This window comes from Mytilus trossulus, chromosome 12 (assembly GCF_036588685.1).
Source record: "Mytilus trossulus isolate FHL-02 chromosome 12, PNRI_Mtr1.1.1.hap1, whole genome shotgun sequence".
In the NCBI taxonomy this organism is placed as follows: Eukaryota; Metazoa; Mollusca; class Bivalvia; order Mytilida; family Mytilidae; genus Mytilus; species Mytilus trossulus.
This window is the reverse complement of record NC_086384.1, coordinates 40,619,267-40,691,355: the sequence shown is the minus strand read 5'-3', so window position 1 is coordinate 40,691,355 and position 72,089 is coordinate 40,619,267. Positions and strand designations below refer to the sequence as shown.

The following is a 72,089-nucleotide window of genomic DNA, read 5'->3' as shown; positions in this document are numbered from 1 at the left end:
TTTCCCCTATTTCTTGTGAAAGACTTGAGCCTGATCACCCTAGAACCAATAGTATGCTGTCCGCTGTCCTTCCCTTTATCTCAGATATGCAGATCTGTTGCGTTCTACTCAAGGAAGGGGTACCTCCTACCACCCCCCAGAAGAAAGAAACCATGTTTTGACCTCAACCACTATTCTATAAACCCTAAACTCAATCAATAATCTACTTCCTCTCCCCTAGGTATTCTGTCAGTTTAAGACAGCGTTTTCAGGAAGGATAAACTGTCTTTTTATGATATAAATTAACTGTTCGATTATGGCGTACTCTGTGTCATTATATGTGAGGACATTGCCTTAAAACCCACAATAGATTTCGTCTTTGAATAGCTTAACGTGCCTGATATATCATATTGGTTACTGCTAATTAGCTTTTAGGGAACATGATATTTTAAATAGCATAGACACACTTTCTTTGGGTTAATAGCCTTCTAAATCTTCAACCAAGCTTGTTAAATCACATAACATAATGGATTTGCTTTATAATAAAAGGATTAATCGGTTCACTATTGTGTGTTTTTTTGCTCATTTATTTCATGATCTCAATAAAGATTCATAAAAAATATTTCGTTGGTTACAACTTAACCTCATGTTTAAACATAATAATAAAACAAGAGGTTGGCATGTGACATTAAACCAGATTTTCCTGCAGGTCGAACCCAGAACAGTTGAGCAGGTATGGACACAACATTTTAAAAACTTAAATCACCTCTGAATTTGGATTGTTATTTAATGCTTAAAATAGATTTTTATCTAATCAGTGATGAATATGGTATACAGAATTATGAAAAAAATAAATATTTATACACCAACAAAAATTTAAAAAAACACATAACAGCTGTGAAATGACTTTAAAAATATTATGCAATCATTACTGGTTGGTGGAATAAGTTTGAGTTATTTCACTTTAAACAGAAATAATACTTAACATGAATCAACATAGCACTCTTACGTTAGATATGATGTAATGACTGAAAAATAGTTCTATAAAATTAGATATAATATAACACAATGTATATCTATTTTCAAATTATAACCAAATATAACTTAAAGATCCAAATACTTTTTTTTTCATTTGTCACAAACTAATACAGATCTGCAACTTATCTATCAATATCAACAACTTATCTATCAATATCAACAACTTATCTATCAATATCAACAACTTATCTATCAGTATCAACAACTTATCTATCAATATCAACAACTTATCTATCAACATCAACAACTTATCTATCAATATCAACAACTTATCTATCAATATCAACAACTTATCTATCAATATCAACCACTTATCTATCAATATCAACAACTTATCTATCAATATCAACAACTTAAAATATAATGAAATGTATCTTTATATAAAAATATATTATTATTCAATCAAAAGTGTTCACCTCATAAAAACAAATTATACATTGTTTATATGAATTCAGAATATTAGTTGGTACAGAATAACAAAGAAACCGTCCTCAAACAATTTACCAAAGAAAAGATGAAAAAATGCCAATTATCATTAAAACAATGTTTAAAAAAATCTTTTAGAAAATGGGTTATTTCCCTTGTACAGAAATGGATTTATTCATCAAAATTGATTTCTTTGGAAAGGGCTAAAACTGAACAACGACAAAAGCTAAAATCGTGAAAATTAAACTTGACGTTTGTTAAGTCAAAGGAAACAATATTTGTAAATTTGACAGCGTCTACATGTGAATTAACGGACAATGTTTGGCAGCCGCCCGATTTTTCCTTCTAAAAACCGGTTAATAATCAAGGTACCGGTGTTAACTGTTCTTTTTTCAATGTATATGTTGACAGGTAGATGTCTTTTCTAGAGTTATTGAGGTAATGAGTCACTAGTACCAAATAACTAACGCGGGTAACATACATCTTATTTTGTTCGTTCTTTTATTACTTGAAAGTCGTAAAAGATAGTTTCGTGGGTCTCAAAATTAAGTATTTATTAACATGAAATTAACAGTTAGAATATGTTTTATTTCACTGATAAGTTGTCATTTCATTGTTTTTTTTTGGTCATATACGAAGGTCTGTATGGTGGTTTTCATTTCTTTATTCTATAATTTTGTTTTATCAATTTCTTAATCTTTTCATTGGATTTAGCCTATTTTAGTCCCCATTATTCGTTTTAAATTTGTCTGGCTAATTTTTCTCTTTTCTATAATTGTTTCGCCCAATATTCTCTATTTTGAATCCCTATCAAAACCATTATTACATTTGTTTCCTTTTACAAATTTACATATGAAGCTCAATGACGTGCTTTGGAAGAAAGTAGAAAACCCAATAGCATATAGTGAGCTTTAATTGTACCTGGCGTGAGTAAATGAGAAAAATTTTAACGAAAAACTAATGGCTTGATTTATGAAAAAGCAATCAATGATTTATGTTGCACGGTTACACAATTGTCACAGGTCAGATGGATAGTCGGCACCTTCAAACATGTTTAATCCTCCCTATTAGGTGTCGAACAGTTTACATGTAGCATATTGGTTGCCGTTCTTTCATGTCTGTCTTATTTGATTCTCGTACATTGTTTTGTTTTATTCCACTGCATGTTGATTTTGATGGTGAAATCAACATTTGATTGGTTGAAACTATCACACGTGACGTCGTACAAAACTTCATATTCCCCTCTGAATATCATATTTTCCTCTGAACATCATATTCGCCTCTGTAAATCGGGACCTCGAGAAAATAAACGTATACAAATTAATATAGTATACTCAGTAAGTAAACGATGCATAGGAAGTGGAATAAAACATTCATTCCCCTAAGCCCTCGTGAAATATGAATATTCTTGGGTGAACAAATCTTCATATCTCCCTCAGGAACGGGAAATAAATGTATAATATTCTTTATGTCGTTGCCTTTCATATGCGACTATACGACATTCGTTTCTCTAATTGATGAAGGCGTAACTGTAACCTATGATTGCTATCATTCAATTTATTAAGAGATTGATAGATGGTTGTCTTGAGGTGGTACCTAACACTACAGGGAGATAACTCTGTAAAGTCAGCTAAACGTTTTAATTAGGTTGTGTTGTAAAAAAGATATCAAGCTTCTCAATGATCAAAATTGGTGTTTGTCAAACTGCTATATAACCAGTGTAATTATTCTGACAAAACGGTTGGATCAAAATTTTTGAAACTTTTATATTTTTGTACAAGGATCGATGTAAGTACTTTGACAAAATTGTATGAAAATTTAACGAGCCAAATTAATTTTAGTGAAAGTGTTGGGTACCATTTTAAAGGCAGTCATACCACAGTTCCTTATTTTTTCATTGAAATACGGGAGAACAACACGCTCCAAAGATTTGAGACAGCCACATAAAGTAGAGTTAAACCACTCTTCTTCTTGTATTGTTGCTTACATCTATGTTATTTGATTTATATTGGAGTAGTGTCTCATTGGTAATGTTAATTTTTTATGTTACTTGGAACAGTGGTATTACAGCATAACATACACAATAAGTGGTGTAAAAACAGTTTGGAATGGTTTGATTTTTGATTTTTTCATTATTGCACAAGGACAAGAAGCCTAACAAAACTTGCTAGTTAAAGATTGCATACTTTGGCATAATTATTGATTCACTAATAGGGTCTTTGCATCGAAACTAAACCCATATGTTTAACCAGGTGCTCCGCGGGCGCAGCTTTATACGACCGCAGTGGTTAAACCCTGAACAGTTGGGGCAAATTTGGTCACAATATGCAAGCTTGATTCTGTCTGAATTTGGATTGTGCTCAAAAAATTTTAAAATAATATAGGTTTTTTTCACAAAATTAATGTGGTCAAAGACCTAACAAATCTATTGTACACTACTGTGAAATTGAAGATTTCTTCTTGAAACTTTTCAAAATTCTAAATTTGAAAATTTTTGAAAAAAAAAGAAGCCCTTCAAAAATGGTAAACAAAAAATCCCCCGACAACTTTTTGAAACCCCCTTGGAGCAATAACCCTTAAACCCATTGCCATGTTTTCCATTGCAGTATTGAACCTTGTAGTACAATTTCAGAGAGATCCATACACTTAAACACAAGTTATTGTCATAATTGTTTACTAGAAACTAGAAACATGCATCTTTTTGGACCTTTTTTGGCCCCTAATTCCTACATATTTTGGGCAATTAACCCAAAACCTAATCCCAGCCTCCCCTTTGTTATATGGTATTTTGTGGTACAATTTCAGAGAAATCCATACAATTACACATAAATTATTGTCTTGAAACTAGAAAAATGCCTGTTTTGACCCCTTTTTGGCCCTTAATTCCTAAACTTTGGCCCCATAACCCCTCAAATGAATTCAAACCTTCTACTTGTGGTTTTAAACATTGCGGTATGATTTCAGAGCAATTGAAATACTTCTACACAAGTTATTATCCTGAAACTAGAAAAATGTTTGTTTTGGGCCCCTTTTTGGCCCCTAATTCCTAATCAGTTGGGACCATCATTCCCAAAATCAATCCCAACCTTACTATTGTGGTATTGAACCTTCTATGCACTTAAACTAAAGTTGTTATCCGGAAACCAATGTTTCTTCGGACGACAACGACGCAGACGACGCAGACGACGACATCTTACCATTATACGATCCCAAAATATTTTTTGGGTCTTTTCTAAAAACCAGTTGTTGGCATGACACGGGTTGTGTTCTTCTCATATATGTTATGATGGAATGATACTTAACCCCTAACTTGAGGGATTGTACCTGATATTCATATAACGAAGACAATCTTTCAATTAGTTTAATTGAGGTCTGAAGCTAGCATGTCAGTTAACTGCTAGTAGTCTATTGTCATCTATGTATTATTGTCATTTTGTTTATTTTCTTTGGTTACATCTTCTGACATCAGACTCAGACTTCTCTTGGACTGAATTTTAATGTGCGTTTTGTTATGCGCTTACTTTTCTACATTGGCTAGAGGTAAAGATCCCATAAACATGTTTAACCCCGCCGCATTTTTGCGCCTGTCCCACGTCAAGAGCCACTGGCCTTTGTTAGTCTTGTTTTATTTTTAATTTTAGTTTTTAGTCCCAAAATATGTCTATCCTTGCAGAAAAAACCTACGTATTCCGATACCCTTATTAATCCGACATTATTTTTTTTTGTTCCCCAAGTTTGGATAACACACACTGTAAATAGTTAAGGTGAATTTTGTCTCTTTTTCTAATATGTTTAACAACAAGTCTAAATTTAGGTTACATGAGTTGCCAAATATTGCACCACTTATCAAAAAATGTTTCAATATAATTATTCTTGTAAGACATTAAACCAAATGCATTTTGTTTCACATGTTGTTCCATAAATAGTGATTGTTTTGATTTGCTTATAGCGAGGGTTGTTTAAATTTGATAAAAAAATAATTTCAAGAGTCCTTAATACTTGTAGGGACATAAACACGGACTATTATTTCTAAACCCATTGTTTTCCTATTTCTTGTTAAAGCCTTTGGCTTATAAGCCCTAGAACCAATAGGCGCTATCATTCCCTTTATCTAAGATCTGCAGAGGTTGCATTCTATTCAAGCAAGGAGTACCATCTCCGTCCCCAGAAAAAAACATGTTTTGACCTCAACCATTATTCTATAAACCCTATTATCAATGTATTCCCCTTCCCTAGATATTCTATTAGCATATCTAGAATTCCAATCGTGTAAGGGATACTCAAGTAACAATCTGGAAACCACTCATTTCCCAAAAAATATTTTAAACTTGACCATTATCCTTGGCTATAAACCCTAATACCAATCAATAATTCATTTCCACTCCCCTAGGTATTCTGTCAGTTTAAGCTGAATTCCATCAAACTATTCCAGGTATCCATCTAGAAACAGGTTTTTTGGGAATCACGTACAGAAGAAGAGATAACTATATGCTACGGGAAAATAACTCTTATCAGAAGTTTGTTTACAATTCCAGCATCGTTGAACTACTTGTAGAACGTACCGTGCTGATTTTTTTGCTAAAATGTTTCTCACAATCTATAATACATTTCTGGAAAACACGTGAAATTATACAACAACATGATTTGAAAGGCAATGATTTGATCAGCTGGACATATTTGTTATCATTTTTAAACACTTTTGCTGTATAATTGTTGTTCACATTCTGCAAAAAAGCACAAAATTGTTATTTAGGGGCAATAACTCCTGTAAGAAGTCTGTTGAAAAATTCAGCCTACTTGCCTGTTCCTTTTTTTTATTAGATCTTTTCAAAATTTACAATTTCTATTGATTTATTATGATTTCTGCATAAAGGACAATAAGTCATATTAGGAGTCAATTTGGGATTTTGGCCATAGTAATAATCTACAGGTAGATCTTATTTTGCTGGATATCTTTTATATTTAAAATCTTCTCGCATTTATGATTCTGCAAAAATGATTAGAAGTCATCTTCAAGGACAACACTCCTCTAAAGGTTTAATTGACGTCAACAGCTTTCTTGGGTTATTTGTAGATCTTAGCATTTAGCATGGGCACTGTATATCGAACAATACATATGTTCCTGAATTAGCTAATCATTTTCGATTTTCTAACGGATTTCTACCTATCTTATTCAATATCTGTGAAAAAATATTCAAATTTAGGTCAAATCATCTTCTGTAGATCTTGTTATTGTAGTCACTTTACGTATCATTGGTTTCAACGCAAAAACCAAAAACTTGAAAACTTGAAAAAAAATACTCAAAAAAGATTGTCCAATTTTGTCTGAAAATTCCATTAGAGATATAATATAACCGGTTCATATTTACTCATTGCCAGTTTTGCTCTCTTTTAGATTTACTGATATCAGTCAAAACTGTCAAATTTGTTGAAATATAACATTTCTGGGACAATAACTTAAAATTAGGTGTGTATAGTGTCCACTTTATTATATTGGTCCTACTTATTTTTTTCTTAGAGACACTTACATTTTACCTACAGTATGTATATTTTGAAAGTATATTGCGTGTTTACTTCCTGTGTATCTTGAGATTAGACAATGTTTCCAAAATAAGGACAAACTGTCTTTATATAGTTATCAAATGTACCAGGATTATAATTTAGTACGCCAGACGCGCGTTTCGTCTACATAAGACTCACCAGTGACGCTCAAATTGAAATATCTATAAAGCCAAACAAGTACAAAGTTGAAGAGCATTGAGGATCCAAAATATATAGTATAAATTTTCTGTTCGTTTATGGCGCACTCTGATATTATATGTGTGGACATTGCCTTTAAAATCACAATAGATGTTGTCTTTGAATAATAATCGTGCCTGATATATCAAATTGGTTACTGCCAATTAGCTTTATGGGAATTAGGTCTTTTAAATAAAACAAGTACACACCCGTGATATCGCGGGTCCGTGACTGAATGAAAGTATATAACTATGCCTAATTATATATATAAGCCTTATTTTAGTAATTGGTATTGTCATCTGATAAAGTCATGTCGATTATAAGATACACAGTTTTCTCTGCTTTCAAATCTTTCTGTTTGAACCCGTCGACCTGGAACTTATCAATTATTGGTAATACTAATTATTTGAAAAACAAAAGGTCCTGGCTATCCAGGAATGGAGTGTTTTTTAACCAACAGCATTGTCCTATATTAGTTATCTTAGAAAGTCTTGCTTATTGCTGAATAAACTACAATAGGGAACAATTTGACAATGGTTGAATTAAGAAGTGTCAGCCCTTTGATTATGGCTCGTGTATACAGCAAAATCCTAAATACACCGTTTGGTGGTGCGCCTGTCAAATGCGGAACGTTCAGATAAAGGTTAAAGGTAACAGGTGAATATACTATTGGTACCTGTATCGGATTTGACCCGGAACTTGTTAATTATTGGCAATATTAATTGTTTGGAAAACAAAAGGGTCTGGAGTGGTGTAATTTTTAATCTACACCATTGTCCTATATTAGTTCTAAATAAAGTCGAATTCTTTGATTTGTCGTTTTTACCCGATGACGGCTGACAAATTGGACCTCGTAATTTTAGTATTATAGATAGACACACTCGCATTAGGCTAATAGCCTGTTAAATCTTCAACACAGCTTTTTAGATAACATAACATAATGGATTTGCTGTATAACAAGTAGTTACTTGGTAAATTATTGTGTGGTGGTTTTTTTTTTTTTGCTTAGTCATTTTATGCTCCCAATAAAGATTCATTAAAGACATTTTCTTTAGTTACACAACTAATCTACTCTAGATATATAAATCTAAAACAAGAGGCTGTCGAGTGACATTAAACAGGATTTTACTGCAGAGGTCTAACCCTAAACAATTGGGCAAGTATGGGCACAGCATATAAGCTTGAAACATTTTTGAATTTTGATATGATATTTTATTTTGAATAGATTATTATCTATCTGATCTGCAATGTATCTATCAATGTCAACATTTTTAAATGTAATGATAAATATGTTTAAATAAAAATATATTATTATATCACTAAAGGAGTTTACTTTATAAAAACAAATTCAATATATGGCATTCAGAAATTTGTTTCAGAAACAGAGTCTTTTAAAAGTGATACAAAGATACCAGAGGGACAGTCAAACTCATAGTTTGATAGTAAACTGACAACGCCATGGCTTAAAATCAAAAGACAAACACACAAATAAAAGTACAGAAGACAAAACATAGAAAACCCTATATAGACTTAGCAACACGAACCCCACCAAAAACTGGGGGTGATCTCAGGTGCTCCGGAAGGGTAGGCAGATCCTGATCCACGTGTGGCATCCGTTGTGTTACGTGTGTTATTACAAATCCAGTAAAAAGTCTAATTCGGTAGGTCACAATCGTGAAAAGGAAAGGGTATTGTAGTTATGAAATAAGGAACAAATCTTTGAAAAAAATTAGTTATTACCCTTTGTACAGAAATGGATTTTTCATCCAGAATGGATTTCTTGGGGGAAATGCAAAACTAAACAACGACAAAATTAAAAGCTAAAGTCTCAGGAAACAACATTTCTTTATTTGAAGACTGGAAGAAATGCATATCAAAAACCAGGTAATTTCTTCATTTTCTGAAGTATACACCTCATATAACATTTAAATATCTTTGTCCTTCCATGCCTTAAAACGCATCTAGATGCGTCAGTTTATCGGTACTCATAGTAGATTTTTTTGTTGTGTAAACACGGCCATATTTTTCAGTTCCTTTTTATGAACCTTAAGAGTACTGACAGTTAGCGAAAGATAGTTTTGGTATGTAAGTTAATAAGATAGTGTGCCGTTGTTATTTAATCTCCAAAGTTCACAGCCGTAAAGTAAAATATGTGTAACTGTATTATTCAATAAATCGAGTAGAATGTTAATCGACGAATCGAATTTTAAGTTATCATAAACAGGAAGTACGATCTATGTTGACGACAGACGAATGATTTTCGGATAAAAAGGCGTGATAATTTCCATATAAATAAAATTAGCATCGACAATAAATGATTTTAATGTTCGGTTTGTCAAGCAGTTTTCGTGTAAAATCACATAATCAATTGTCAAAGGTTATCTGGCGGAAAATTCCTATTTTATTGCATATTTGAGACCGATTTTTTGCTTAGTTCTTCGTCTTGCACTTTAAAATATTGAAAACAACACGTTATTAATTTCTTGCGTCCGAAGCGCTTTTCTGGATTTACCTTCATCAGGAACGCTGAAAGCCGAACATTTGAAATCCGAAGATGTATAAGTACCGAAACTGTTGAAGAGCTGTATGTCAAAAATACCTAAAATAAATAGCCAAATTCATCTAAAGCCAACTTTGCCTGAGAGAGTTAAAACCTTAGTTTCTTAATAATTTATAAATTTATAAACGGACAATTTTAGTAAAGTTTGTTTAATCATGTCAGTACATCATCAAACTTGACCAACATCATCAAAATATTTAAGGAAGGCTAAGTCCATTTATATATGTTTTGCACAGTTACAGAAAGTCCCTGGTCTTGCAAAGTTAAAATTTCAAAACCTACCAATTAAACCCCTACATAAAAAATATAGTAATGATTAAAAACAAACAAGTTTGTTAAGATTCAAAACCTACACGAGTCATCAAATCTACCATCTGCATTCCGATAGGACATGTCTTGAAGATGCACTGTATTTTAAACTCAACTAATGTCTTTCTCAGTATCTGAAGTCTATAGAAGTGTTGTTCTTATCAAACAAGGGATGTACAAGTAACAATCTAGAAATTTTTTTTTTTCGGATTCAAAGACGCAATGATGTCATGTACTATTTGTTAAAAAAAAAATCTCACCTCGTAAACATAACACCATTTTGATAATTTATTTTCACCTTCATTGCGATTATATTTACTGTTTTTGGCCATGTTGACTTATTTGTTAATTAAATTGTGCTGATTTGTTTAGGCTTTTTACTATTTCTCTCGACCTACATTTCCACAAAAAATAGTAGTATTATGTGAATTTGGCACAAATCACCTTTCAAGAGCAATAACTTTTCTGAGGATCAATTGACAACTTGAACAGATTGACTTATTTTTTTTATTGTATCTTGCTTTACATTTTAATATGTATTGTTGCTCACTATCTCAAAACTACATAAATTAGTTATCCAGGGGAAATTTCTTCAGTATAAAAAAGTTAGTTGTCTATTTCGGCCATTAACAATTATTTGTAGATATTTTATTGTTCCAGTCATTAATACGTATAATTTTTTTCTAATATTGTTTTAAGGACGTCGAAATTTGTAAAAAAAATTAATTATGAATAATTTCAGCAGAAAGAATTTACTTCTAGTCACAATATGTATCTTAAAATGAGTTTTTTGTTTGTTTGTTAAATCCCTGTGAACCTATAGGTAACTTAGCCTTTTAAATAAAGATAAACTGTCTTTTTATGTGTCAATTAGCTTTTTGATAATAGGTACTCTGCCATATTATGTTTCAAGACACTGACTGGTAAACATAATAAATGTTGTCTTGAACAGCCTTTTGTGCCTTTATATAATATTGTTTACTGCCAATTAGCTTTTAAGGAATGAGGTCTTTTGAGTGACAAAGATACAATCTCAATAGGTAAATAGCCTGCTAAATATTCAACACAGCTTATTAAATCACATAACATGATGTATTTAATAGCGTGTAGTCTTTATAAAACAAGAGTGCACACTCTGAAATGTCTCACTTTCTTTCCTGGCCATTGATTTTATGTCGATAGTCATAAGAATAAAGCTTTGCTACAACTCACAGAAACCAAACATGATCAAAGAAAATGTGGTCATTCTCAAATAAACCCAACATGAAACAAGAAAATATGGTCATTCTCAAATAAACCCAACATGAAACAAGAAAATGTGGTCATTCTCAAATAAACTCAACATGAAACAAGAAAATGTGGTCATTCTCAAATAAACCCAACATGAAACAAGAAAGTGTGGTCATTCTCAAATAAACCAAACATGAAACAAGAAAATGTGGTCATTCTCAAATAAACCAAACTGACACTTGATGTACACCTTATAATCATTCCATTCACCAGATATGCTTTAAATAAAGTTGACATGTTGTACATAGTATATTAGAAACATACTAAAGAAATTTATCATGTTGAACTTACTTTAAATAAAGATAATACTAACAATGACCACTGCCCCTTCTTTGACGACCAAAACATTTTTAATTAAATTAATCAAAATTTCAGTATTCACCTCAAAAGCTTACAAACCCTTTAAACAGACTTATAAAGAAGGGATACTTCTTATACGTTCAGGTATTTCACATCCATTTTTTTATGGAAAAATTCTTTATAAAGCACAGAAATGGCTGTATTCACCTCAGAAACTAACAAAACCTTTGAATATACTTATTAAGAAGGGATATAGTTACGATACTGTTGACAGGTCATTAAAGATTGCATATTTTGGCGTTAATATATATTGATTCACTTATAGGGTCTTTGCATCGGAACTACACACATTTATTCAAAAACCAGTTGTTGGCATGACACGGGTTATGTTCTTCTCATATATGTTGTGATGGTATGATACTAAACCCCTATTGGGAAGGATTGTGCCTGATATCCATATGATGAAATCATAATCTTTCAATCAGTTTAATTGAAGTCTGGAGCTGGCATGTCAGTTAACTGCTTGTAGTCTGCTGTTATTTATATATATTTGTCATTTTGTTTATTTTCTTTGGTTACATCTTCTGACATCAGACTCGGACTTCTCTTGAATTGAATTTTAAATGTATACGTATTAATATGCGTTTTCTTTTCTACATTGACTAGAGGTATAGGGTTGAGATCTCATAAACATGTTTAACCCCGCCGCATTTTAACGACTGTCCCAAGTCAGGAGCCTCTGGTCTTTGTTAGTCTTGTATTATTTTAATTTTAATTTCTTGTGTACAATTTGGAAATTAGTATGGCGCTCATTATCACTGAACTAGTATATATCTGTTTAGGGGCCAGCTGAAGGACGCCTCCGGGTGCGGGAATTTCTCGCTACATTGAAGACCTGTTGGTGACCTTCTGCTGTTGTTTTTTTCAATGGACGGGTTGTTATCTCTTTGACACATTCCCCATTTTCATTTTCAGTTTTTATATAGTTACGATACTGTTGTCAGGTCATTTAAGATTGCATATTTTGGTTTTAATATTGATTCACTTATAAGGTCTTTGCATCGGAACTAAACACATTTGTTTAAAAAAAAAACCAGTTGTTGGCATGACACGGGTTATGTTCTTCTCATATATTTTATGATAGTGTGATACTAAACCACTAACGGGAGGGATTGTGCCTGATATTCATTTGATGCAGACAGTTTAATTGAGGTCTGTAGCCTCTGGCCTTTGTTAGTCTTGTATGATTTTTAATTTTAGTTTCTTGTGTATAATTCGGAGTTTAGTATGATGTCCATTATCACTGTACTAGCATACATTTTAAGGGGCAAGCTGTATGACGCCTACGGGTGCGGGAGTTTCTAGCTACATTGAAGACTCATTGGTGGCCTTCGGCTGTTGTCTGCTCTATGGTCGGGCTGTTGTCGCTTTGACACGTTCCCCATCTCGTTTCTCAATTTTAAGGTAATCAGGTAAATTTATCATTGATCTTAGAAACAATTGAATCAGGAAGCATACATTTTAAGGGGCAAGCTGTATGACGCCTACGGGTGCGAGAGTTTCTAGCTACATTGAAGACTCATTGGTGGCCTTCGGCTGTTGTCTGCTCTATGGTCGGGCTGTTGTCGCTTTGACACGTTCCCCATCTCGTTTCTCAATTTTAAGGTAATCAGGTAAATTTATCATTGATCTTAGAAACAATTGAATCAGGAAAACTTAAGATTGAATAATGAACCATGAAAATGAGGTCATTGTCTGGTGATAATTGCCAGACGGACATGTCACTTTTAAATCCTTGCATTCACCAAATATAGTTGATATATTGCTTATAGAAATAGAAAAACAGACCAGAAAAAAAATAACATTGAGCAATGAACTGTAAAAATTAGTTCACTGTCAAATAATACATGCCAGATTGACAAGTATATCTTGAAATATTTTCATACACCAAATATAGTTGACCTATTGTATTTACAGTACTAGCAAAACAGACAAAAGACAGTAAACTTAACTTCAAACACTTAACCATGAATATGAGGTCACTGTACAATCATTCCTTACACCAAATATAGTAGACCTACTGCTTATGTATCTCAGAAATAATCTTGACCACTGTGAATTGAAGACTTTATTCTTTCAAAATGAATGTTACAAATAACGTTGCATAGGAACACTAATTTTCTGTTTCAAAATCTGAAGGTTAGTTCAGATTTAATCCAAAATAAAAATAATGGCATATCATTGTTTGAATTCATTTTGTTCTGGATGTTTTTGACTAATCATAAAGTTTTGGTGTACAGTTTTGAAGAAAATTATCCACAATGCATTTAAAAGTATCTGCTGATAAAATTTAAAATATAAAGATTTTCATTAAATGAAGTTTTGAACAGATAATTTTAACAAAACTGTTGGCTGTAAAGATAAGTGGTGGGTCCTTAATAAATATAAAAGCATCTAAAATATGGAATTTGAGGTGACAAATTTATAGGATGCCTCTGAACTTATAATAATAATTAAGGATGGCCATTTCTAGATTATATATAATGATCATGAACAACTGTGTCAATATAAGTGGCAAGTTGTAAAATAAACACATATTCAGGGTGAGAACATGTAAAAAGCAAAATCACAAAAATACCGTACTCTGAGGAAAATTAGAAAGTACCTAATTACATGGCAAAATCAAATGACAAAACACATCAAACAAATGGACAACAACTGTCATATTCCTGACTTCGTACAGGCATTTTCAAATGTAGAAAATGTGAGACAATAATGAACCTGGCATTCTGAACAGACATTTTAACTTGCTAGTTCAAAAGGTTACAGTCTGCAGGTAGACAAATCGTCCATCCTGGACAGGTTATTCCGACTCTGTTCTGTTAGCATTTGCTCTTTCTACTATAAAAATATTGTGTGTAAAAAGCAACATATACCAATTGGCAAATCTTTGATATGCTTCAGTCAGTGATTGATTTTTGAATAATTTAATCTAGGATGTAAAAGAGGGACGAAAGATACCAAAGAGACAGTCAAATGCGTCTTCTGATTGGCTGACGTTATTTTGTTATCAGCCCATAGACATAATTTAGTCATGTCACCATGCCATCATCAACGTTTTTTCATGGTTTTCTATGGTTTAAAATAGAATTTAAAATTAAATTATAAGAAATGACTGTTATATTTATTTCTGTCTATTTGAAATAACATAAATAATGTGGTGCACACCGTTAAATAACCCCCTACGAGCGTTCTTCAGTGTGCACCAAATTTTTTATGTTATTTCTTCATAGACAGAAAAAGTATTACAGTCATTCCTTAAAGATATAATATTTGATAAGAAAAGATTGATCAACTAATTGATATATAAGTGTTTTATATATCATAGCTGTCCATTTTTCGTTGGTGGAGAAAGTAGAAGTAAGAAGAGAACCACCACCTCAGCAGAAAAACTGACTAGAGAAGAAAGCATTTGTCACTTGCAGGTTTAAACTTATATCTTTAGAGTTCACCAGCTATTGATACTGTAATTGACTACTTAGACCGCTCTGTCACTGAGGTCCCTGGGAAGAAATGAATGTTTAACTGTATTAAAAAGATAGCACAAATATCAGAGATTTTAAAATATTAATATTGTTCAGTAGTATTTTTGACAGATCACCTAAAGAGAATTGGAGACATTCAGAGGTTTCTGGAGTCAAATTTATTTTGACGCTTAGATTAACAGAATACTTAGGTAAAGTCTGTTAAGTTGGAAATGTACCAAGTAAACAATCTTAATGTGTTTATTGAGACAATATCTAGTCCAAAAAGAGACTGCTTCTTATAAACAAAAATATTCAATAAGTCAACACTTTTATGAAACAAGTTACTGTAAAGGAGTAGGTTCAGTAAGACCACTTTATGGCCCCAAAATATAGCAGTTTTAGAAAATTGTGAAAATGTAATCATTAAGATATTTATTGAAAAGTTGAATGCTCCTGGTACATAAATATGGGCTGTTTTTGACAATACAATGCACATATATCGGGTACTAGCATCATTAAGTCATACTAAATTACTGAAATCTTCACAATTATAGCATTTTTAGACAGTTTACGTCTTAAATAAAAGTGGCCGCATTTGTGTTCATTCATAATATTGAAATGTAAGTTGTATTTGATGATAATACATAATATATATAAAGGTTGAGGATGAACACGGATGAGGTCACTTTCATTTTTGACAAAAAACATCTGAAAAGTGATGATTTTTGGAATATTTGATATTTTTTTCATATTTAAGCTTGAGTCAGGGCGTTTTTAATGACTAAATCAGTTAAAATCTTTCACATAAACAAATTGAATCACTTGAAATAGACACTTAAGTATTTAAAAAGTGTCCGAAATCTTTTGTTAGATGAACCTGAAATTTGAGGCCAAAATCAGCCTTACCGGACCTACTCCTTTGTTCTGTAAATGTCAACCCTGGTGTTGATAGAATAATACATCATAAAGATCATGTGAAAACTAAAAAAATGTGTTTTTTTTAGCATGTACTGGTAACAATGCTCTTATGTTTGTGAATATTGAGGATTCTTTGATATTCATGGGTACACAATTAAATTTTCATGGATAGTTTAATATCATGGTTTTGCCAAAGTCTTTGACTAGCCTATAAAAATTTGTAAAATTTGTACTTTACAAAAACATTTAAATAAGTACTAAAGGTTCACAAAATCCACAAAATCCACGAAAAAATTGGTATACTGCGAATAATAATGAATCCACAGTGCTTATAAATTACATTTCTGAGATGCACTGGTAACACTGCTGTTGAGTTGATGAGTTATGAAATTATGAGTAATGAATTAACAACCAAACTGGTTTTCACAATAGAAGCACTTAAAATAGATACAATTGTATCATGAAGCATCTAGACAGTCTTTTGAGCTGCCTTTCTCAATTGATTTTAGACAAAGCTCAGTTTTAGCAATGACAATTTTGGCAAATGTTGTTATTCCCATTCAGTAGTACCAGGAGGCTATTATTCCCATTCTGTAGTACCAGGAGGCTTGGACGTCAGATCATAAATAACCCTTGATAATCCGGGCACCGTTAAAATCTCTGTAACCATTCTATCTAGCACCTGGAAATATAAAACATTTTCATTGTGATTGATTGATTGATGGCTGGTGTTTAAGGCCACTTTCAACACTATTGGCTATTTGTGCTAGTCTACCTAAGAATCAGACAGTGGTGAAAACATGACAAACAAAAATCCATTAATTCATGTACAAAATGTATAATGATGCAAAAATATACCATTTGTTTCAATGTCCTGTTCTGGTAATTGGAGATAAAATTTGGTTACAATGCATTAGAAATTAACAATTAAGGGGAGATAACTCTGTAATTTCCTATCATTCTCAACAAAGTTGTCTAAAGATTTCTCAAGTTACCAGACACATAGACACTAAAGACCTACCATTTCTATTTCAGGATGAGTGTTACTTCAAAATAGGATGGCTAAGTAGGTGGGTATTTTACAGCCATGTTTTTATTTTTTTCAAAATTGCCTGATTCTTACAAAGACTGGCATTTAATGATCTATTTTATAGATGATTGAAATTGGAGAGTTCAGAAAGAACCAACAACCAGCGACAAGCAACTGACAACCCATGTCAGTAACGATTGAAGTCAACTCAACTGCACCATGCGTGGGATGAACTTACAACCTCAGTGTTGCCAGGCTTGTGATACAGTTATTGAACTACTTATTTACCACTGAGGCCCCCTTTGGATTTTGAATATTTGAATAAAATCTATTATGTTATTTGGATAATAGGACAAAATATAAGTTTATTTATACATGAAGTCCCTCATAATAATACACAATCTTATTGGCCTACCACAATTACCTCACCCCAAACTTGTAAATTGCTGACGACACTTCTGCCGCATAAACAGCACACCTGTCTTTTTTTCTAGAAATCATTATGACTCAGCAAAAAAAAACAACATTATTTTAAAAGGCATAAACAATTGTACAGTTTTAGCAGGCCTGTCTGTTACTGGTACTACTTGTACAAGTAATTTTTATAGGTAACAATTAATTGACATAGTTATGTCTCTTAGACATTCAGACTTTATTACGTGTATAAGTAAAAAGTCATCTTAACTTAATTTCGTAAATTCTTAGGATTTTTTTGCTCTAATAGAATTTTAATTTGTGGGCCTGTTGCATATATCTTTACTAATCATTTAAGTGTAATTTCATGGACAATGAAAATCCCATTTGTCTGTTATCTTCAGAACACTGGTCATTTACAACCCCGAAAGGAGCAATTTTTGAAGGCTTTGCACAAATACTTAAAAAATCTTTGTGCAATTAGTTTCTCTGATGGATTATATTAATGAGATGAAACATAAAAAAATATGACCTAAAGTGGGAAAAATCATTAAAGGCATGATTTTATATATCATGATTTTTTGAGAAAATTAAGGGGAGATTATTCAAGCATTATAATTTACTATATAAGCATTTTTTTTTTACTTCTTCAAGTTAATAAAAATCACTTGTACAAGAAGTACCCTTGATTGCCATTTTTAGCAATCTAAGCTTAATAAAGGAACTTATTGTACCTCCTCCTTTGCCCTTATCATTGAGAGAATACTGAGATTTAAATATCATACAAAGAAGGAAAATTCAAAATATCTTTAGGTATTTATATTTTTTATGATATTGTCGTGGCAAAACAATAAAGACCTTGATTTTGGAATGCATGATTAGATGTTTTGCTTTTGCATTATGGAAGCAAAATAATGGTCCCTTTATACCTCTTCCTTTGTCAATGTTCTTGAAAGAATATTGTAAAGGAGAAGGTTCACGAAGGGTTAGAATTGGCTCTGATTTTTTTTTATGTGTTTTAAACTAGGGCAAAAAATTACAAATTTCACAAAGAAATACTTGTGATAATACTACTAAAACAAAAATATTTTTTCTGGCCCTTTTCTTTACTATTTATGGAGCAATGACCCCTTAAATGAGCATAATTTGTATTAAAAGGTCAATTTTGGTACTTTTTGTCCATGATTTTATTTGTTTTTGGCATAATTAACCTTGGCCTCCATCTACATTTCAAAAAGTTTCTATATTGATGAAATCTATATCAAATTTGGAATTTTTTGGTTACAACACATTCTGGATTGTAGGTGGCGGCCAAGGTGTTTCAAAAGCTTTCAGGTCTGCAAAATGCACAAAATGTCTAAAATGGGCTTACTTTGGCCAATATCTTGTCTTATGAAAAGAACTGATATTTTTAGCATTTAAACTTTGGAAATAGACCCATTTACGAATCAACTTGGTGTTTTATGATAAAGTTGATATTTTAGGCCATTTTGTGCCATTAGTGAACCTTGTCCTTTGATATGATGCTGAAAGCAAGGTCAAATTACCTTTGTGTCTATATGCTGTCCAGGTGTTGCTGGTATACCCGTCATGAAATCATTCGTTATGAATGTGCGTATTGCAATTGACCTTTGACACGACGGAAGGTTCAGTGCAGGATCCCGATCAAAATGTAATGGCGTTATAATCACTGGCATTTGACTCAGTTTATGAACACATTTTTCTTCTATTAATACTTTTGTACACAAATAGTCAGCTTGTCTTAAGGTACTTAGCACTCCACTGGTGAGGTATGTTGGTGTTATATCCTCCAATGGGTATTTAACACTACCACCAAAGATATACACAACCCTAAAAATCAAGACAACCATGTAAAATAATTAAATTTAGTGCTTAAATTCTGTAATGTTTATAATATTCTTATTACTGCAAAAAATTTTGATGGAATAAAAAATGCAAAAATAAATATTTTTTTGGGAATTTCTGAAATTTACAATAATGTATACCTTTAGAATAAAATGTTTAAGAGATTTTTTTCACAATGACTGCGATCTCTACATATTATTTCAATAAACTGGCTAAAATAAAGTTACAAGTTTAAATGCAGGCCACTTAAACTACTTGTCCATGTTGAATGTGAAAAGGGTTGATACAGTATATAGTTGTATAGTCTATATTGTAATATGAGAATGCCAATATTGAATTCACAATTTCACACAATCTTTATGCTGTATTATTCTAGCAACACCAGGGTTGACATTTACAGACTAAATTCACAGTAACTTGTTTCATAAAAATGTTATTGAATATGATATTGATAATCAGCATCTTTATCAAAAACACACAAAAAGAAACAATATATACAGTGTTCCAGTTCATGACCCCAAATCACAACATTGACATTAAAACCAAATGCATCCCTCAGAATTATTCTCCTCCCTCTCCCCCCTCCATAATATCTAACTAAAATAAATCCTTTTCATCTTGATGAATATTTATCGACCATAATTTCTGTTTCAATAATCAAACAAACCATATGGCAATAAATCAATTCCATCAAGATTGAAATACACATCTTGTGGGTCAAAACTTCACTTACAAGGATATGACAACACAATAATCTACTTTCTGTGCAGGTAATTATTACATAAGCTAATGAAATATCGGCCTTCAACATTTAAACAGGAGTATGAAAAAGACAAAATGCTGAAAAGTCTCTTAAGGTGGTACCTAACACTACAGGGAGATAACTCTGTAAAATCACCTAAACGTTTTAATGACGATGTGTTGTAAAGGGAATATTAAGCTTCTCAATGATCAAAATTGTTGTTTGTCAAACTGCTATATAACCAGTGTAATTTTTCTGATAAAACGGTTGGTTCAAATTTTTTGAAACTTTTATATTTTTGTACAAGGATCAAAGTAAGTACTTTGACAAAATTTTATGAAAAATAAACGAGCCAAATTAATTTTGGTGGAAGTCTTGGGTACCACCTTAAAAACGTAAAAATTTGGAGAGAGCATTGTCAGATTATAGTAAGCAAAGCATGAACAAATGACCAGAATTCTATTTGGATTAGAATCAATTTACCTGTTAATATTGTGACAGATTCGTGGGATAAGCTTGGCAAGATACATAAGACTTGTCCACGGCGGTTTCTCATCTGTTGACAACCCAACAACATAACTGTAGGTTCTACAATCACCCTAAAGTAAATAATTGTGTACAATTTGGCAATTAGTATGGCGTTCATTATCACTGAACTAGTATATATTTGTTTAGGGGCCAGCTGAAGGACGCCTCCGGGTGCGGGAATTTCTCGCTACATTGAACACCTGTTGGTGACCTTCTGCTGTTGTTTTTTTATTTGGTCGGGTTGTTGTCTCTTTGACACATTCCCCATTTCCATTCTCAATTTTAGGTGTAAAGATATAACATTCTAAACTTGATTATGCACCAGCATGTTATCATTCATGTGTGAAGTCTGGGTTGTCTACCATTAGTTAGAGTTGTCGTTCTTGAATATATACAAGTTCTTCATGTGAAAAAAATATCAACGTTTGCAGTTTTGATTAAAAAACATATTCTGTTTAAATGATATTAATAGATTGCACTTTGTAAATACAGCTGTTTCTGAAAACACGCCTTTTTTTGGGAGTAATTGAATATTCATAGAAAATTAATGTTGTTTACATACTGGTTCCCAGTTATGCTCTCTGTGTTCCATATCGCAGAGACAGAACTCGGGAATGTTACCAGTAAATAAACATGTGCATATTGTTTACATTGAAATCTGTGGTAACCTTTCATTCGAGGTAGGGGTAGTTAAGAAAATTAGTGTAAGTTTAAACTCTGAGAAGTTCAGGGCATATAAACGTTGAAAGTATGCCATACAGCCCTATATTTTGACCTTTGAAAAAAATTGTGGTGCAAATGAACTTTCAATTCTAGAATAAGATTTTTTTCAAAACTTCATAGCAAAAGTGGTACTGTTTTAGCTGTAAAAGGAGTTCCTAAGGGAAATTGCATTGTCAATATTTACAGAAATGCAACCTTGAAATTGATTATAAAAGACATCAACTATTTGAATATATAGTATTACCTATGATTGTGAAAAGCCAATGAAACATTCTTTTTCAAAATTTATATTCTTATATCAACTTTATGGTAATTGAAGGTAACAACTCTAATTTAAGACCCTCTCCAATAATATCATAGAATATACCACTACCCATAGAGGGCAAATGGAAATGCAAGTTCCATATGACCTATATATTGTATATAGTATATACAGATCTGTACTAGACAAATGGTAAGTATAGGACCATCATGCAGCATACTATCCAGCTCTTAATTGTTTCTTTCTGAAATCTGAAGTTTTTGAAATACTAAGGCTTTTCTACCTCAGGCTTTTCTACCTCAGGCATAGATTACCTTAGCTGTATTTGGCAAAACTTTTAGGAATTTTGGTCCTCAATGCTCTTCAACTTCATACTTTATTTGACCTTTTTACCTTTTTTGGATTCGAGCATCACTGATGAGTCTTTTGTAGACGAAACTTGCGTCTGGTGTATATACAAAATTTAGTCCTGGTATCTATGATGAGTTTATCTATAATACCTGTACACCAACAGTCTTTATAGGCAGTAATGTGGATGTCAAGTTACACTCAGAACTTATTCTTTTTAACTCTTTTCTCTCTTCTTCTGTTGTACTATCTTTTATTCTTGTAATTAGTAAATGAGGCTGAAAATAAAATGCAGTAAAATACATCAAGAAAATTTATGCATGAAGTTAAATGCTATACATTGTTCATGGGTGACCAGATACTCATCTCAAGTCTTTGAGATGTAACCTACTATATAGTTATTTCAAAATAAACTTTATTTTCTAACCAATGCTTAAACTTATGAGATCGCACAAAAGTTTTGTATCAGTACTAGTCTTTCAATTGAAAATCAAAAATGTGTCCAAAGTACATGGATACCCCATCCGCACTATCATTTTGTATGTTCAGTGGACCCTTGAAAATGGGGTAAAAAATCTAGTTTGGCATTAAAATTAGAAAGATCATATCATAGGGAACATGTGTACAAATAAGGTTTCAAGTTGATTGGACTTCCAACCTAATCAAAAACTACCTTGACCAAAAACTTTGACCTGAAGTAGGACAGATGGATAAACGAACTGACACACAGACCAGAAAACATAATGCCCAGAAATGGGGCATAAAAATTGCTACAATGTTACTAAGTTGTCATGCTGATATCCTAAAATCTACATTTTAGGATAAATGATAAAATTTCTTTTAAATTCTTTAAAAAAATATCAGAGCCATAGATTCCACCATCAAAATTGTGCAATAGGATATTTATCCATTTTTAAAAGTTAAATTCTTTATCTTAAAAATCTCTGCAATCCTCATCTCTTAACTTTAAAATATAAATGCATCAAATGGAGAAATAATTGATCACATTTGAGGTAGAATCTATATTTACACTTACAGTTTTCAATGCATTTTCATAATCCACAATAAATCTGAGTAGTACACTGGTTTCTCCAAAGTCTTTACACATGTATGGATGATCACCACAAATCACACGAATAGCTAAACCAGGACCTAGATAGAAAAAGACAGATTCATGCTTGTAATTCTAGCTTTGAATTTCATTTCTAACTAGTTTATTCAAATGGTAATTGGACAGTCAAATTGTGACCAAACAAGTGAAACTGCGAGCTACTGCTCACTGATGATACCCCCGCCGCAAGTGGATAATATTAATATCTCTTGCACGTTAAAGACACCCTTGTAGATTTAGAAAAAGAGTAGGCTAATGCTGCTACAAGGCAGCACTCGCACCCGCAAAGTGGAAAGGGATTAATATAAGTTGCAAAACTTGTTTCCCAATCCACTATAAATAAATATGTTTAAACTAATAGTGTAAAAATATGCAAGTGTTCGGTAAACAGGAAGTTGTCGAGTGATGAATCTGAAAACGCATCACATGGTATAGCTGACTTATATAAATTCTGAAACCAAATTTCAGAAATCCTTGTATTGTAGTTCCTGAGAAAAATGTGACGAAAATTTTCAACTTGGCTATCATGTGTAAAATCATACAATTGTTCGGTAAACAGGAAGTTGTCAAGTGATGAATCTGAAAAGGCATCACACGGTATGGCTAACATATATAAATGTTGATACCAAATTACAGAAAGGGTGGATGTGCAGTTCCTGAGAAAAATGTGACGAAAGTTTCATGGGACGGACTGACGGACGGACTGACAGACAGAGGTAAAACAGTATACCCCCCTTGTTTAAAGCGGGGGTATAAATATGAATATTATTACCTTTTCAATATCAAGTACCTCATGTTTCAATGTCTGTAAAATCAACATTTTTTTTCAAATGGGAAAAACTAGAAATTCTTACATCCTAATGCTAGCAAGTTAAAGGTTTTGTTTGCTTGCTTGTTTGTTTGTATTAAAGTTTGCTCAATCATTGTAATTAATATAAGGATGAGGAATTACACCTGTTTATAAGTAAATTTGATTATTTGATAATGTCCAATCAAATTTAAATATAATGTATACAAGTTTAACTCCGCCTTTTCATATTGTTTCAGATGTCAATCTCAATTAAAATACTTGAGCAAACATTAATACAAACAAGGCAAGCAAGCCAACCAAACTTGCAAGCATTAGGATAATAGCTGTAATCTCACTTTGTGGTACAATTTTCATTTACAAATCAGTATCTCATTCAATTAAATGTTTTGGTGAACAGTTTAAAAGAGCTACCAGTTCAATGTCCAAAATATATATACATGCATACAGTTCAGAAGTTTATGATAAATTTAAATATTTATAATATTTTAAGATAGACCTTCAACATGCAATACAATACCTTTTTCAACTGATTTATATAGTTCGTTCTTATGTTATACCACTGTCCCAGGTAAGGGGAGGGTTGGGATTCCCCTAACATGTTTAACCCGCCACATTATTTATCATGTTTATGTATGTGCCTGTCCCAAGTCAGGAGCCTGTAATTCAGTGGTTGTTGCTTGTTTATGTGTTACATATTTGTTTTTCGTTCATTTTTTACATAAATAAGGCTGTTAGTTTTCTCTTTTGAATTGTTTTACTTTGTCTTATCGGGGCCTTTTATAGCTGACTGTGCGGTATGGTCTTTGTTCATTGTTGAAGTCCGTACAGTGACCTATAGTTGTTAATGTTTGTGTCATTTTGGTCTTTTGTGGATAGTTGTCTCATTGGCAATCATATCACATCTTCTTTTTTATAACATCTGGCTTTAAAGAAAACACTCATAGAATTGTATGGTGTTCCAGCAATACCTGGAAACGGGTGTCTCTGGACCATCTCATCTGGCAGTCCCAAGTCTTTCCCAATCTGACGGACCTCATCTTTATGAAAATCTTTCAAAGGTTCCACAACTCTGCCTTGTTTTCTCAACTCCCTTACTAATTCTGTGTCATTATGATGTGTTTTAATGGCATCTGCTTTACCACTGGCCAACTCTGATGCACTTTCTATCAGGTCAGGTCGTAAAGTACCTAAACATTTTGTCATAAAATATTAATTAGTTATATTGGCACCTCTCTTCCTGTATAACAATGAATCAATTGGGTAAATGCCTCAATTGCAATATTCCTATATATATGTAGACAGAATACAATTTAGAAAGATATCAAATGAATGTGTACAAGTTCAATTTTTCTCCGGTTTCTTAGTGAGTAATGAGTTCACCTTTATTTTGTATGGTAGAAATTTACTTTTGGGTATGAGGTGTTGAAAGCAGATACTGTAAATTCAGAAATTATTGAGAGGTTTTTATTATTGCTAATAATGCGACCGAGTTGTAAACGCAATAATTAAACTCGCATTTTGTAATATTGTAACTAAATTAAGCATGACTTTTCTTAAAATCGTAAAAATTAAAATCGCATTCAAGTGTTAAATGACAAAATCGCATTAATAAATGCACGCAATAATTTCTGAATTTACAGTAGATCTTTTACAATTCCTGTTTAATTTATTCTCATTTTCTGGACATGGAGTGGTTTAAAGCTTGGCTATATAGTCCTATCAACAAAACTGTATGAAGACCTCTAGATGTCTTTTGTGATTTTTGTTCAGTTTTTTTAACTAAAAGGCTTCCATATAAAATTCAAAATCCTTTAAAAAAGAGTCAAAGAAAGCAAATTTTACCTTGACCTAAATATACATCTTCCGGCTTGAGATTTAGCTCTTCTACAAAGTCATTGGCTACCTATAAATATAACAAATTATTTTAATAAATAGAATGGATTCATGTACTATTTCATGGGTAAAGCTATACAATAAATTAATAGTATTAAGAAGTACAAATATTCTATATGCTTGTTTGCAGAGTCGATTTTCACAAAACCACAAATCTGAATATCCAAGTTAATAAATTCGCCGTTTCAGAATCTAATGCATCCTGGTTAATATTTTTAAAAGTGTACACCAAAGAGTTTTGATTGGTTTAAAACGTTACAAACAATGGAAATTCAACCAATGACGTAACGTTCTTTTCACATTTCGGGGTACGAACAATGAAATTACCCATGATGCTGTAGATTCTGAAACGGCCAATTAATCCATGGAAGCTATCAAAGAAACCCATAAAACATGTCATCAGTACATCCTTTGTTAAGGTGGTACTTAACACTACAGGGAGATAACTCTGTAATATCAGCTAAACGTTTTAATTACGTTGCATTGTTAAGTGGATATTAAGCTTTTAAGTGATCAAAATTAGTGTTTGTCAAACTGCTATGTAACCGGTGTAATTTTTTTGACAAATTAGTTGGTTCAATTTTTTGAAATTTTTATATTTTTGTTAAAGGGTCAAAGTAAATACTTTGTCAAAATTTTATGAAAATTAAGCAAGCCAAATTAATTTTAGTGAAGTTCTTGGGTAACACCTTAAATTAAGGAAACAAAAGTAAACTGATGTTCAACTCTTACAAAATGATCAAGATTACAAATCAAATTAACAAATATAAATGACCTTCATGAAGGTATCCCCAATGATATTTCTTTTCTCCTCAGGATTTTCTGTGGTGTTCAGAGTACTTGTTTTCCGTTTCCGTGAGGTACCATCTGACTGTGTAACAGGCACTGCTGTACTTCCTGTGTAGAATGTGTGAGCAGATCGGATCACTGAAATAATTATAATGTGTAACTATATTTTCTATTAATAATCAATATGTTTGTTTAAAATTGAATCCTTCATTTTTTTTATTTTATTGCAGTGTAAAGAAAATGCATTCAACCTTATGTTATAACAAACTTTTAATGGTACAAATTTTAAATTAAGTAAAATCAAGACTTTCATTTGTTCATCTCTGCATTGTTTAAGAGAACAGGTACAGTGAGTAATTGATGTTGTATAATATACATAATAAATAAAAATTAACTTTTGGATTACCTAATTCAATCAAAATAATGGAATTATATGCAACTTCTATGTAATGTGACCATGTTTTTGCACAGTGCGAAATTTCGCTAATTTCATGATAAAGTTTAAATTACAAAAAAATGCCCAATAATAAATTTCTCTTTTTTAAGAAGACACAATCATAGACAAGAACAAAATGTGAAATAAAACCATCACAAACAAGTATGACCCTAAAAATTAGGCTATATAAACTCAGCAAACCTCAAACATTTCACAGGCACTAAAGTGAGATTTTATACCTTTGACATCGAGACCTATTTCACAGGCACTAAAGTGAGATTTTATACCTTTAACATCGAGACCTATTTTACAGGCAGTAAAGTGAGATTTTATACCTTTGACATCGAGACCTATTTCACAGGCACTAAAGTGAGATTTTATACCTTTGACATCGAGACCTATTTCACAGGCAGTAAAGTGGGATTTTATACCTTTGACATCGAGACCTATTTCACAGGCAGTAAAGTGGGATGTTATACCTTTGACATCGAGACCTATTTTACAAGCACTAAAGTGGGATTTCATACCTTTGACATTGAGACCTATTTCACAGGCAGTAAAGTGGGATTTTATACCTTTGACATCGAGACCTATTTTACAAGCACTAAAGTGGGATTTTATACATTTGACATCGAGACCTATTTCACAGGCAGTAAAGTGGGATTTTATACCTTTGACATCAAGACCTATTTCACAGGCAGTAAAGTGGGATTTTATACATTTGACATTGAGACCTATTTCACAGGCAGTAAAGTGAGATTTTATACCTTTGACATCGAGACCTTTTTCACAGGCAGTAAAGTGGGATTTTATACCTTTGACATCGAGACCTATTTCACAGACAGTAAAGTGAGATTTTATACCTTTGACATCGAGACCTATTTCACAGGCAGTAAAGTGAGATTTATACCTTTGACATCGAGACCTATTTCACAGGCAGTAAAGTGAGATTTATACCTTTGACATCGAGACCTATTTCACAAGCACTAAAGTGGGATTTTATACCTTTGACATTGAGACCTATTTCACAGGCAGTAAAGTGAGATTTTATACCTTTGACATCGAGACCTATTTCACAGGCAGTAAAGTGAGATTTTATACCTTTGACATCGAGACCTATTTCGTTCAAAGACACTTCTACATGATTACTCTCGTTCTTCCTCATAAAACCATTGTCTATATGTACAGCTATCACTTGGTCATCCTTCAGAGCTTTGTGTAGTAAGGCTGCACATACTGTCGAATCAACGCCACCACTCAGTAACATCTGTAAGACACAAAACATACAATCACTCAATTATATTGGAAAGAAAGAAAATTCTTCATTTCCTCACGAAATTTTTTATCAATATAGAGGTCATGTTTTGAGACTCATTTTTTAACATTTAAAAATTTAAAAATATTTAACAATACTAATATTATATAAGTTTTCTGTAAACATCAGCTGATAAGTGATCAAAGTGAAAACACATCTGACACAAAGGAAAACATCCCCGCAAGCTTGATTCCAAACTTCAGAAAGCCTTCAAAAAATTAATGTTGACCCTAAGAAAATTGCAACAAGAATTTCTAAATGGTCAGACTCTTGCCCCCAATGTGCTTTATAATTCTGTTACAGTCCATAGACGAACATACTGTAAACACTTACTAAAACTTGATGATCCCCAGCGGTTTCTTTGATGTATTTGACACAACTTTCCTCCCTAGACTCCATGGTATACTTACTAAAACTTTATGATCCCCAGCGGTTTCTCTGATGTATTTGACACAACTTTCCTGCCTAGATTCCATGGTATACTTACTAAAACTTTATGATCCCCAGCGGTTTTTCTGATGTATTTGACAAAACTTTTCTCCATAGATTTCATGGTATACTTACTAAAACTTTATTATGATCCCCAGCAGTTTCTCTGATGTATTTGACACAACTTTTCTCCATAGATTCCATGGTATACTAACTAAAACTTTATGATCCCCAGCGGTTTCTCTGATGTATTTGACACAACTTTCCTGCCTAGATTCCATGGTATACTTACTAAAACTTTATGATCCCCAGCGGTTTCTCTGATGTATTTGACACAAGTTTCCTGCCTAGATTCCATGGTATACTTACTAAAACTTTATGATCCCCAGCGGTTTCTCTGATGTATTTGACACAAGTTTCCTCCCTAGATTCCATGGTATATTTCCCTTCAATCTTGGCTATGTTATGTAAGAAGTTTTTAATCATTTGTCTACCATTGTCTGTTAGGTCTACTTCTGGATGGAACTGTACACCATATAAATTCATCTTCTCATTGGCTATTCCTATTGAGAGAAAAAAACAGGATAATTATAGGACAAGTATAAAACCTGGATTGAATACAGTAACATCTTAACAATTTAATTTAGGGGAAAATTGCACTTCTCCACTGAAAAAAAAGAATATTCAAAAACATAATGTACTACTGTAAAATCAGAAATTTTTGCATGCATTCATTATTGCGATTTCAGAGTAAAAGACCAAAATGCCAGATTAATTCTTTCGATTTCAGAAACATTCAGAATGTGCATTCTTATTATTGCAATACTTTACCATACACATTAATCGCATTAATAAAAATGTTCCAATAATTTCTGAATTTACATTATCACTTCTCTTGTCATGAAAATACTTACATTCTATAATATCATTTTAATCCTTTATAAGCAACTCCAATTTTAAGGAAACACTACATCAAATAGTCAAGCATACATAAATGATTACAAAACCCATGTCCAAGAACACAATGTTCCTTTCTTAACACTCCATCACCAATATCACACATTTACTCAAAATTGAAAATCTTCACTGACTTTCATATCTTGTGAAAACACTGCATTATTTTCAAAACATGTGCATTTTAGAAACATTACCTATTCTACTTCCACAAAAACCTAAATTATAAATGACATTATTTTTGTTTTGGAGTAAACCATAGTCCATTAGATTCTGAAACAGCAAACAGCTAGAATAAAATTTATTTGACAATTTTAATTTCATAAAATTTTAACAAAATATTTACTTATAATAGACATGTTAGACCCTTTAACAAATATAAAAACAAAAATTTAACTAAACAATTTTTCAGAAAAACTTTCATCGGACATAAAGCAGTTTGATGAACACTAATTTTGATTAATGAGAAACTTAATATTTTCTTTAAAATCACAGGTGAATAAAACATTCACCAGATTTTTTTAGAGTTATCTCCCTGAACATACTGTTATGTACCACCTAAAGACTATAGAAACCTACCTGCTACAATATCCCCTGAAGTAGCAATTGATTTAAATCCTTTGGCTACTTGATCTATACTGTCACCATGCGTTAGTAAGACTGACTGCTGCTTGTTCAGACCTCTGAAAACAAATCAAGTATAAATAAATATTTATAGAATTACAGAGTTCTTGATTTTTTTTTATATCTGGTGGTCCCTGAAGAAAAAGTGCTATATCTTTTACAAATTACCAAAATCATGTCCGTCCTTTGCAAATTTTGGTGGTCAAATCACTCAGAACACCAATTTTCAAGAACTCTGGACTAAAGAAATTGTTGTTATCAAATTGATATTACACAATAGCTTTGATATCCTAATACCATATATCTTAGATTGTTTTTTCCACTAGTTGTGTTTTGGGTTAAAATGGCTTTTAAATCTTCAATGTGTTCAATATTCATGTTTTGGATTTTGTATATAAATACCAGAAAATGGTCATATAAGGTAAATTTGTCCTAAAATCTAATAACGAATCCACTCAATATTTCTCAAAAGCTTAGATTCTTTGATTGTTTATTATGCTACAATTGATCAGATGATAAAAGCTTAATTACTAGTACTGACTTTTGATTGGCTAGTTATCAATGATCCCAATGATTGTCTCTCTTGGGTCAAGTTCAAAATCATAAACAAACAAAATTTCATGAAATTATGTTTTAGGGTTATTTTCCTGGCCATGATTGTGTTCTAGGGACAAAGGCCATAATCATGACCACACCTTGACAAGTATTATTAAATGAAGTTCAAACAATAATAGGAATTGAGAAAGATACTTATGGGATTTTCTACACATGGTGTAAAGAGGTCTCTATATAAAGGGATCATTAAAGATATTAAAATTAATTACAAAATATTTATAGACTCTCCTGATTTTTTTTAAAGAGTTATTAAATAGGAATATATATGGATATAACTGTTCATGTTGAAAGAAACTAGCTATACACTGAGGAATGACAACTTTTAGTATTATTTAGTATTATTTAGTATTATGAAAACAGATCTTTTTTATAGCTGACTATGTGGTATTGGGTTTGTTCATCGTTGAAGGCAGGATAGTGCCCTTTCATTGTTAATTTTTGTGTCATTTGGTTTCTTGAAGAAAGTTGTCTCATTGGCAATCATACCATGTCTTCTTATTCTTATACTTATATAACTATTTTCTCATTGGCAATCATACCATGTCTTCTTATTCTTATACTTATATAACTATTTTCTCATTGGCAATCATACCATGTCTTCTTATTCTTATACTTATATAACTATTTTCTCATTGGCAATCATACTATGTCTTCTTATTCTTATACTTATATAACTATTTCCTCATTGGCAATCATCATACCATATCTTTTTATTCTTATACTTATATAACTATTTTGTATTTACATTTATCGCATTGAGTATTTATTTGTCGCTGGAAATTCAGAAAATCCATTATATATATCTTACTTAAACAAACTACATTTGGTATCCACAGTGATTGTGAATTGGCCATCTTCCCTGGCCTCTTTCTTTTTCACAGTACCATTGAATTCTTTGTTTAACATCTGAAAAATTTCAAATTTGGTAATATAACATATATGTAGATTTTTTTTTTAGAAAATTCATGCCTCTTTATGTAGATAAAAATCTCTCATATTTAACAATTTCATGCATATATATGCCAGACATTTCTGTAAGTAATGCAAAAAACAAATTTCATGAATCGCATCAGGAACATGTAAAACTTTTAAAAGATCTTCCATTTTTGTATGATGTAATTTGAGTTATGAGTTATTTCCCTTGTCTACTATTGTGTATAAATCAAATCAGTGTTTACCTGCTTTCTGTAACAAATTTCATAAATAGGAACACCAAGCTTTTGGAATGTGAATGGATCACACATCTATAGTTACCTGCATCCCATAACAAATACCTAGGACTAGCTATAAAAGTCCACATCTGAATATGTTCCTAATAGGAGCACCACACTTGGATCACACATCTATAGTTACCTGCATCCCATAACAAATACCCAGGACTTGAAGTCCACATCTAAATATGTCCTTAATAGGAGCATCACACTTGGATCACATAAAAGAGGGACGAAAGATACCAAAGGGACAGTCAAACTCATAAATCTAAAACAAACTGACAACGCCATGGCTAAAAAATTAAAAAGACAAACAGAAAAACAACAATAGTACATGTGACACAACATAGAAAACTAAAGAATAAACAACACGAACCCCACCAAAAACTAGGGGTGATCTCAGGTGCTCCGGCAGGGTAAGCAGATCCTGCTCCACATGCAGCACCCGTCATGTTGCTTATGTGATTACAAATCCGGTAAATAGTCTAATTCGGTAGGTCAAATTCATGAAAGGGAAGGGGATTGTAGTTACGACGTAAGGAACATATCTGATATCATTTGTGAAACAGTTATTCCATAACGGTCAACCAACTCGTGATGGCGTCCGTAAAATTTACGAAGGGATGATTTCAACTTTACTATTTGGAACTCTTGGTTTTATAGCTTCCTTGTGAGCAGTAACCCTCTATCAAGAAAATCATGATAGGAAATGCAAGCACGGGAATATCGTATCAATTGGGGGATATATACCCTGTATGCAGGTGCTGATGGAATGTTGCTACTTAGAAATGGAAAGTTCACAATTGGAAAGCTGAAATCAACTCTTTTGTCGTAAAGTTTTGTCTTCAACCGACCCTCATTGTCAATTTCTAAATGTAAGTCAAGATATGAAGCCGACTTAACTGTATCTGTAGTATCCTTTATCTCCAATTCGATGGGATAGATGCGATCCACATAGTCACCAAATTTTGAATTGTTTAGTGAAAGAACGTCATCTATATAGTGGAAAGAAGAGTTAAAGGATATTGCTAACTTCTTTCTTCCTTAGAAGTTCCTGCATGAAGTCAGCCTCATAATAATAAAGAAACAAGTCAGCTAGTAGAGGGGCACAGTTTGTTCCCATTGGGATGCCGACAGTCTGTTGAAAAACAAGTCCTCCAAACGTAACAAATATGTTGTCAATCAAGAAATCAAGCATCTTGATAATATCGGTTTCAGAGAATTTTTTGTTTGGATCAGAATGATTCTTTACAAAGTAGGATTTATCCCTCCCTAAGACAAGATACTTGTATCTACGTTGGCCATTCTTTTTTATGAAGCAAAGTAATACCAACTCTTTTAATTTGTCTTTTAGTTTGGAATGTGGAATACTTGTGTAAAGAGTAGAAAAGTCAAATGTTTTAATACTGTTACAAGATGAAAGAGAGTTAGATTGTATGTACTCTAAAAGATCTTTGGAATTTTTAAGTATCCACATCTGATTCACGCCACCTCTAGAATAGGCAGTTTCACAATAACTTTGAAGCCCGTCTTTGATTGCTGATAAAGTAGATGTTAATAATTTAGAAAGGGGTTTCGTGGAGCACTTGGAAGACCCAGCAATATACTGTCGTTTGTAAGGACACTTATGAAGTTAAGGTAATCAATACAGTGATGGAAGATCCAGTTTCATCTTCGGTTGAAATACCAAGGAACAAAGAACAGACCTATGATTATCCAGGATTTCCTCTTTGGTAAGTGTCGTGAGGGTATATGTTGAGTTTCCAAGTGAATTGTCTATACCTAATTCGTTTATCAAGCAATTAATGTAATGTATTTACATTTACCTAAATCCCATAATAAATACCGAGGATTTGACGTCCACACTTGAACATGTCTGGATCATATCTGCATTAACCTGCTTTACCATGTTTACATAGCAAGTATCCTTAATAGGAACACCACCATTTAACATATCTATAGATCACATATCTTTATTTACCTGCATCCCATAACAAATCCCCAGGACTGGAAGTCCACATCTAAATATATCAGGATCATATCTTGGAGCATCTTCAGCATAAACAGAACTAGGCCCACCTGATATAATAATAGCTCTAAAAGTAGAAATTGATGAAATTTTAATTTAATAGAAGAGGAAAACAGAATTTCTTACTTTTTAGAAGCACCTGAGGTCATTTCTGGTTTTTTATTGGGATTTCGGTGCTTAGTCTTTGTTACCTAAGTGATTTAAAAGAGGCTTTTTAAAAACACCAACAGTTAATGTCTATTAGTTCCAGGGTTGGCAAAGTATGACCTGTACGGGAAAACCCAGGCGGGAATTCTCGGGTTTTCCCGGGCTGGGCAATACTTCCAGAAATGGGTAATATTGGGCAATATGATTTTTTAAGGTTATTTCAGCACAAAAAAGTAAAGACTTGTTGTAGTTTCATAGTATTTTAGCTAAATATATACATTTTATACAGATAACCATTGAGAGTCATTTCTAGAAGCTTGAAAAATCTTTTTTCCACTACTCCTATGGAGACAGAATATAAAATTTGAACATTTTAGGATACCGTATAGCGGGTTATTTTCGCGGGTGTAAAATTTCGCGATTTACATTGAATAAGGTAAACGAAATATTTTGGCGGTTATTATTTTGGCCGATTTAAAACTTTCATCAATACCTTTGCATGTACACTTTTAATTGGCGGATTTTATTTTGGCGATTTTGTTCTATCTGCGAAAATAAGCGAAAATTTACACCCCGCGAAAATAACCCGCTATACGGTACCTTGTTAATTTCCATATATACAGTCATGACAGTATTGTTTTAATAATCCAAACTTTAAAAAAATGTATTTTAAATTTATAGCAGTGTTTATGTGAATTATAAATTTAAATTTCTATGCAATCGTATTGCTAAATAAACACCCTACAGGGTCAAGTCATTAACACTTATAGAAATGAAATGGCTGAATATTGTTATATAAAGAATTATAGGCGGATATAAATATGTATGCAGCAATTCCTGGGTGAGCAATAATGAAATCATAATATTGTCAATTGTTCAACATATGCAAACAATTAATGCATGCCAAATTTCTGAATTTACAGAAAAAGTAATGACCATACCTGTATCCCTTTTCCTTGATTGTAAAAGCTGGAGTATCTAAAGGAAGTACATCTGATTCTATATTTTGTTCCCTCACCCGTCTATCTATTACCTAACAAACAAATAGTAATAATAAGGCTGTTAGTTTTCTTGTTTGAATTGTTTTACATTGTCTTATCGGGATCTTTTATAGATGACTATGCGGTATGAGCTTTGCTCATTGTTGAAGGCTTGTACGGTGACCTCTAGTTGTTAATGTCTACATGTCATTTTGGTTTTTTGTGGATAGTTGTCTCATTGTCAATCATATCACATCTTCTTTTTTATAGTGTAAACCAGAGTAGGATAAAGTGGACAAAGAGGGCTATGTTTCTCATGGTTTATATGATTATTTTATCATGAAATCTTCCAAAAAATGTGTCTATATAAACATGTATTACATTACCTTTTTTTTAATTACACATACATGATACACCAAAAAATCTTGGACCTGCCTATGCACAAAATGTATATATCTTACTGTAATTATATAATATGTGTACATAAAATGATAAGTTAAACATGTTAAAACTTCTAAACCATTGTTATTTTTTAAATACATGTATCTTTTTTTGGTGGCTGTCTTATTGAGGTACAGGTTTTGCAGATAAGGCAGTTTACGATATTCAAATTTGCGATCTATCCAATATTAGTATAAAGGGCATCATACATTACTGTTCTTACCTTTCCATACTGTGCTCCTGCATCTAGTATAACAACTTTGTCTCTGTTTTCTGTCTCTCCATTAACACTGGCAGATCCATTCATTGCACTCTAACAAAAAAGTAGATTATAGAAATCAACATCTTTAATTCTAGTATACATGGTATACATGTATATAGTACATGTATAGTAAATTATATGTTCATGTAAATTGACAATTCTTTTTTGTTTTATTGTATTGTTGCTTTTAAATACTGTTGCATTGTTGTTCTTTTACATCTTTTATCTATAAATGAACACGTCATATATTCATTTCGTAATTTGGCGTATAAATATTCGCATATACTTAAATCAGTAATTCGGTTTTCACACATATATATATCAAGATTTCGAGCATTTTCTCTTGTCGAGAAAAAATTACTGATCAGATCGAAACGTATACTGACCTTGGTAATATGAGTGAACCTGAACCGGAATTGCCTATACGAATTCATTGCAGTGAAGAATGTGAAGGATCTACTTGATTTTCACCCGAGGATGCCTTATGGCTGTTTACCCAGAGCCTTGATTTGACATTGAGAAAGCATAAAGAAGAGCTATTCAAGGAGATTGACACAAGAATTGGTGCTAAAGAGGCTGAAAGTGTACCTCCAGTTAAACAGATTCCTAAATTCAGGTACGACGGTAATGAAAAACAATTTAGTTTTAACAGAGAACGTTAAACAGAACTTGAAAAGACCCTCAAACTCATAGAGAAAGACTCTCCAGCTTTAGCCATTTAGTATCTAGAAAAGAGCATAAAGACCCTAAAGGAAAGAAAAAAGCTTCTTCGCATAGCCAACAAGTACAGGTGGGAGGTAGTGGACGAATATATAGGCATCCAGAGGGGACCAACGACGCAACTAAGTTAAGACAAACAGATTACCGTGCTACAGCTAAGAGACGTGACAAAGTAAAGACCTGTCCTGCTCCTTATATATATTATATTTCAGAACCAGAGAGTCCCCAAGTTCCTCAAGATGAGCCTTTTCGTAAAACTTCATCAGCATCTACAAGAGAAGTATCTAGAAACTACAAATATCCGGCTGCACAAGGATCACAAACCTGCACAGGACCTCGTACCAGTTTCTACAACCAGAATGAGTACTTCACCAGTTCACAACCAACAGACAGGTGAGGGGGGATAGGACCTTTATCGGGACTGCGTGATCGGGTGTTTTTTAGCTCGGGATTTCAGGATTGACCCTTTCGGGATCAGGGAATACTTTTTATCAAATTACGGGATATGGGATTTCAATTTAATTAAATTCTGGACCTCAGGATTTTGTGATTTTAAGCCAGGGATTTTGGGATCATGACCCCTCTTACCCTCCCTCACAGGTGTTATAACTGTAAATATATATTGTGAACTTTTAAACCGATCTGAAAAGAAGTGCTCCTTTGAAGGAGGGAATTCCTTAAACAGATACAGAATGGCGAGGGTCACTAGGCCTATCACTGCCCAAAGAGACGTAGGTTCCAACCAGCCGAGACCAGTGGTTCTTCAGGAGCAAAGTGATGAAACAGTTAAGTACAATGTATCTCCTTTTATAAGTCACGATCAAGATTTTGAATTTAAGTGCACCTCAGCCAGCTCATTTAGAGTAGATAATGAGGGAGGGTAGGAGGGGTCCTGATCCCGAAATCCCAAGCTTAAAAACACGAAATCCTGAGGTCAGAAATTCCAAAAAAGAATTCCTGGATCCCGAAAGGGTCAATCCTGAAATCCTGAGGTTAAAAACACTCTATCCCGGAGTCCCGATAAAGGTCCAATCCCCCCTCGATAATTTACTGAGAATTTTTTATTTTTTCTGAGACGCGTGCGTACGTCCCAGAAAAAAAAATTAGCCTTGCCAGATGTCATAATTATTTCGACTAGGGTATGAGCTGCCAACAAATCATTATGTGTTCAGTGTGTGTAAAGTTAAACATGGTAAAGGTTTTGATGGAGGTCTCTTTTATTAATAAGGCTCATATTCAATATTGCGCCAAACATCATTTAAAAATTATGATTTCAAGACTACGTTCCTGTTTCTACTGATTATGCTTTTAGTCACATGAACTCTAAATACCTTGTGATCGCCCAATGTGTCTCGCAGAACGAAATTAGGTGCAGTCCAATGTGTTTTTGCAGGGGAATATAAGTAAGGGGGAGGGAAACCAATGTTAATATGCTGGGAAGATCTTATTCGAACCTGTTGGGACTTTACCATATCAAATGAGTAAATATCAGATATAATCGAAAAATAAATCGTATCGTGTCATTGGTTTAAAAACGTTTACGTCAAAACGACAATAACTTAGAACATGAATATTGATATATTTGAACTCTATTATTCTAAAATTGAAAGGTCAATACACAGTTTGATAACAAACTAACGCGTATTAATTACATCCATGGGCTTGTTCGACTCATGATATTTATGAGGGGGAGAACAGGGGTAAGGGAGACAGGGAGAAAGGGGGTAGGAAAAAGGAGAAAGGGTGGGAGAAAGGAGAAAGGAGAGGAAGGCTTGGAGAAAGGAGAAAAAGTTGGAGAAAAAAATAAAATATGAAAAAATAAAATATCTCTCTTTTTTCCGGTAAATTAAAAAAAAAAAAATAAGGAGAAGAGGGGTAGGAGAAAGGAGAAAAGGGGTGGGAGGAGGGAGAAGGGTACCCCCTGTCCTCCCCCTCATTTATATATGATTAGTAAAATGGCAACCTTCAATTTATTTGTTTCTGTTGTGCACACATTTTTGAAGATTACATGATTAACGAATCTCAAATATTTATCTATGGAATCAGTAAAACTCCAAATCAAATTTGCGAAAGGTCTTCTAAATGTTAATTCAAAGGCAGTAAATACAGCTGTATTAGCTGAATTGGGAATGTACCCTATTGGTATACAGGCCCTTAAGTCTTGTATAGGATTTTGGTTACATATTTTAAAGTCAAATGAAAATGAGTCTTTATTATATAATGTTTATAAAGCTAACAAGCAGTTAAATGATGGATTTGCTTCAAAAGTTAAAATGCTACTTTCAAAATTAAATTTCACTCATGTTTGGGAAAATCAAAGTACCTTCTCTAAAAAAACGATTACTATTAGCCGTCGTGAAGAAGCTCAATGAAAATTACATTATATTTTGGAAAAATTGTCTCTTTAATGATGAAAATTCAATAAATGGAAATAAACTAAGAACCTACAGAAAATTTAAAGTTAAGTATGAACTAGAAAAGTACCTTTTATTGAATTTAGATAAAAATGTTACAAAAAATTATGCTAAAATAAGAATAAGTAATAGTATGTTGGCTGTTGAACGTGGAAGATACAACAAAACAGCTCTAGAAAATAGAATATGTCCTTTATGCCATAAAGAGTTGGAAGATGAATTTCATTTCATCATTACATGTTCAGAAATTAATAAAACTAGGATCAAAATGTTTAATGAAATTTCTAATATTGTCCCCTGTTTTAATTCCATGAGTGAAGAAAATAAATTTGATTTTATATTTTCCTGCGAAGAATGTGATATTTTACTTATCATTGTTAACTACATAAGTGAAATGTATAATGAGAGAAACAATTATAATGTCAATATATGAACTGTGTAATGTATATTATAACATATTTTTTGATACATAAGCATAATATTTTAATACATAACTTTAAAGAGGAGGCATGCTGTCAAAAATAGTATTATAATTAATACTATTGATCTATGTTTTTGTTTTTCTTTCCGGAATGCTACATGTTTGTAGTGTAACTGTTTATTGACTATCGTTTTGTAACTTTAATATGCCTGTTTGTTTGTTTTTTGTTGTGTATTTTAGTAACAATCCTATTGTTTGGATTTCAAACTAATAAAATTCTTATTCTTATTCTTATTCTTCTTATAACGCTTCGAATCTAGTGACAGTTAATTTGCATTCTATCTGCAATGCTCCTTTACACGTGCACATGTCACCAGGCCGTTGTATTATGATTCTTAACTTTGTTACTCTTGAGTCAGTGATGATTATTTAATTTGTGTCATTTTCATCTTTTATAGAGTTTTCTTGTTCTAAAACATGAATGCACAATTAAGCTATTTAATTAAAACACTGAAAAAGCGGCTTGTCAGTAGTAATTGTACTTATGACAGTACCCTAGACAAGTAGTATATTTTATTCCAGTTTTCTGATTTTTCTTTACTTTTTTGACCCAGTGTCTCGCCTACTTCTGTTGTAAAAGAGTGTAAGCACAAAATGTAGTAGAAAATCAATTCGGAAAGTCCATATGGCAAAATCAAATAACAAAACACATCTAAAAACGAATGGACAAGAACTGTCAAATTCCTGACTTGGTACAGGTATTTTCAAATGTATAGTAGGCTCAACAAAAAATAAGGAAAACAGATTTAAAAAAAATCGCAGTCTTTTATAGATACTGTATATATATTTTGATTTTGTCTATGTGTGGTCAAAATCCATATGTGATTATGAATTAATGGATTTGTATAGTTACAATACAAATCCTTGATGAATCTGATAAAAGCAAACTTTTAAGGCACCCTGTGTCATGTGAAAAAAGTCCATTTAAAAGTAATTAATATACGGAAAACAGAAAATAAATTATCATAAAATATCCTTCTAGATACTAGCATTTGGTCATAATCTAGAGTCTATCCAAGTTATGTACGAATCCAGGATAGTAAGTTAAGTGTTATTAAAAAAACTAAAAAAACAAGAATGTGTCCCAGTACACGGATGCCCCACTCGCACAATCATTTAATATGTCCAATGGATTGTGAAATTTGGAGTTAAAACTATAATTTGGCATTAATATTAAAAAGATCATATCATAAACTAAGTTTCAAATTGATAGGCCTTCAACTTCATAAAAAACTACCTTGACCAAACACTTTGACCTGAAGCGGGACAGACTACTATAGTAGGTAGGGCATAAAAGATCATAAAAATCCAGAGTTAATGAAATGATAGCTGGCAGAAAAACTAAGTCCATTTAATCATAAGTAAAATAAGGAATACGTACCTTTTTTTCAAAATTTAATTCTGGATGGTTACTTTCTTTACATCATAAACAAGCTTCCTTCAAAGTTTGGTAGAAATCGAAAACAGTTTCAGAAAGTTATTAAAATTCCACAAACTTTAACCAAAGAGTGAACATTTGTGGACATAGCACCGCCGACGAAGAAATGTAGGATCGCCTTCTCGCCTTTGATACAAAAGGTAGGCTTAACAAACACAAAGTCAAGTGGCATGGTTGTCAATGAGGATCAATGAGACAACTCTCCACAAGATACCAATATGAAAAAGAAATTAACAACTATATATAGGTCATGCAACGACGTCTGATGGCCCCAAAAGCTAACTATTAAAAGGAGAAAACTAATGTTGTAAATATACAGAGGCGGATTTAGGGGGGCCAGGGACCCGCCCCCCCTTTTTTTGGGAAAAAAATTTGCTGGTTGCTTAAATAGGGAATCACTGAAGTGTGACTGTAGCGGACCCCCTCTTAGGTCAGTAAGTGGGCCCCCACTTATGAAAAATCTTGGATCCGCCACTGATATGTACAAAATAATGAACGAAAAACAAGTATGAAATATAGAAACTAACGAAAACCACAGATTGCAGGCTCCTGATTTGGGGAAAACACATACAGAATAAGGAGTTTAAACATGGTATTGGGCGCCTACCTTCCACTTAGATGGGCTATGGTAGAATATTCCAATATAAGAACAAACCATTAGACTCAAATCATCAGATGGTTACAAATAGAAATACATCTAACAATAACAGACTGTACCATCTATTCTCCTTGTATTTTAATATATGATAAACAAGATAACATTTCCCTTTGACACCAAGCTGTGATATATTCCAGACGAGGATCAAGTCATTTTGAAAAGGAATTCCGATCCTAGGAAAACACCCTTTGACACCAAGCTGTGATATATTCCAGGAGAGGATCCAGTCATTTTGAAAAGAAATTCCGACCCTAGGAAAATACCCTGGATCTGCCAATTATTTCACTGGGTTCATTGTGTCTTTTTTTTTTATTTGAGGAAATAGGCAGTCAAATAATTTGTAGGTTTCTTAGCATGGATTTAATTGTGTTATCTCAGCAGGCAGATGCATGTTAGGAGCACTATCAACATTGTTTGTTAATCTGTATTCCCCACTTTGCTTTATATCCTGTCATTCTTTTATATTTTTGTGTTCCATGCAATAATTACAGAATACAAACCAGCTAACTACTCAGTGTCCCTCAGTGATATTGTTTGCCTTAAATTAATGGAGAACAAAGGCTTTTCCCCCTGGAGAAGAATCGTAATTTAAAAAAAAATGGCTTAAAATTATTCCCAAAAAGACAACTTTTTCCTAAACAGTGCAGTCTCAGAAGAAGTTGCATGAATACAAACTGAAAAACACTAATTTAAAAAATGTTCATGCTTAAAATAACTATATGTGAACACTTTAGGGTCATCACTGACAAAATGGGGTCTTATTTTAAAGCAGGGTTTGACTCTTTGAAATGGGTCTGTAAATTGAAGTTTCAGTCAAATTCAGTTTATTTTAAATTTCCCAATTTGATGAAAAAGATGCATATTTTCCAAATAAAAAAGGGTAGAGGTTGATTTGAAAAAAGCCAACAATATCACTGCTACTTTTTAATGGAATATATTTTTTCCTGTTGGGGCATAGCATATTGTGAGCAAGTACACTTCCAAGGTAACCGTTGTGAAGCACATCTTCAATGATAAACATGAGGTTCTCTAGGGTAATAAGCGATGTCTTGCAGATAATAATGAGAAAATTCCAATAGTAAGAAACCTGGACGGCTTCATATAGGAAGTTTTAAAAGCAGAGAAATTTGTGCACCTTATATACAAATACACAAAATTAAGGATAACAAATTCAATAAGGTAGCAGTAATTTAGTTCCATTATTGCTATCATTTCGATGAACTTTTTCAAATATGAAGTCACAAATAATACTTTATGTAGGGTATGCATTTTGTAATGTTGCAAAGCACAAAACAAATTTTCAAGTGTTGGACAGCCTGAATATTCCTGTAACATTTAATTCCATTCCATATGTTCTTGAAAACTGTAACCATGTGTATTAAACCTACACAGCTACTTTTGCATAGGTACTATATTTGTACAAAAAACTGTAGTACTAATTTTAATTTTCAGTACAATTGTGTTACTTTAAAATTATTGTAATATTTAGGTAGATGTATCTGTATTTTACAGTACTTGATTTGTACCTATGCAAAAGTAGCAGTGTAGATTAAAATTAACCTAAAGTCAATATGAAGGACTCAAATCTATGGTGGGTTCCAAATCTATGGCAGATTCCTAATCTATGGTAAATGTGACGTCATGCCATCCCAAATCTATGGCAAGTTTTGTAATTTCCTAATATAATCTATGGCGGATTTATGTTGTTTCCAAATATATGGCAAGTTTTGTGCAAAAGGAAAACAATGTAGTACATTGTTTACCAATGACTTGTCATGAGCAAGTGGAAAAAATACGACAACAGGAGCATGTCTATAAATATTTGTGAAATAAACATTCCATAATGGTCAACCAAAATAACATCATAAATGATAAAAGCATATGCCTTAATACAGACTTCAAGATTAAAATGATGTGCTCTGTAAAAAATAAACATCCTTTAATCTGTGCATGGTACCAGCTGTTTAACGAATTCATTAAACAAACTAATAAAACAAAGACAGAATAATAACAAACCAGGAGGCCGCTAATTATAAAAAATAAAATTAAAAAAGTAACGGCCAAGAAAATTAAACAGTTTGAATTTTCAAATAATATTTATTTCAGCGATATCGTTAATACATCTTTTTTTTATTTGCTGACGATTTAAATCAAATTTGTATCTGGTAATTTTATATATCATAGTAACTTTGCCAGCCGTATACAGTAAACTACTACAAACTAGATATAGGAAGATGTGGTATGAGTGCCAATGAGACAACTGTCCATCAAAGTTACAATTTATAAGTAAACCAGTATAGGTCAAGGTACGGCCTTCAACACAGAGCCTTTGCTCACACTGAACAGCAAACTCTAAAGGGCTCTAAAAATCCTTTTTTCTAAAATATGCGTTACTTAAAATAGCAGTGCCATAATTCATCGCCGGACTCGGCCAGTACAGCACATTTGGTCCATCTTCGGGATAACATGTCACATCTTCCTTTAAACCACCCGCAAATTGTTGCCAGGGAAATATCTTTATCTTGAATGGTGTTCAAATCTATGGGTTTCGCCATCGTTATCTGTGGCGAAAATGTAATATGGCAGTATATTCAATTGTGACGTTATACGGTACCCTTTCCACAAGATCTGCCATAGATTTGAGTTGTTTGGCGTTTGTAACGTCACATTTGCCATAGATTAGGAATCTGCCACAGATTTGGAACCCGCCATAGATTTGAGTCCTACATAGATGTTGACTTTCATTGCCTTTGATGGTTTTTTTAATTCAATATTGACCGAAAATAGTTCCTTTTGTGAATATGAGTTGACTGTAATTGGCTTTTATGTTTAGTTTCAGTGAGTTTGCTGCCAGGTTTAAGAGTAATCATTAATAGTTCATTATCTTGTTTGAATTATTTTACACTATAATCTTTGTGTCTTTCATATATATTGCTACACAATGTCAAACATAACCATGATAACTATGACCTGTATTTTCTAACATTTACTTTGGTCTCTGGTGGAAATTTGTCTCATTGACAATCATACCACATCTCCCTTATTTTATATTGAAACAGTTCCAAGAAAATAAAAGCTACAAATATCATTCTATTTAACATATAAAATTTCTGAGAAAGGCAATTCTGTGCTTTGGATATATGGTATGTTAATTCTAGACAATAAATTCAACTTAAACTTTCACATAGGCAGTTGATTTTTATGTGAGCCTGTCTGTTTTATTTAAATGGTTGACAATATTTCATTTATCCATTTCATATCCTTGTGACATTAAAATATTCTCAGCATACATGTAACATGACATAGTCACACATACTTCTTATATTTGTAAATACAAATGTACTATATATATGATAACATGTCTAATAACATCTTGACTTGGTTAAAAGAGTTCTTTGATTCTATGAAAAGGAATGCTTTCCTTTTTTACATGCAATTTTATGATCTGGGGTGTCTTCTGTGCAGCTACATTTTTTCCCTGGTAATAATTGCATGCTGCCACAAATGTCCAGACCTGGTATTGTTCTTTTTTCTATTCGTTGATGCTCTTGTTAACAGTTTTCAAATTTTCAACATATTTTTTGGCACATGTAACACTTTTTTTACCTACAAAAGAGAAGAATCATATAGATAATCAGATAATATAAATCAAGAATAAAACAAAATGTTATTATATAAGGATTAAAAGATCATTAGCATATACAGAAATAGTCATCAGAGGGGGCCTTCTCTTGTCATTATTCAGTGATTCCTTGTATAATCAACTAAATTCTTCACACAAAAAGGGGGGGGGGGGGTCAGCCCACTGCCCCCTAAATCTGCCTCTGAAGATACGATTTTCTTGTAACTGATGATTCATTTTAATATCAATTGTATTTTCAACAGGAGAAAACAGTCCAATAAAATTTTGATTTTTTAGAAGTATGATATTGTAATTAAGATGAGTAATGTACTATCATGACTATTAACAAACCTTCTTTTACATTTGCCTTGCTTTATACCCAAATTACTTTAACTGAAATATTGAACTCTAATAAATGTTTTTATACTCACTGATAAGCTGATCATTTCTAATAATTATATCATGTACATATACAATTTACTTACACCTTATATTCAAAGCAGTCAATGTATGTTCATATTTCTCCCTCTTTCCATTTCAAATACCTCTGCAAACTGAACATCATCTGCAACACTCAAAATCTAAAGTTTGAAGAAAAAAAAGGGGGAATTTTCTTAGTGCAATGATATCAAACATGTATGTCAAAACAGGAAAGATGATTAATATAAGAGATGTTTCATTTTGCACACATACATGTAAGATCATGTAACCCAAGAGGAAACTCCTTTCAAAGCAGCTATATTATTTAATGTTTTATTGCATGAAATACAAAATAGTGATAATGAGACGCAATGTTTTTTTATACCATTGTCCCAGGTTAGGGGGGGGGGGGATCCTGCTAACATGTTTGACCCAGCCACTATATGCATGTATGTGCCACAGTGTCTGTCCCAATTAAGCCAGGAGCCTGTAATTCAGTGGCTGTCGTTTGTTTATGTGTTACATACGATAAGGCCATAATTTATTTCTTTGAGTTTTTTACATTGTCATTTCAGGGCCTTTTATAGCTGACTATGCCGTATGGGCTTTGCTCATTGTTGGAGGCTGTACAGTGACCTACAATGTATAGTTGTTAATTTCTGTGTAATTTTGGTCTCTTGTTGAGAGTTGTCTTCTTGGCAATCATACATGTACCACATCTTCCCTTTTTTTTTTTTTATGTATACTGAATAACCTTAACATTCTAAAAAACCTGGCGAGTCACTCAAGTAGAGTGCACAATTAGAAGATGTACTTGAATTGGTTCATATTAGAGAACAAGCTGTGGCGGAGCCAGAACTTTTCCTTTAGGGGGGGGGGGGGGGGGGGGGGCACTCCAGTCATGCTTCAGCTTCAGTGATTCGCTATAAAATCAACCAAAATTTTCCCATAAAAGGGATTGTATCTAGCTAACATGTTTAACCCGCCATATTCTGTATCCAAGTCAGGAGTCTGCAATTCATTGGATGTCGTTTGTTGATGTGTTAACTTACATACATGTATATTTGTTTGTTTGCTTTTTATGTTTCATAAATTAGTTAGTTTTCTCTATTGAATTGTTATACATTTGTCATTTTTTCTGCCTTTTATAGCTGACTATTGTATGGGCTTTTGTCATGTTGTAGGATGTACAATACTACATGTATATTGAGATATAGAAATGATTCTGTGTCATTGTAGAGAGGTGTCTCATTGGCAATCCTAGCTACCACATCTTTGGTTGCCTTTATAAAATTAGCAAAAATGCTTACCATGTGCAATACAACAATTTAAAAATGATCTAGGCTAGTAATTAAACAATGACTGAGAGTACAAACATGGTACTTTTTTGTGAAAAAAATACATGTTTATATTATGTATATCAACCAATGTAAATTATATAAAAATTTAGGATGTTGTTCACTTACATTCTGCCAACACTTGAAGTAGGAACTATATCTTGGATTCGTCATGACTGTGTGGTAAATATTTTCTGACGTGGTGTTTGATTAGCATAACAATAGAACAACAACAAAGTATGCATGCAACTGCAAACTCGTTATTTTGGTGTTTGATTTCATTTTTATGCTTCCAATATCGAGAAGTACAACTTTAAACACTATGTGTACATGATATTATGTAAATAAAATGAATAGTTAAACTTTATGTGCCATTTTCTTGAAAAAAGTTGAAATCGCAAGTACCTTGCGATTTCCTTTCAATTATTTTCTAAAGCACAACTTTTTGATGGTCTGATTTAGATAGTTATTTCGGTGCGATTATTATTGTCATATAGATAGATCGAAAGCTCATGTTCACAAAATATTATGTGGCTGACTTACTTGTCATTCTGATATGTACGATCCGCTAAATCAACCTTTTCGTAAACAGAAAAAAGACATTTCTTAGCATCAAGATGGCGCTTCCATTAGAGTAATAGAGTCGTTTCCCCTGACTGGTTTTTGTAAATTCGCGGAAAAATAGAACATGCTACAAGTCTGACTGCATAACCGTACTCGCACCCAAACTTACCTCCTTTATAAAAAGGATGATGAACGATTGATGTCAGAAGCGAAAGATTTTTTTTGGTGACTGAATAAAATATTTTTTTGATATAGATTTGAATATTTCACCTAGTATAAAAACAAACATACACGCAGTACGAAGCGGATACTGTTTACCAAGCCCGAAATTTTAGGTATCCGGTCGTTCCGGCCCCAAGTCACTCCGGCCCAAAATCGATCCGCTCCAAGTCGATCCGTCCCCAAGTCGGTCCGTCCCCATTATTAAATATGAATAAACCAAGGATTTGTATAGTTATACTATACAAATCCTTGAGTATTGGTACAACTTAATGTGACTATTGACTAGAACGTTCCTCCAAATATCACCTATGGAAAGATATACCAACAGTATTTCATTGGATCATTAACATTCAATCTCTTTTAGCAAAACATGGAGAGCTACACTCTGTCACAGTGTAGATACTATTCTGTACGCTATCCGGAAGTCGCGATTTTTGAAGCCAGAACTTTTTGGGTCACATTTTAAATTTGTTGGATATACTATATTAAACGGTAAGATGTTCATCTGTACATTGCTTAATGATTAATTCAGCTGACATCGATATTCACAAATGGTTTATAATTAAATTTAGCACATTCATTATTCGTATCTTTGCCTAATTCAAGAAATTTTCAAGTGCATCACTAAGGAAAATCAGTCGATGAACCTAAAAACAATCTGTTTGCACCCTTACTGTATAAATTAACGTAAAAACCAGACTTAATTTACTAAATAAAGTATATTGTAAGTGGTGGTAAAAGTTTCAACCAGATCTTTGAAGCCAGAAATAAGAAAATTACACATGTTTGAATTTTTCGCTGTACGATCAGTCTCGCTTGTATATTTTGAAACTGTATGATCAGTCTTTATTTCACTGTATTCTAGTGGTGATTTCAAAGTAATTTACGAAACATTAGAAGATGGCATTTTTCTGAATAACACAAATATATTTTAATAAATTCACATCCTGAAAACTTATCAAACATGTTTGAGCTTGATAGCGTGTACTCGACTTACTACATTAAGTATACGGATGTTTAAATGTTGCTGAAATTAGAGGAAGGTTTGTTTGTTTATATAAGTTTCAGAAATGTCCTCCGTTATACTTAAAATTGTACAAACACACAGATTTAATTGTTATATAAAAATTCATGTATTTACAAACATTCGAGGCCGTACTGTAGCCTATAATTGATCACAGTTCCTTCACTTTGTTTTGGATGTAAATCTGTCTCTTTCACACTCAATTGTACACCACTTTGTAAAGCGGTGGTTTATAGTGATAATGAAGTCTGTCTTTCCGTTCGTCCGTTGGACCGGTACAACATGTTTCGCCGGTTTTGTAAGCGCATCTCCTCATAAACCACTTAATATACATTGGGGTTTCCAGACATTTTTAAATGGAGAGGGGGTCCAATCCAGGAGAAAAGAGGATTCAAAATATATGTTCCCATACAAATGCATTGAAAGTTAAAAAAGAGTTTCAAACCGCCGGATCCCACATTTTCTTGAATCCGTCACGGGTATAACTATTAATTATTTTTTCTCGGATTCCGTATCATAAATGATAATATAAAAAAGAAGATGCGGCCGGTATGATTGCCAATGAGACAACCGTCCACAAGAAATCAAAATGACACAGATATTAACAAATATAGGTCACCGTATGGCCTTCAACAATGAGCAAAGCCTATACCACAAAGTTAGCTATAAAAGGCCCCGAAATGACAATGTAAAACAATTCAAACGAGAAAATTAACAGCCTTATTTATATAAAAGAAGGAATGTGTTTCGAATTTTATTAAAAATCTTTTAAAAATTCACAATTTGGTGACTATGTGGATCGCATATATCCCATCGAATTGGAGATAAAGGATACTACAGATACAGTTAAGTCGGCTTCATATCTTGACTTACATTTAGAAATTGACAATGAGGGTCGGTTGAAGACAAAACTTTACGACAAAAGAGATGATTTCAGCTTTCCAATTGTGAACTTTCCATTTCTAAGTAGCAACATTCCAGCAGCACCTGCATACGGGGTATATATCTCCCAATTGATACGATATTTCTGTGCTTGCATTTCCTATCATGATTTTCTTGATAGAGGGTTACTGCTCACAAGGAAGCTATTAAACCAAGAGTTCCAAATGGTGAAGTTGAAATCATCCCTTCTTAAATTTTACGAACGCCATCACGAGTTGGTTGACCGTTATGGAATAACCGTTTCACAAATGATATCGGATATGTTCCTTACGTCGTAACTACAATCCCCTTCTCTTTCATGAATCATTGACCTACCGAATTAGACTATTTAACGGATTTGTAATCACATAAGCAACACGACGGGTGCCGCATGTGGAGCAGGATCTGCTTACCCTTCCAGAGCACCTGAGATCACCCCTAGTTTTTGGTGGGGTTCGTGTTGTTTATTCTTTAGTTTTCTATGTTGTGTCACGTGTACTATTGTTTTTCTGTTTGTCTTTTTCATTTTTAGCCATGGCGTTGTCAGTTTGTTTTAGATTTATGAGTTTGACTGTCCCTTTGGTATTTTTCGTCCCTCTTTTATGAGATTTTTTTATATAAGATACGGACTTGAACATTGCATTATATGGGGGCACCCATCAGGTATTTCCAATCGTGACCTCCAAAACCAATTGTTAAACTTTTCTAAAATTGCTCCATTTCTAATCAAATAATGTATTATGGACCTTCTATTTCGAATTTTTGGTAAAAAATATTTTTGATGTTTCTATATATAAAATACGGACTTTGTCATAACCTTATATTGGGCTGACCTATTTTATATCCACAACTTCCTTCAGACACTTGTCATAACTTAATGAATCTTTGTCAGATTCTTTATCATTTAATTCAATTGTGCACCTCTTATTTTGATTTTTCGAAAATTCATCAGTTTTCTAATTCATGATAAGGACTTTTCCACTACTTTATTGGGTGGTACCCGTTTACTATACGCAACTTTCAAAAAGGTACCCGTTTACTATACGCAACTTTCAAAAACTTACAATATATAAATAAAACTTCCTCATATTCGTTATTAAATGATGCCCCTGTGCACCTATAATTTAGTATTTCTGGTGGTTTATTTGTTTCCAAAACATGGACTATAAAAGTGGCGGGGTATAGTTTTGTTAATTGTTAATTCTTTCCTCAATACCTAAAGTTTTTAAACAAAGCTTTCTCTATATATTTTTTTGTCATTTTAAAAGAGACAGGCTTGATGTATGTTATCACCAATTGGTTAACGGCAGACGGTGTAAATAGTCTTTAAACTGAATGTAATAGTTAAACAGATAACTACAACGACACACTAATACAAAGTCAACAAGCGAATCATGTATTGCTATTTAGGCATTTGATTTCAGTTTAAGTAAGACTGACGGAACAAAAATGTTATTATTTTGCCGTCTACAAAAATCATCAGAAATATATTTCTATTGTCTGATGAAAGAAATTACACGTTATAGTTCCATGGACACAATCATAATATCACATAGACACGTATATACCTTCAAATTGCCGGGTTTTTTTTCAAAATCACGACTGGTCATACAGACAAAAAATCTGAAATCGCTTCTAGAATACAGTCAGTTTTAGACTGATCGTACAGTATTTTATTTTGGGATCCTCAAAGAAAGCATATTTTTTATTTGAAATACGAATATTCTACTTAAATACGGTAAGAATATTGAAACAGTATATATTTAACTGTAAACTGATGCAAATATTTGCAATAAAAGATCAATTGCTTTGTAATACGAGAGCAAATTGTCAATCGATTTCACTTTTTTCTATGAAGTTGGTGTGATGCACACGTATATTTTATATTCTACTGCATGTTTTTGTTACAGTTACTCATATTTATGATGCTATACATACATTTAAGATGTGCAAAGCACTATAAAGATATAGGAGTAAACAAATGATGAGAAAAAGCACCAAAACAAAACCGTTCTGTTAGCCAGTTTCAAATCCTCGCTTAAAAAATCACGACTTCCGGATAGCGTACAGAATAGTATCTACACTGTGTCTGTGTGTAGGGGAATTGATAGTGATACCAGATATTTGTAGTCTAACTAAATCCTTTAATAAACTATATTCACTATATGGAGGATTTTTTTAACAAATTTAAACAGTATAAACGGAACTTGCAAAAAGTGTCGATGATGGATGACAACATGCAGGCAAGTGAAGCATTGGAGTACCAGTTAAAGAACCAGTTTAAATCGATACGAAACTGAGTGTAACTGTGTCTGTTTGTATAGAATATAGCATATATATAGCTCCAACATATTTTAAGATGTGAAGATATTTTCCATGTTGAGTTTGAAGATCTTTGAATGTCATGGCGATTTTATTTTATTTACTTCTGACACAGAGTAGCTAAAATTTAACTCATCATAATGTCTTGTTTAACCAAATCATTAGTCTATTATAATTGGTTTGTTTATTAAACAATTGTCTGATGATTGTGATAATGCCACTTGTAATCACTTAATTCAATCAAATCCTGATTAATTAAAGTTACGTAAGCAACAAGGTCTTTATAGCTTGATCTTTTGTTTGGCGTATATAATTATAAGTAATTGTATTTTTTTTCCAGGTAACATATCAGAGGCTTCTATCACACTTGTGAGGGCCCTCATGGGGTTTTTGATTATGTGATTACTTGGCCGTTTTTTTAATGATTATTTGATTATTAAGCCAAATATTTCATGACTATTTGATTACCTAGGACTGTATTTTTAGTTTATGATTATTTGATTACTAAAGATAAGCAAATATTTAATGATTATGTGATTATATTGGCAAAAAAATGGTGATTATGTGATTACTAGGACCCCCCCCCCCCCCCATGAGGGGCCTCACTTGTTTTTTTTTGTAATATCGAATATAGTCAATATATTTTTTTCTTAAAGTTAAAGTTGACAATATTTTGAAAAGTTGTGTGTAGACTGAGACTGCTATAATACATATGTTATGTCTCAGAAATTTGAAGAACTTATAAGAAAAACAAAGTTTGTATGTATTAGCTTAGGGGTCAATTTGTTCCGTTGTGTAACTTTTTCACGATCCGCATAAAATTGTCACGCCGGCCAATTCTTTCCATAACTTAGTCTTAAAAGTTAACTATAATAAGATCTTTAATTGAATAATGTTTTTTTTTTATATTTGTTTAAATATTGGATTTTTTTATCAGCAATTTTAACCAAAATAATATACTGCCAACGGTCATGTAACCCGATATTATAAACATATACTAGTCAACAAAGGAAACGATACACGGCTTTAAATAAAATTTAACAAAAACTTAAAAGTATTAGATATAAAACAAACTTGATGAGATACACTTTTTTCAAAAGATTCCATGTCTTCGATTTTCAGTGTATGCACAAATGATAATGAAAATCAAAACCTGTCTGAAAGTAACTAAATTCCGTGTAAACGATCATAGGGTGCAAATTATTAAGTTGGATAAAAAATCGACACACAATTTTGCGAAGTACAAATGAATTTTCAATATGCTAATCAAGTTATGTTCATGTTGTAAATAATGGGATGAAATATGTTTTAGGAAATCTCAAAAAATGCAAACTAGAGGCTCTAAAGAGCCTGTGTCGCTCACCTTGGTATATGTGAATTAAACAAAGGAAGCAGACAGTTCATGATAAAATTGTGTTTAGGTGAATGGGATGTGTTTGTACATCTTACTTTACTGGACATTCTTGCTGCATGCTTACAATTATTTCTATCTGTAATGAACTTGTCCGTGTAGTTTCAGTGGAAAATGTTAGTAAAAATTTACAAATTTTATGAAAATTGTAAAAATTGATTATAAAAGACAATAACTTCTTAGGGGGTCAATTGACCATTTTGGTAATTTTGACTTATTTTTTAGTCTTAAATTGCTGTACATTATTGCTGTTACAGTTTATCTCTATCTATAATAATATTCAGGATAATAACCCAAAACAGCAAAATTTCCTTAAAATAACCAATTTAATGGCAACAACCTAACAACGAACTGTCCGATTCATCTAAAAATTTCAGGGCAGATAGATCTTGACCAGATGAACAAATTTACCCCTTGTCAGATTTGCTCTAAATGCTTTGGTTTTTGAGTTATCAGCCAAAAACTGCATTCAAAGTTACCCCTATGTTCTATTTTTAGCCGTAGTGGCCATCTTGATTGGTTTGCCCGGTCACAAAACACAATTGTTAATCTGGATACATCAATGATGATTGTGGCCAAGTTTGGTTTAATTTAGCCCAATAGTTTCAGAGGAGAAGATTTTTGTAAAGGATCATGGAGATTTACAAAAAAAGGTTAAAAATTTACTATAAAGGGCAATTACTCCTAAAGAGGTCAACTGACCAATTTGGTCATGTTGACTTATTTGTAAATATTACTTTGCTGAACATTATTGCTGTATACAGTTTATCTCCATCTATAATAATATTCAAGATAATAACCAAAAACAGTAAAATTTCCTTAAAATTACCAATTTAGGGACAGCAACCCAACAATGGGTAATCTGATTCATCTAAAACTTTCAGGGCAGATAGATCTTGACCTGATAAACAATTTTACCCCTTGTCAGATTTGCTCTAAATGCTTTGGTTTTTGAGTTATAAGCAAAAAACTGCATTTTACCCCTATGTTCTATTTTTAGCCATGGCGGACATCTTAGTCGGTTGGCCGGGTAAAAAAACACAATTTTTAAACTGGATACATCAATGATGATTGTGTTTTACTTTAATTTGGCCCAGTAGTTTCAGAGGAGAAGATTTTTGTAAAAGATCATGGAGATTTACGAAAAAAGGTTAAAAATTGTCTATAAAGGGCAATAACTCCTAAAGAGGTCAGCTGACCAATTTGATCATGTTGACTTATTTGTAAATCTTACTTTGCTGAACATTATTGCTGTTTACAGTTCATCTCCATCTATAATAATATTCAAGATAATAACCAAAAACAGTAAAATTTCCTTAAAATTGGAGTTGGCCGGGTCAAATAACACAATTTTTAAACTAGATACATCAATGATGATTGTGGCCAAGTTTGGATTAATTTGGCCCAGTAGTTCGAGGAGAAGAGTTTTGTAAAAGTTAACGACGCCGGACAACGGACGACGGGTGACGGACGCCGGACGGCCAAGTGATGAGAAAAGCTCACTTGGCCTTTTAGGCCAGGTGAGCTAAAATAGAGAGAAAATGTTTACGTCTCAAAACAATGCTTAAGATATGAAAACAAGGCACTGTAAATTTGGAACCTTTCGGATAAGTTTTAAGATTGGTACCGGTTTTTTTTTAATTTCACTTTACACATACTGTCAATGGTAAATCAATGGGGCTGAACTTTGCTTTAAACTGAGAAACTGTTTGATTTAAAAAAAAAAAATTGATGGCAATCATTGTCCTAAATGAGAGGTTGGCATCACAGGTTGGCTTCACCAGTTGGAACTTCTGTTGTTTTTACAGTTATCGTTTTATGTTAATTTTGTAAAAAAATAAATAAAAAAATCGCCAAATGACGTCATGAAAGCAAAGAAAAATAATTTTCAAACGGATTTATATTTCCATTGTAATTAAGTTTTTTCTACCTTAATTCAATATTGATCCTATAAATGGAAAACTTAATCTTTAATTCGAAAAAAAAAAGGGCTCAAGTAGGATATACGGTACTATAGTTCCGGCTTTTGCAATAAATTAATACGCGTATGTATTCATAGGTAATAAAGTTAAAACTGTTTAAATTTTACATTAAACTGAAATAAATGAGTAATTTACAGGTTGACAAGTCGACAGGTTGACAATTTTAAAAACGTTATGGTTGGAATAAGTGGTTGACAGGTTGACAAGTCGACAGGTTGACAATTTTAAAAATGTTTCGGTTGAAATAAGTGGTTGACAGGTTGACAAGTCGACAGGTTGACAGATTGAGAAGTTGATAATTTAATATAATAACAAGTAAGTTATGGTTGACAAGTTGACAAAATGACAGATTGACAACTTCAGAGCATTTATAAAGTGTAAAATAGTATTAATATTAGTGACTGGTAGACAGATCGACAAGTCGACAGGTTGACAATTTCATTTTGAGAAATGTAAATTCTAATGCATTTTGGATGTAACAATTTTTTTCATTGGCTAACAGTTGCCGTCAAATCCACAGTTGACCAGGCGTAACTAAGGAGAGAACAGCCATTTTGAATTGATGAATTCAACAAATGTTCGATTACTACTATATAATCAAAAATAAAACAACACACCTACCTCGAATTTGCCGTTTAAATGTAATTTTATCCAAATTTGAAGCGTACAGGTAACGAAATAACCTCCAGTTTGTAAGTTTTCGTTTGTATGACGTCACGTTTAGCCATGACGTCTTTGTGCCAAAATTATTCATAAAGTTTCGCGGATTTTTTTATTTGACAAATTTGGACATTTTTTTCAAGTTTTATCGTATTTTTTTCTTTCTGTAATGCATTAGAATCGGAATAACAGTACTGTAGTTGAAGAGTTACCACCGTCAATTTTGATTTGACGGTCGCAAATCTCCGTTTTACTGTCTCCGCTCCGCGTCGCCAGTAAAACTGCATTTGCGACCGTCAAATCTACAATTGACGGTGGCAACTCTTCAACTACAGTACTGCTATTCCTTAAATGTACAAATGGTAAACAGGTTGACAGCGAACAGATATAAAAGTTACAAGTCAATACTTGTAAAAAAGATTAAAAACTGAAGTTAATTGTATTTTACTTAATGGATGATGTACTTTTATTTACTTGTTTAATTGTAAAATTAAACCCTTCAACCTGTCTACCTGTCGACCTTAACATTTGTCAACCTGTCAACTTGTCGACCTTAACATTTGTCAACCTGTCAACTTGTCGACCTTAACATTTGTCAACCTGTCGACCTTAACACTTATCAAACTGTCAACCTGTCCACCGTAACACTTGTCAACCTGTCGACCTTAACACTTGTCAACCTTTCAACTTTTAAACTTGTCGACCTTTAAAGTGTCAACCTGTCGACCTGTCAGTCTGTCAATTTATGTTCATATAAACCGATTTACTTCTAAAGTTAAACCGATTTATTACTCTGTTCTTCCGAAGGAACTACAGTACCGTTTATCCTACTTCCTGTATCGTTTCTTTTGTTGACTATAGTATAAATAGAGATATGAATAGATAATCCGACTCTGTTTCTTTTTTCAAAAACTATTTTTGTTGTTGTTGTTCTGATGTATAATAGCAGTGGCTATTTGACCGTAACCGGCTAAATAGCAAATTTGCTATTTAGCTGGCACTGAATAAAACTGATCATTGATGTGATTAATTGTAGAGAATGAAAAAGCTTTTTAATAATTTAAAATCATTTTATTATCAAGCATTGATAAAAAAAAAAAAATACAGTACAATCAAAAATAAAATATGGAATATTTTCATAAATAAATAATTTATAACTTTATAATATTAATTAAAAGCATGAAAACACATTTGTTAATACATTATTAAATATATTTTTTTTCTAAAATATTTATAAAAAAGTTGATTCTCAAATCTGTGTAAAATCTATCATGGTTTAAATATCCTGCCAATGATACAAATAGTGTTATGCAAAACTACATCATAAAACAGACATGACAATGACAGACAATATTAATATTTGTTTCGCATCCTGGGTATAACAGGGGAAATGGATTTACCATCATGTATCTAAAAATTATAGCATCACACACATAACATAACCTATAAGAGAACCACTTCAGATAGCATCACATTTATAATTATAGCATATCACATTACCATGATGCTAAAAAGCCCTGAGGAGAACACTGTGCAGCATATGTTACATATGTATAGATATGGTTCTTTTTCTTCTCTTTATATACGCTCTAAATAGCCAGGGGTGTAGCTAGACCAAAATGATGTATACTCAAAGCCAGGGTTAAATCATACGGTGAGGAGTCTTGTGGCCGCTCAAGGCCCCCAGAAGCTCTATTGTTAATAGTGGAAAATCCTGCATTCTCGCAAACTTCTATTCTTAATAGATTCACCATATTTCATTTTGGTTCCAGTCAGATATAATTTAATCAGAGCCGGCTTAATAGCAAATTTGCTATTTGCCGGTGCCGGTCAAATAGCCACTGCCTATATATATTCATGGAAAGAAGGTATCTCGGCATTTCGTACCGCGGCTTATCACTTTTCGCATAAATCATGTAAATATATTTGCCATATATAGTCGGCGACTTTTTATAAAAAGGAATATAATAGTCTCACGCCAACTGACTAAATTGAAATTAGATATTTACATGTAATGAATTGGACATGTTATACATATAATTAGAATTAGGATAGTGGCGGATCAAGAATTTTTCATAAGTGGGAGCCCACTCCGGTCACGCTTCAGTGATTCCCTATATAAGCAACCATTTTTTTTTCCAAAAAGGGAGGCCCGGGCCCCTTGCCCCCCCCCCCTAAATCCGCCTCTGTGGGATTCCTCCAAGAATTCATGATCACGTAGGAAAATAGGTGGTATTATACAGCAAATAGCGAATATAGATAAGAGAATAGACATGCATTTTACTACCCTGCAAGTGATAATAGGAGAAAAACGGATTTTGGAAAAAAGGGGGATGTTCTTTCACCCAAGTATGGATTTTTTTAATTGCATAAAATCAAAACCAGAATTTTTTATATGTCTCATTTTAAAATAATGTTTTGTAAAGATCGACTGTTACATGAAAATTACCTACACTGAGGTCTACATTGGGTTACTTCCCCCTGACCATCTATGTAACAATATATATTAATTATTTCTTCTTTAAATACAATATTTTTTTATTTTTCATACAATAATCCTAATAAAATAGTATATTGCACAAGATTATGTATCAGTTTGGAAAATATAGTATAATTTAAAGATGTTTTTTGCAACTGACTGTTTTGTTATAGACCGATCTTGTAAGAAAAACAAAGTAAATCCTGGTATCATTTGAAACCGTTTCTGCTGTCTCATTGGCGATTATACCACAAGATATGTATAATATCGCTCTATATTTCACAAGCGCCTCGGGTTTAACATCGAGGTTACAATATTGAAAATAACAAGAGAAGAGAACCATGAAGAAGCACGTACATATCTTACGTCTGAAAGTTCATGTTACATTAATGTGGCTTGGTCTGTTTTCTGTTCGTTGGTCGCGTTGTTGTCTCTTTGAAACATTCCCCTTTTCCTTTCTCAATCTTGAAAAAAGGAAAATTAATAGTTGACAAAATCACCACAACAACGTATCAGAGATAAGTTTGAAGTATATCGTATCTGTTCTGATAGTTATTATAGAATTATAATTAAGTACGCCAGACGCGCGTTTCGTCTTCATAGGACTCATCAGTGACGCTCATATCATAATATTTATAAAAAAAACAAGTACAAAGTTGAAGAGCATAGAGGATCCAATATTCCTAAAAGTTGTGCCTAATACGGCTAAGGTAATCTATCTCTGGGATAAGAAAAAAAACTTAGTTTTTCGAAATATTCAAAGTTTTGAAAACAGGAAATTTATAAAAATGACCGCATTATTGATATTCATGTCAACACGCCGCCGGAAGTGATACCCTCGTGGATGAAACGTCCACCAGCAGTGGCATCGACCCAGTGATGTTACAGCGGATTCCATTGAGTGTGTAGCCAAAGGTAATATCTTTGGTTACCTTGCTTGTTAGCTGAACCGTGAAGTCATTTTAGGTTATTTAAACTACCCCACTTTAAGAATAGACTAGTGCGAAAAAAACCTAATCGATCTGTCTGTTGGACTATGCTACTTCGAAAGGAGGGTAGTATACCTGACCTAATAATGACTTCACGGTTCAGCTAACAAGCAAGCTAACCAACGATATTACCTTTGGCTACACACTCAATGGAATCCGCTGTAATACTAGTAGTTATCAAAGGTGTCTTTTCTAAAATAGACTTCATATAAGTTTCACTATATATATATATATATATATATAAGATTAGATAATTCGATTTTGAAATGTTTTTGTAAACTGGCATATGCGTATATATTTTGTCTATTGTAACCTTATATGATAACTATTTTTAGCCGGCTCAGCTATTGCCATCCCCTGTCGTCCGTTGTCTGTCGTCTGTCGTCGTATTCCCTCGTCATTTTCTTAGTTCTATTTTGAAATTACTTGACCATTGGCTTCATGGGCTTGCGTGGAACAGAACTTGGCCACCAATCGTATTCAAATAATATCATTGCTTGTCATTTACTTTGCTGCCCACCCCATTCAAAATTCTATGTAATTTCGGATGTGGGTCAGTGGCGGGTCCAGAACTTTTTGTAAGGGAACCCTCTGACTGAACTATAAAGGGGGCGCTCGTGTGTCGTTTCAGTGATTCCCTATATAACTTCATCCAAATTTTTCCAACGAAAGGGGGAGCGGGCCCCCAGGGCACCCTGTATCCGTCTATGTTGGTCTAATTGACAATAACGGGTGCTATATACTGTTAATGATTAGTCTCACTGGCTTTCTTAAAACTGTTGAATAGTCATGATTGTTAATAATAATCATGGTTAAAATGCAATATTATAATTGGTTTATACGAGGGAAACAATTTTCAATATCACCGTCTCGTCTCAATTGTTTAAAAGACAATGAATTAAATATCCTCATTGAAAATTTTGAACACAATGCTAAAGCTCTGCCTTTCGATCGGCCTCATGTCATTGTCAAACACTGTCAACATAAACATATACATCTGTCATCTCGCTTTTAACTTGAACGTTCAACGACTGTACCATTTGTAGCAGTTAGGATTATTATGTCATAATTATTTCCCTTGTTTAAAACTATAAATTTCATATTTCTTTGTTTGATGATTTAGATAATGCTAATTCAGTATATATTTGTTAAATTGTACTTTTGCTATTTGAAATCATTAGTTAAAGGTATTTATTTTTATTGTAAAGTTTAATATTTGCATCGTTGCAAATTCTTTGGATACCTTCTGTGAGAGATTTATATAATTTATATAACTAGTTTTAGATTCTTAATTTGAATCCTCTGAGGACTGACATTCAGTCCAACCAAGGAAAGCCAGGCTTTCCAACCATCGATTACATTAGTGAATTTGCTACATGCCTCCTTAGTACGGTTAATTTGAAGTTATGGAATGCTCCATTTCTACATATGTTTGGCTTTACATGATAACAGTTGAACTTTGATAATTAAATCATATATTGTTTTCAGTTTTTGGTTTTTATTTACTTAGATTTATTACAGCTCATCACTTTTGGCATCAGTCGTTTTCCGCACATCAGTTTACAAACTAGAATTAGCTGTGGTCCGCACTCCCGAATCTTAGGCAGAATTGTTCCTGCTACACATTGTTATGTACATGTACATCATAGAGTTATAATGCAAAAGACTCGATAATGTCAGAAAATTCATGATTAGTATGATAAATAAAAAAACCACATAGCGACTGACAGTAAGGTTGTGAGTTTTACAGAATAGAAAATAGAGAATATAAAGTTGGGAATTATATTTTGGGCAAAATGAATAAAGAAATATATAAAATTATATAAAAAATAAAGAATACAAGAACGAAGGTCTCCATCCATAATTTTATAACTGATACGGTGACAGAACACTAGAAAAAACTTCACATTACCAACCTTGCATTCGCCGCGGTTGACAATGTTTTCTTTGGGTAACAATCTGCAGTCAACCACACGCTCAGCTTTAAATTTGCGGTGCGACACATTAGCGTTTATGTCATCGTTGTCCTATATAGCTATATCTCCTTATTTAATAAGAAAGTTAGCGAATTGTTCAGTCAATACATTATGTTCATCGAAAATTAATTAATTCATTGATTGTATATAATAGAACTGTATGATCCGAGTTCAGAATTATAGTATGTCTTTTAGGTAGTTCCTATTTTCAGAATCGGGGTGAATTTTCCTGGCTATTAAAGAATCATTTGAGAATAAAATAAGAACATACTTTACTTTGATAACTTGATGAACGAGAAATATCTGAATATTATCAGCGGCTTGATATTCTTAAAATAACTTCTGTCAGTGTTGTCAAGAGACCGCAGTGAATGGTTGTAGCAACGGTTTACTTCCGGTCTCTCGTTTTTTCTTAACTTTCCTATTGATTGTCAACAAACAGGTAAAACTTCGCGAAACCCTTGTTAAATGCTCCATCATTCTTCACATATGAAATAATACCCCTCTCATTTATTTTAAAGAACTTCACAGAGAATGCATACCTCTCTTTCAAACTCTAACAGGTGCCCGTGTATAAAAGAAGAATAGCACCCCTTAAAAGCAACGGCCACCTAATCAATGACAGCAAAGGGAAAGCAGAATTACTGATCAAACAATTCAGCTCAGTATTTACAAGAAATAAAGACAAAACTCTGCCAACAACATCAAAGCACATAAAAAGCATATACATAAATACAGATGGAGTCGAAAAGCTGCTGAAAAAACTGAATACATTCAAGGCATCAGGACCAGACGGCATACCAAACCGTATATTGAAAGAATGCTCAAAACAACTAGCACCTGGACTTACAATGATATTCCAAAAATCCATCAACACTGGTACATTACCAAGAGACTGGCTAAATGCAAACATATCAAGTGTCTTCAAAAAGGGAGACAAACATGCACCAGAAAACTACAGACCAGTATCCTTAACATCTGTACCATGCAAGCTACTGGAACATATAATCTGTAGACATATACTTAAACATCTAGAGAAGCACAGAGTACTTACATCACTAAACCATGGCTTCAGGTCAGGCTATTCCTGTGAAACCCAACTGCTAGTCACACTACACGACTTCATGAAAGCCTTCGAGGCAGGAAAACAAATTGATGTAGCTATACTGGACTTCTTCAAAGCGTTTGACACTGTGCCGCACAACAAACTACTGCACAAAATGAACGAATACAGTATAAGAGGACCACTAAACAAATGGTTGGAGATGTTCCTAACCCAAAGGAAAATGAAAGCTGTCGTAGATGGGGAGGAATCAGAAGAAGCTTCAGTTGACTCCGGTGTGCCACAAGGTACAGTACTAGGACCCCTTCTCTTCCTCTGCCACATAAACAACCATCCAGATTCAGTACAATCATCTGTCAGACTTTTCGCAGATGACTGCCTCCTGTACAGGAACATAAATAGTCAACATGACCACACACTCCTACAACGAGACCTCCAAAACCTAGAAGTATGGGCCACAAACTGGGGCATGCGCTTCAATGCAAAGAAGTGCTATATACTTAGCATTAAGAATAAAAGCCAGAAGATGCACAGCCTAGACGGACATGTACTACAACAAGTCCAACACAACCCATATCTAGGCTTACAAATATCAGAAGACCTAAAATGGACCACGCACATCTCAAATGTTGCCAAGAAAGCCAATTCGACACTCGGCTTTTTAAGAAGAAATCTACGCTTCTGCCCAAAAGATTGCAAAAAGACCGCATATATATCATTAGTACGATCAACTATGGAATATGGTGCCATAATATGGGACCCATATACACAACATGATATAAATCAATTGGAAAGAATACAACGCAGAGCAGCTAGATTCATCACGGGCGACTATAGGTCTAGAGAAGAGGGGTCGGTCACCAAAATGCTAGCCGAGTTAGATCTAGACAACCTACAAACAAAAAGAACAAGTCAACGGCTAGTATTTCTGTACAAAGTGGTTGAGGGGTTGGTCCTAGCTATTAATCCTGACGATTTTCTTGTTAAAAGTAAACCTTAGAGGAAAATCAAACCTAAAACATTTGACAATTTTGTATGTGCCAATATAGTGACAAATTCAGTGAAGCACAATTCTAAGGCACTAGATACTATTCCAAGCAACACCGATCCATATAAGAACTCTTTCTTCGTCAAGAGTGTACTACATTGGAACCCACTAGAGGATCGTATTGTATGCGCAGATACAGTTGAGAGCTTCACGGCTGCTCTCCAACACCGCCAATAGGTGTCTCTCTCTCCCTTTGAGTAAAAGCCAGAATTGGTATCTTCAACGTATACATACAGATACAGAAAGATACCAAAGGGACAGTTTAGTGGGGCACTGTCTTCCTGCGGATAAGTGTTCCAGTGTACTAGTACTCTAAAGTCCTGCAACTACGGTAGGCTAGCACAAAGCAGTCAAAATTTACATACACCGTTTGTTTTTGTTTTTTTTTTTTTTTCACTTTTCTTTTTTCTAGTACATACAAAACATCCCACTAAATATTTTTGCAAAACTCACATACACAAATTTAGGCTTATTGTGGTTTATACATAATATTTGGCATATAAATTCACATACACAATTTGGCATATCAAAATTATCCGCTCTTTACTTGGCTGCTGGTGTACCAGGACAACATTGCTGCCGTTCACTGCTGTTTGCTTAGCCAAGCTTTCCTCCTGTTCTTACTTCCGGTGGCTCAGTGTTTAAAAATTATTTATTTATTTTGTTTTATTTTATTTTCATTTTTATACAAAATTATTTCTATATTATTTTATTATATTTATTTTTATAGTCTTTAATTATTTTTAATTATTTTATTATTTACTTAATCTTAAATTTTTTACTTTTTTTATTCATTTATTTATACAAATTTTTGCTTTTTAAATTTTAGTTTTTATTAAACTTTCTTACCATTCTAAATTATTTAAATTACCACATGGTAAAAATATGAATTATTTAATGCCCAAAAAAGCGCAAGCCAGGGCCGACCTTGCAAGGGCTGTATAGCCAGTCAAGGTCGTTAAAAACTTCCATTTGTCAAAGGGATAGTCAAACTCGTTAATCTAAAACAAACTGACAACGCCATGGCTAAAAATGAAAAAGACAAACAGAAAAACAATAGTACACATGACACAACATAGAAAACTAAAGAATAAACAACACGAACCCCACCAAAAACTAGGGGTGATCTCAGGTGCTCTGGAAGGGTAAGAAGATCCTGCTCCACATGCTGCACCTGTCGTTTTGCTTATGGGATTACAAATCCGGTAAATAGTCTAATTCGGTAGGTCAAATTCATGAATAGGAAGGGAATTGTAGTTACGACGTAAGGAACATATCCGATATCATTTGTGAAACGGTTATTCCATAACGGTCAACCAACTCGTGATGGCGTCCGTAAAATTTACAAAGGAATGATTTCAACTTCACCATTTGGAACTCTTGGTTTAATAGCTTCCTTGTGAGCAGTAACCCTCTATCAAGAAAATCATGATAGGAAATGCAAGCACAGGAATATCGTATCAATTGGGAGATATATACCCCGTATGCAGGTGCTGCTGCAATGTTGCTACTTAGAAATGGAAAGTTCACAATTGGAAAGCTGAAATCATCTCTTTTGTCGTAAAGTTTTGTCTTCAACCGACCCTCATTGTCAATTTCTAGATGTAAGTCAAGATATGAAGCGGACTTAACTGTATCTGTAGTATCCTTTATCTCCAATTCGATGGGATAGATGCGATCCACATAGTCACCAAATTTTGAATTGTTTAGTGAAAGAACGTCATCTATATAGCGAAAAGTAGAGTTAAAGGATATTGCTAACTTCTTATCTTTCTTCCTAAGAAGTTCCTGCATGAAGTCAGCCTCATAATAATAAAGAAACAATTCAGCAAGTAGAGGGGCACAGTTTGTTCCCATTGGGATGCCGACAGTCTGTTGAAAAACACGTCCTCCGAACGTAACAAATATGTTGTCAATAAACGTATTTACATTATTGGTATTCAGCTGAATTTTGCCACTGAAAAACTTAATAGATCTTCTCCAAATAACCTTCTGACGTCAACAAGCAACAATCACTTTGAAATTGTTGTGAATTATTACTAATATGAGGCAGGCATTACCTGTAAATGGGGACGAATTCTGTATGAATTATTTTTTGTAACTAAATATTTGTTAAAAAAAAGAAAAACGAAAATACCGTAACTTTTCCGATTTTGGGTATGTTGTTAGCGATTTTAGTTGTGACGTTATTTAAGTTATGACGTCATATGCAAATCCATGTAAACAAAGAAGGGCTATCATCAGGTAACGTTTTTTCATATCAAGGAATTATTAAAAATGAAATTGGTATTGTGTTCCTTCCTATTTTATACTAGACTGATAAATATATATATTTTACTCAAAGTTTTATACAGAAGAGACCGGAAAAAGGAAGTACATTGTAGATATTTGCGCAGATGGGGGAATTCAAAACATGACATAAAAAAAATTGAACGATTTTAAGTTCAGTAGTACAATGAAAATTTGGGAAAATTTTCCCAATTTTTATTTAATTGATTTTCTACTATTATTGGGGACTTCGTTCCCATATTACTATAAGAGAGTGGTATAGGAGTTACTGAACATATTAGGCAATCAAACAAGTCGTCCAAATGTTTTATGATAATTTCCCAACAAAATACAATACAAATGATTCGGTACATAGAATTGGCTCATGTTACATGAATCTTCATTTCATTTATATGTGGTTTTAATATTATAATTGTCTGTATTTGGATCATGCCTCTATTGTGCTCTTTCCAATAAAATATTGAAATTGAATATAACAATCCTCGAATTAATTTCTTAAAGATTCTTCCGGTAACTGTTTTCAAGGGGTTTTAAAGGCTATGATTGGAACAACGTAGTGAACTTTTCAAGTCGTTGGAGTAGGTGCAGTAATTGACTAAACTTCTTGCCGATATGACCAGGTGCCAATTTAACTACATGCTAAACATGCCAAAGAGACTAGAATTAAAAAAAGTCTCCTTAGTGAAACCATGAAAACATCGATGTATTATTTAGCTGCCACCTCCTAAATTTGTTTCTTATTTCAAGTCACAAGATAAAAACGATTTCTATATCTACATGTATTACAAAATACCTTTTAATTTTACAATTAGCTTTTGTTTAGCTGCAGAATCGTAGTCCTTCTGTGATATTTTTTACAATTTTCAGTTCACAAATGTAAAAAACACTTTAAGGACCACAAGAACTACATATGTATCATGTTCCATAGCTATCTTTTATTGTGCTTTTGAGTTGCTATTATTTTAGTCATTGATAGACATCCAACATTTCATTTTTGTGGAGCCTGCAACTTTTGTTGCAGAAAGCTCGTCATAGTGATAGTGATCCGGCGGCGGCGGTGTTAGCTCACTTCTTAAAAGCTTTATATTTTAGAAGGTGGAAGACCTGGATTCTTCATACTTTGTATGTGTATGCCTCATGTTACGAAGTTTCCGTCAGTCACATGTCCAATGACCTTGACCTCATTGTCATGGTTCAGTGACTTCTTGAAAAAAAAGTTAAGATTTTTTGTAATGTTAAATTCTCTCTTATTATAAGTAATAGGATAACTATATTTGATATGCGCGTACCTTGCAAGGTCCTCATACCCGTCGGACAGTTTTCACTTGACCTCGACCTCATTTCATGGATCAGTGAACAAGGTTAAATTTTGGTGATCAAGTCCATATCTCAGATACTATAAGTAGTAGGTCTAGTATATTGGGTGTATGGAAGCATTGTTAGGTGTACATGTCCAACTGGCAGGTGTCATCTGACCTTTACCTCATTTCATGGTTCAGTGGTTGTAGTTAAGTTTTTGTGTTTTGGTCTGTTTTTCTTATTCTGTATGCAATAGGTCTACTATATTTGGTGTATGCAATGATTGTAAGGTGTACATGTACATGTCTAGCTGGCAGGTGTCATCTGACCTTGACCTCATTTTCATGATTGAATGGTCAAAGCTAATTTTTGGGTTTTGGTATTTTTTTCTAATATTATATGCAATATGTCAACCTTATTTGTTGTTTGGAAATATTTTATGATCTATAGGTCAGTAATGCAGGTTTTATTTGACCTTGACCTCATTTTCACAGTTCATTGCTCTGTGTTAAGTTTTTATGTTTTAGTCTGTTTTTCTTAAACTATAAGCAATTATGAGGTCAACTATATTTGTTGTTTGGAAGAATTGTTAGCTGTACATGTCTACCTGGCATGGTTTATCTGACCTTGACCTCATTTTCATGGTTCAAAAGTCAATGTTTAGTTTTCTTGGTTTATGTGACAGTTGTAATAAAGCTTTATATTTAGGACTTTCAACATAATATCAATGATTAGTAAAGAAGGCGAGACATTTCAGTGTGTGTACTCTTGTATTTTATTCTACTAGATTTTAATACATTTTTGTTGTGTAATTTGGATAAAAGTAGGAATATATAATTGATGTAGTCAAATATTTGTATTTTCAGATTTAACCATGGCAACAGAAATCGATATGATTACTAAAAAGCCTAGGACAGCAAGAGATCCTTACACCACACTAACAGATACACAGATTGGTAATCTAAAAAAGGTACAACAAAAAATTATCTTGATATATGCATGTATACATATTTTTTTTTTAAGGTGTTTCAAAAAGAGAGACAACTGATACACAAGGGACATTCAAACTAAAAATCGAAAACCAACAGATACATGTAAACAATACACAAATGTAAATACAGTTACATTTCAGTATAACAACACAATGTTCATAGAAAATTAGAGACTGAGCAACACTAACTTCTTTGAAAAACCTGATGTGATTTCATGTGCTCCACAAGGGTTAGCAGATCATCTATTTAACTGATAATTTCCATAGTAAGGTGGATCTACTTGCATTAGCTGATTTCACCATATATCTTATACTGTCTAGGGATACCTAGTGACTGTGAGCAATTTTGATTTTATGCATATAAATTTTCAAAACACTATAGTGCTTCTTAAAATTTGATATATTCATAGAAACCATTTATTGCAAGAAAGTTGGTTAATACAAACATTATTTAAGTTGTAATTTTCTCGAAGGTTTTTTGGATATCATTGAAATATTTGTTGTCTTTGGTTGAAAGTTATACATGTTATAAGCATTAAATAAGTTGAATTGGGAATATATTTTAAAACCACTTCTGTTTGTCTGCCATTCTTATTCCATTACATATATAATACACTGAAATGTTGTCTATAACACAAATAAATATAGATTTTATTACACTACACCTTGTTTATTTAATGATTGAATTATATATATATAAAAACTACATGTACAAAATATATCTTAATTTTTTATACAAAGTACTCTTAGAAAAAAAAGTATTGCTCTCTTAGTTTTATAAAGTCTTAATTATTTCTAATAGAAGTTTTATTGCAGATGTCTTTTTGCATTAAAGTGACCAGAAGTTTTAATTTAATATCTGTTTGTATTAAAGTGACCAGAAATTTTAATGTATCATATTTTTTTGTAGGATCCCTCAGCCTTTTTTATGACCAGTAAACCTGAGAAGGCCTATCCAGATAAAGGATGGACTTTGGACAGATATGCCACATGTACCAATGAACATTTGTTTAGAGGTCACCTGTCACAACCTCATTGCTGGATTGACACACAGTGGCAAAGAGATCCAGCTAAAGACCACAATAATAGTATATTAGGAGCATCACAAAGATGGGGACCTGATAAAGTTGGTTAGTGATCAGTCTATAAAAGCAGTGTTTCTGCAGGCAGTCATTTTTTTCTCTCACAATTATCAAAAATAATTCAATTGTGGTGATAAGAAATCATGATCGGTGAAAGAGTTTGTCGAAATAATTATAACTTTAAACTTCAACCATCTTTTTTTAATTTTTTTTCAGGTTTTTCCGCTTATCAGATAATACTCAGATTTTACCTTGAACTGACATATTTCAATTTTGTCAGAAAAGTAAAATAAAAAAGATGAAATTTACCCTTTACAGATTGAAGTATCAAAAATGATATTGTACTTAGTTTGTTAACTGGGCCCTTGTTAAACTATTAGTGATTAAACATTTTGTGGGTATAATAGCAAAAATTCTGAGAAACCTAAAATTTAAAATGACTACTCAGCAAATCAAACTGTTCACATCAATGCAATAAATATCCAGACCAAATATAAAATCGTTCTTTGATAAAGAATTAAAATCAAAAGTTTTCAAAAAATGGATTTACAGACAGACAGCAGGGGCTAATCCAGATATTTAAAAAAGGTGGGGTTCCCAACCCAGGATAAAGGGGGGGGGGTCAAACCATATGTCCCCATTCAAATGCATTGATCGGCAAAAAAAGGGGGGTCCAACCCCCGTAACCCTCCCCCTGGATCCACTACTGGACAGATAGACAAACATTTAAATATAGTTACATGTATGACTCTCTTGTTTTATGTGTGTAAAAGTAAATAAGTGTCATACTTTATGTTTTTCAGGAGTGAGGACTGTTCAACATTTTAACAGACCAGAAGATCCTAATAGATTTGTCAATACAGAGCTATACAGACGACAGAATACAAACAGACCAGGAACAGTTCACATGAAACATGGTCGACCAGGGGAGGGGTACTACTTAATGAGGAATCCAAGTAAGTATTGTAATCCAGACAGGGCTAACAAAAAAAATAGTTGAAAAGAATTTTCTGTACCTATACCCTAGGCCATTTCATATAATTTTTCTGTCATTTTTGGTTATTATTATTAGCCCAGATTGTATCTCCTTTCACGCTCAGATAATCTTTGAAAATAATTAAGTAAAAGAAATTAAGGTTATTAATAAATCTCATGCATGTACCTACATATGTAACTTTTGGTAACCATGGTAACCTAAACAGAATTTTTTTTTTTACCTCATGTATTTTTCGTTTTGTATCATTACATCTTTTACATTTTTAAATAATGATAACTTGTAAAAAAGAAGTTGATTAAACTTTTCATAACTGGTATACATGTAGCTGTAGCATATATATGTTCAATTGAAATTGACAATGCATCTAACCAAACAACCCTGGCCTGCTGCTGAGTGCTGTTATAAAGAATATCTAGAACAAAGTAGTGAAAATTATCTATGATAGATCAAATAAGGCTCTTTTTACACCTGATAAATAAATAATAATCATTTAGAACTGAAATAGAGACTGGAGCAGGGAGGTACATATGTAGCTAGTTTACAGAGAATAATTTAGGAAAAGTAAATTAAATTTATTTTGCTCACTTGAAGAAGTTTTTTGGTTATTTGTTGGCTGGTTCAGACTCACCTTGTAGTGTCCATTTATTCATTTGTAAACATTTTGATGAAAGATATCGTTATAGATGGTTGAATATGAAAATTTACACAGGTATGATTAGAAACAATATTTAAGCTAAAATTTTAATATCTCAATATATTTGAATGCATGATTACAATTTACCTTTACATAAAATCACAATATTAAGGTGCATGATCACTGCTTTTTCAGACAGAAGCCAATTTAAATCACTGAAGTATTATGCTATTACATAATATTAAGTAACTGATTCATTTGATATATTTTAATAGATATATCTGCTCAATCTTTATAGGAAAGATCTTTCAGAGAAGGTATTCTAAATCACAATAAAAATGCATCAAAGCTTAAATTTATGGTTATGCATTTGTTAGTTTTGGTATTGAATTAAGTAATAATGCTTTTAAGTTTACACTTCATGAAACCACCATGCCAACACTTATATCAGTATTTAGAAAAAGATTTATGAAATCACTACACAAATTAATGATTATATTGACATTGTGCATGTTATGTATTATTTGAATTCATTATGATTCGAATATTTGAATTCAATTACTTTTGTTTGAACAGCAGAAAACTGTCTCAAATACAGATTTTACACATAAATTACAGGATTTCCTGCCATTCTTAGTTAAATTTATCAAAATACTGCCATGGGGAGTTGCTGTGGCATGCCTCTTTTTTTCTTACATTCTCATTATTATTCATGTCTATAAAGTTCACTTTATCTTTGAGTTGTACCTTGTAAAATACACAATTTGAATTAATTCAATGAATAAACCATTAGTCAGAGTCTGGATTAGTGGGGCATCTTCATATCAAAGTCCTGAATATGCATGAAATATTTGCCACTGGACGTTAAGCAACCAACAATCAATCAATCAATCATATCTGTAACTATAATAACTCTTGATGAAATTTATAGACTGAGCAAGTGTTGGAAATCACATGAATGACTTATACAGTACCGATATTGTTGCAACCATATAATTCT

General features: G+C 32.8%; 2 protein-coding genes across 6 annotated transcripts in view; one reads left to right on the top strand and one right to left on the bottom strand.

Moving 5' to 3' along the window:
* Window positions 1–15,412: 15,412 nt before the first annotated feature.
* On the bottom strand, window positions 15,413–48,269 carry LOC134692084 (GMP synthase [glutamine-hydrolyzing]-like). 4 transcript variants are annotated; one of them, XM_063552451.1, is made up of 18 exons: window positions 47,803–47,854; window positions 38,098–38,156; window positions 36,008–36,097; window positions 35,305–35,396; window positions 34,169–34,283; window positions 31,785–31,882; window positions 30,317–30,420; window positions 29,153–29,346; window positions 28,156–28,306; window positions 27,711–27,725; window positions 26,590–26,741; window positions 25,764–25,824; window positions 24,890–25,108; window positions 23,036–23,151; window positions 22,152–22,277; window positions 20,622–20,737; window positions 19,078–19,381; window positions 15,413–16,768 (listed from the first exon to the last, which is right to left on the bottom strand). In XM_063552451.1, the coding sequence occupies exons 3-18, from the start codon at window positions 36,089–36,091 to the stop codon at window positions 16,667–16,669; spliced, it is 2,049 nt and encodes a 682-aa protein (XP_063408521.1). In that variant the 5' UTR covers window positions 36,092–36,097; window positions 38,098–38,156; window positions 47,803–47,854; the 3' UTR covers window positions 15,413–16,666. The 4 variants fall into 4 exon arrangements, with proteins under 4 accessions (XP_063408521.1, XP_063408520.1, XP_063408523.1 ...); XM_063552450.1 differs by lacking the exon at window positions 27,711–27,725 and having other exon boundaries at window positions 28,141–28,306; XM_063552453.1 differs by lacking the exons at window positions 27,711–27,725; window positions 38,098–38,156; window positions 47,803–47,854 and adding an exon at window positions 48,245–48,269 and having other exon boundaries at window positions 28,141–28,306.
* Window positions 48,270–61,973: 13,704 nt separating this feature from the next.
* LOC134692076 (uncharacterized) overlaps window positions 61,974–72,089 on the top strand; it is a 14,735-nt gene continuing 4,619 nt past the window's right edge. For both annotated transcript variants that reach the window (XM_063552442.1, XM_063552441.1), the window contains exons 1-4: window positions 61,974–62,128; window positions 68,252–68,355; window positions 69,287–69,506; window positions 70,262–70,414. In XM_063552442.1, coding sequence (XP_063408512.1) covers window positions 68,260–68,355; window positions 69,287–69,506; window positions 70,262–70,414 — 469 coding nt within the window. In that variant the 5' untranslated portion in view covers window positions 61,974–62,128; window positions 68,252–68,259. The remainder of the gene's footprint in view (window positions 62,129–68,251; window positions 68,356–69,286; window positions 69,507–70,261; window positions 70,415–72,089) is intronic.

Excerpts from the sequence above, each read along its gene's own strand:
- LOC134692084 (XM_063552453.1), bottom strand. The coding sequence starts at position 36,091 with ATGAATGGATCTGCCAGTGTTAATGGAGAGACAGAAAACAGAGACAAA. Across the intron at positions 28,307-29,152 it reads CTGGGGATCATAAAGTTTTA|ATGTTACTGAGTGGTGGCGT; the intron begins GTAAGTATACCA and ends TGTGTCTTACAG. Across the intron at positions 25,825-26,589 it reads TTGGGGATACCTTCATGAAG|GTAGCCAATGACTTTGTAGA; the intron begins GTCATTTATATT and ends TTATATTTATAG.